Source organism: Lactuca saligna, chromosome 8 (assembly GCF_052625555.1).
Source record: "Lactuca saligna cultivar CGN05327 chromosome 8, ASM5262555v1, whole genome shotgun sequence".
NCBI lineage: Eukaryota > Viridiplantae > Streptophyta > Magnoliopsida > Asterales > Asteraceae > Lactuca > Lactuca saligna.
In genome coordinates, this window is record NC_136424.1 from 174750621 (window position 1) to 174822709 (window position 72089).

Sequence of the window (72089 nt, forward strand, 5' to 3'; positions counted from 1 at the left end):
TAACTCACATTGCAACGTCGACTCATAGAAATATGCTCCAACCCTTGGGTCACTGTCACCAACTCCACAACCTATATTTATCATGAATTGTATATGTAAGTTTCTGATCATTCTAGAACTGTCCTCAAAAGTCAAAGGGTCAACCTGGGTCAATGGTCAAAGTCAACAGTCAAGGTCAACAAACCATGTTGACCTGACTCACCGAGTTTCCTTGGCTTCCGGTGCACTCACCGAGTCATCGAGTGACTCTTCGAGTTTCCGTCGTTTCTCGATTGAATTCTAAAGCCACTCATCGGATTTCCTAAACGAAACTCGACGGGTACACACGTGTACATAACTTTGGGGGAAATTCATCCGACTCGCCGAGTTGTTTATCAACTCGCCGAGTTGTTCATCAACTCGCCGAGTTTCATGACGATCTTCATTGGACTCGCTGAGTTGTTCATCCAACTCGTCGAGTTCACGGCTTTCTTCATCAGACTCGCTGAGTCATCCTTGTGACTCGCCGAGTCCGTCCGGTCCTTTTTCCATACAGACTTATTCTTAGCCATGCAGTGGCTCAAATTCATAGATCTAGGCTTCTATGGCATACTTATCATCTAAATTTACAAACTTTACGTACATGTATTGCTTTTAAGGCTCTAAATTCCAAATCTAAGCTCTTAATGGGGCTTTATGCCTAATAGGGACCTCATACATGATCAATTTTGCGACTTTATGTTGCTAGAGCTTGGAGAGGGTTCAAATCTAAAGTTACAACTTCAGATCCATCTCATTGTTCAACTTATCAACCTTTAAGGTCCATAGAAAAACCTAGAACTTCATAAAAAGAAAAACTCACAGAAGAGATGGTGATTTAAGATACCTCAGGAAGATGACAACTGAGAATAGTGTTGATTTCCCCACCTTACTTGTTCCAACCTCCTCTTCCTTAAAGCCTTCTTCTTCCAAAATCTTCAAGTGAAGCTTCACACACTCACCAAAGAACACACACTCGAATCAGACCTCTCAGGGACTCTTTAAGACTGTAAAGAGGCCCAAGGGAGGCTAAGGCTTCTTTAAATAGGGACACACACTCCTACTCGCCGAGTCCCACTAGTGGACTTGCCGAGTCGCACTAGTGGACTCGCCGACTCAGTCACTTAATTTGCGATCCACGCCCGCTGCTACTCGACGAGTAGGGAAACCAACTCGTCGAGTAGGGCCAAAACCAAGAAACTATAATTGAACATTACCTGAGAATCAGGGCGTTACAATATCGCTTTTATCCACATGGGGTAAAAGGAACGGATAAACTTCGACCCAAATGTTTACTTGTACTTACTCACCAAATTACGTACAACAATGTGTTTTATAGTACCAAGTTACTGGTGTCTTTACGTACGTCAATGTGCAACCGACTCGCAACTACAACTCACATGTCTCCGTTTCAAGAAGATAAGATATTATCATCTCACAATCACTTGTGATAAAATCCATGAAGTGGTTCAGATGAGCATGGGTTGAATCCAGTACTCGAATCTTCTTTCCGAAGCACTCATGAACATTGCAGCTATGTCTAAAACACATAGACAAAGTACGGACCCATTCATGACAGTCTTGCCTCAATACCTACTTCCAAAGTATGATCGACTGTGGATGATTTGAATAACCTAGTTATTTAGGAAGTCAAAACATGCAAAGTGAAACACAAGAATAATACTAATCCTATATGACCCCAAAACTTTTGAGTGCCATATTGATTACTCATTATTCATTGTATAATGTTTCGAATAATCAACTTAATAATTGAATCAAAACAATAGTCATGTCATGCCCCAAGCATGCACACTATGTTTGTCTAAACAATAGATATGGCATTCTCCGAGCATGCACCCTATGTTTGTTTATGGTCCTTACTTTGTGAAATAGATCAATTGACAATATTTCAATGATAGTCATTTCACAATACCAAACCCTTACCGTAAATGTAGGAATATCAAGTTCTTTCCATTTACTGTAATATGTTAGATATTAAACTTATATGCAATGATCCTCTTATAATGACTATGCACAAAAGTCATAGAGACTTTGGCAACAGACATTACAAAGTATTCCAATGGAGAACAATTCCACAAAAAACAAGTCTCAAATTCAAAGTAAATACCTTTGAGTGCATACGTTTGAACATCCTTCTTGCATTAAGTTTTCTAATCTTACACAAATTTAAGGAATAACTTCCTCATTAATAGTTGTTTAATCACTTTAGTCATATTCGGTTCTATTCCTTTTACCCACTTAATGCCCTAGGCATTTGGAAAATTTTAGAACGGATAAATATTATAGCACATGAAATAGATCCTATACACGAAGCATATTGGACACGATTCATAAAGACATGATACCTAACCAGTCTTTTTCTACAATATTTATATTTTCCATGTTCTCATAATTCAAATTATGAAAAGGGATGTTGTAATCATAATTGAATTTTGAGAACGCGATTAACACAATCATGACTAAATTTGATTAAAATCTCACAATCTAAGCTTTTAGATTTGAAATAAAGTATAATTTCCTCTCCCTTAATTATATCAAAACAATTTTTATTGAAACTCTGCAACTTGCGAATTGAAACTTTTGTTTTCTACAATTAATATTGCTAACTTGCAACATTCACCATAATTGATTATGCTCCCACAAGCATAATAATTATTATCTTACTAGCATAGCACTTATGCTCCCACTAGCTTTGACATGTACTCAGAAATCAGATAGACTTCTATAAATCAATACTTCATTGACTGCTTAGACTTCTGATATGAGATGCTTCAATAAGACTTTATCTAAGCTTCTCAAACTTATACACTTTTCCTCAGACAGCTTACATGTGTGTCTAAACAATTTAAAATTTTACAACAATAAGTCTCAAATGTTTAGACCTTTTTTTCCATTTCACACAATTCGAATTATGAAAAGGGATTTCATAATCATAATTGAATTTGAGAATGCAAATATCACAAATTCTATCTTAAAATCTACTTAATGAAAGCGTTTCCTCACAATCATTTTCATGAAGAGGAGAGAAACCTTATGAAACTTAGCTTTTAAGGTGTATGTGTTCCTATCCATGTGAATTTGTCAAACCATAATCAAAAGACAAGGTTAGTGAAAAATCCAAACTCATATGGACTGAACCTATTCAAACTTAATTTCTTGCCACTTGGAAGCACAAGGGCCTATCATGTCTTCCAAGTTGTTAAGCAGTTTAACCTGATTGATCAATGAAACTTTCATTGATCCAGGTGCTTTGCCTTATGCAAACAAATGATAACTCAGAGAACTCACATGCATAGTCAACTTTAACTAGAGTAGGCACAGAAACAAAAATATGTAAACACGATAGGTTACAAACCTTAAGTCGTGTACTAGCGATAAGCAATAGATTTTATCCTTGATTAGTTCTTGAAACTTTCAAGACCTTTAAGACTCCCACTGTCCTCTTGTCATATAAGACTCTCTTGTAAAGAACCATTCCTTGACAAACAAATATTCAAAAGTTAGTGTGGGTTCTTATCAATACAAACACTTCACACAATTGGTCATAGTTGGTCTTTGTCTTATCCAAGACATCACAACTTACCAATTTCAAATGTACAATGGTTAGAAACATTTTACTCTACATTTGAAAGGTGTTATAAACCTTTCTTAAAATGTGTCACTCAAGTCATAATCTTGGAGCATAACTCTAAGATTTGATTTTTGGAACGAAGAATGATTCACCTTAATTGATTTAACCATTTCAACAATTCACGATTCCTCTTCTTCGTCATGCAAATGCACTAAGATGTCCTTAGAGAATCAATATTGATATGGTTTTCATAATAATTAAGATGATCATAAAACACAATACTAAATTACAATCCCATCTTTTCAGATTGGAGAAACTTTTATCCTTCTGTCTAATTTGATTCTACTCATTCGTTCTGCTATACATTGAAACTTTTCTAATGTTTAAGAATTATACATAAACTTGTAAGCATAATCATATTTATTAAACATTAGTACATCATAACAAATAGTTTTTTCATTCTTTATGGTGGACTTGACCAGTGCACAAGAATGTGTACTCGATCCTTTAGTCCTCCACTTGACTCACACATACATGTGATCAAGGAGTTAATCTTAATATGTCAATGATGAAAATTCTCATTCATCATACAACATAACTTGCAAGATTCCAAGTTTCTGTCCAATTGAAACTTGGGTGATGAGAGTCTTTCTTTATTTGGTAAATTTTGACACTACCACAAATGAAAGAATCAAATCCATATTGCTAATATTAGAAACATACAAACACCAATTTACACAAATGCCATTGCAACGAGATATAATAAAATAAAACAAAACAAATTTTTATTTCTTTATAAAACGCGGAAAAACTTTTCCTTACAATGCAACTTCAAATGAAAACTATGCTATTACAAGTTTCTAAGTAATCCTAAGTAGCAGCTCAAAAATCCGATCTTCGAACCATGCGATCGAAATCCATCTTGGTGGTCAGATTCAACATACTCTTTCTTTTAAGCTTCCTTCCCTTTACTTTATCCTACAAAACATCAAAACGCAACCATGTCACATTATGTATTAAGAATCAACAATTAGGAACTTAATAGAGTTAGATAGTAGACTTACCTGGAGCAGAACCATACAATCTATTATACTTCTCAGGTAGTCAGGGCAGCTTCACTTCCAATGTCCCTTTCCTTGGCAGTAGAAACACATAGGCTCACATGGAATAGTATCAGAATTGGCCTTTCCCATATGATCCAAACTTTTGATCATGGCCACTTCCTTTCCTTTAGGTGAAGGAATCCTTTCAGGGATATCCATGTCATTGCCCATGTCAGCTTGAGAGGTTGATTTTCCAGTTAAATTTGCTTGATCATTACGCCAAATCATTGTTGATTCATCGACAATCAACAAATAAGTAAGATCAATAAGGGTCATGTCGTGATCTGTCACATAGTAGTCTTTAACAAACTCACTATATGAACCAAGAAGTTATTGAAGAACCCAGTCAACAGCCAACTTCCTCGAGACAACGACACCCAATACACTTAGTCTATCAATATGTGACTTCATCTCCAAGACGTGAGTACAAATGTGCCTTCCATCTTGATGTTTCATTGCAAGTAGAGCTTGAGTGACCTTGAACCTTTCAAGTCTTCGAGCTTGTAGGTCAGGGAGAATAATTGGATGAGGTGGAGGAAGTGAAGCATGATATTGTGGAACATTATCTTGAAGAGGAGAGCTTGCTCCAAGAGATTTGGGAAGACCATAGTTGTTTGAACTAGACATCTACATGGGAGAAATTCAAGTTAGTTGATTTAAGTCCTTAATATTGTTGGTTTTTAGCCATAAGAACATTCCTATGTGCACATACAAACCCTAATGCTTGGATCTAGGTTTCTCTAATTGAACATGCAATGTATCCAAGACTTTGATTGATAAATCTAGTATAATAACACAAGAAATCATATCTAAAAGAATACCTTGAATTACTTGCTTGAATCTTCTTGTCCTTGGAGCTTAGAGTCACAAATGTCACTCCTCTAATGGCTTACAAACACCAATTAGCAAGAGGCTGATTTGAGAGAGATGGAAGAGGGTGAGAAATCGGCCAGGGCTCCTCCAATACTAAGGGTGTCGATTTCCTCAACCCTATGGGTGTATTTATACTAGTGAGCCTCATAGGGTTTCACCCTTAAAACCCTAATTGGATAACTTAGGCTCTAAGCAATCCAATATCCTTATTGATAAGCCTTTGGACGATTTATAGCCTCATCTATCATACAATTGATAGTTTATACCCCTTTATTCAATTAATCTCTTTAATTCACCAAATTAATTCCTAATTAATTTCTGACTTATATTAATCAAATAACAATATTATTATTCCTTATATTATCCTCATAATATATTAATAATATTTATTCTCTCATTATAAATCATCCTGTCAAGTTTCTATGGTGAAGGCAACCCAAAAGGACCATGCTCAATCGGGTCAAGTACTTACCAAATATAGTTTCAACCTTAGACACTATTCCAATAGTCTCCCACTTGGATAAGTCTAGTAACTATATATACAGATTAGCAATCGTAGCTCTCAAAGACACTGTCAAACTCTGATCTTATCAATTTTGTCCTTTAGATAAGGGATCATACAGTCCTCTGTTTAGATATCATGCTATCAATTCTATGGAACCAATTGTCACAGCATTTGGTTTCTCGGTCTCAGATTTATTCGACATAGAACCTAATCGAACACATCAATTTAGTTCTGACCGGGCCCGACACATAATTCAAATCAAATCATCGAGCGGCCGAGATATCGCTTTCACCCTCTTAGGATAAAAGTAATAGATAAACTTCGACTTTTATGCATTTACTTATTCATTAGTCAATTATACACAACAATGCGTTTTATAACATCAATTTACTAATGCGGTTTCGCATTATCAATGTACAACCAATTAACAAATAACAAACCATATATCTAGGTTTTAAGACCATATGATATTATCGTCTTGCGATCAACCTTTTTCGTCAAATTCCATAAGGTGATTCCAGCAAGCGCGGGCTTGTTCCAATGCTCAAAACTAGTTCATAAGCACTCATGAACGTTGCAGCAAACTTTTGCTATGTCTAATACCATTTAGAAAATCTACACACCAATTCATGACAATCTTCATTGATACCTACTTCCAACATATGAACGATTGTGGATCGTTTGAATAATTCGATTATTCCAAATAAAATCAATTATTCAGGAAGTCAAAACATGCAAAGTGAAACAATAGTTAAACATTTAACATAAGACAATAACTTTACTTATAAATAATACTCATTTATTTATTCATCAAATGGTAAATCACATTTATCTATTATAAGTTTCTAAAACTATCTAATCTAATCTAATATCATCTCTCAGCCCAATACTCCTAGCATGCTGCAAATGCTTAACTACAGTCCCTTCGTAAGCGGATCAGCTGGGTTATCTTCTGATGATATCCTCCTCACCACGAGGTGTCCTTCTTCTACTCGATGTCTAATGAAATGATATTCTCTATCGATATGACGAGATCTACCATGATCCCTAGGTTCCTTGGTCAAGGCAACCGCTCCTTCATTATCACAGAAAATTTCCATAGGATCCTTTATGGTAGACACAACTCCAAGATCACTAATGAAGTTCTTTAACCATATTGCCTCCTTCGACTCTTCGCTCGCTGCAATGTACTCTGATTCGCACGTTGAATCAGATACGGTTTCCTGCTTGGGACTCTTCCAAGTTACTGCTCCTCCATTAAGAGTAAAGACCCAGCCCGACTGCGAACGGTAGTTGTCCCTATCGGTCTGAAAATTGGCATCACAATACCCTTGCACCTTCAATTCATCACTCCCCCCGAGGACTAAAAACCATTCATTGGTCCTCCGAAGGTACTTAAGGATATTCTTGACTGTAATCCAATGTGCTCTGCTAGGGTTCCCTTGATATCTACTAACCATGCTCAAAGAAAAGTCTACATCAGGGCGAGTACAAGTCATAGCATACATGATTGAGCCAACTGCGGAAGCGTATGGTACTCGGCTCATTTCTGCTATCTCGGCTTCGGTACTCGGACTTTGAGTCTTACTCAACTTGGCATTACTTTGTATCGGTAATTCTCCCTTCTTCGAATTTTCCATACTAAAACGTTTTAGTACTTTATCTAAGTAATTGTTCTGACTAAGTCCTATTAGTCTCTTACTTCTTTCTCTCACTATCCTTATTCCCAAAATATAGGAAGCCTCTCCAAGATCCTTCATAGCGAAGCACTTAACCTCCTGTAGAGTCGGGATATCGTTTCCTATGAGCAATATGTCATCGACATACAAAACGAGAAAGCTAACTATGCTCCCACTGGCTTTGACATATACACATGATTCATCTTCGCTTCGTACAAATTCAAACTCTTTGACTTTCTCATCGAAGCAAAGATTCCATCTGCGAGACGCTTGCTTAAGTCCATAAATGGATGTCTCAAGCTTACACACTCTATTTGGATGCTTCGGATCAACAAAACCCTCTGGCTGAGCCATGTAAACATCCTCAGCCAACTTCCCATTAAGGAAAGCGGTCTTGACATCCATTTGCCAAAACTCATAATCACGAAATGCGGCAATAGCTAGCATTACTCTAATAGATTTTATCTTCGCAACTGGTGAGAAGGTTTCATCAAAGTCCACTACGGGAGTTTGAGTAAAGCCCTTCGCAACCAATCGTGCCTTATATGTGTGTACGTTTCCATCCACATCGGTCTTCTTCTTGATGATCCATTTGCACCCAACAGTCTTACGTCCGGGCACATTATCAACCAAATTGCAAACTTGGTTGTCATACATGGATTGGATCTCGCTGTCCATTGCCTCTTTCCATTTTGCAGACTTCGGGCCTGCCATGGCTTCCTTAAAGCTATTAGGTCCATCTAGATTTATTAGTGTACTATCACTAATATACGTGTCCCCTTCGGTAGTAATATGAAAACCATATAACTGGGGTTGAACTCTAACTCTTTCGGAACGTCTAAGAGGTAAGGACTGGTTAATAGGTTCAACCGGAGTTTCCTCCTCGGGTTGATTGCCAGCGGTAGAGGTTCCTTCATCAATCGATTCTTGAATCTCTTCAAGCTCAATTTGCCTCCCACTGTCTCCTTGGCTTATGAGTTCTTGCTCTCAGAAAACCACTATCCTCGCAACGAAGACAACATTGTCACTCGGTCTATAGAAGAGATATCCAAAGGATTTCTGCAGGTAGCCAATGAAAATACATCGCTCACTACGAGGTTCGAGCTTGTCGTGAGTATCTCGTCTTAAGAAAGCCTCGCAACCCCAAACCTTGATATGTGCTAATGAGGGAGCTTTCCCAGTCTACATCTCGTGAGGTGTTTTGGTAACCTTCTTCGTAGGGACTCGGTTAAGGATATGGGTGGCAGTCTCTAAGGCATACCTCCAGAAAGAGATAGATAGTGAAGCACGACTCATCATAGAACGAACAATGTCTAACAAAGTTCGATTACGCCTTTCTGCCACACCATTCAATTGTGGTGTCCTAGGTGGCGTTAATTGCGAAACTCTTCTGCATTCTTTGAGATAGTCATGGAATTCAAGACTTATGTACTCTCCTCCTCGATCGGATCGAAGCATCTTGATTTTCCTGCCCAATAGATTCTCCACTTCATTTTTGAACTCATTAAACTTTTCAAAAGTTTCTGACTTTTGCTTGATTAAGTAAATATACCCATATCTACTATAGTCATCGGTAAAAGTCACATAGAAGTGGTTCCCATCCTTTGTGGTTGATATAAAGGGTCCACACACATCGGTATGTATGAGGTCCAATAAACCCTTACCCCTTTCACATGTGCTAGTGAAGGGTGACTTGGTCATCTTTCTAAGAAAACAAGATTCGCATGTGTCATCTTCCCTAAGGTCGAATGACTCCAACACTCTATCCTTTTGGAGTTGGGCTATGCGCTTCTTGTTGACATGTCCAAGACGATAATGCCACAAGGATGCTCTATCCATACTATTGGAAGAATCCATGCATAAAACATCATTTCCTAGGTTATCTACAATCATAACAGTTTCATAAATTCCATTACATGGAATTGCTTCAAAATATAAGACACCATTTAGATAAGCATAAATAGAACCATTCTCATTATTAAAAGAAAATCTAAATCCTTGTCTAAACAAACCATGAAACGAAATGATGTTTCTTGCCATTTCTGGCGAGTAGAAACAATTATCCAAATCTAAACATAATCCATTACTAAGCACTAAAGAATACACTCCAATCTTGGTCACAGGCGACGATCTTCTATTCCCCATGATTAGATTAATTCTTCCATGCTCCACATCCCTATTTCTTCTTAGTCCCTGCAATTCAGAACAAATGTGATAACCACATCCGGTATCGAGGACCCAAGAAATATCATGAGATGAGTCATTAGATTTAATTGTGTAAATACTTACAAAAGACAGCTTGATCTTTCCTTCCTTGATAGCTTGCAGGTATTCTGGGCAGCTTCTCTTCCAATGCCCTATTTTGTGGTAATGGTGGCACTCTGCCTCCTTTGGGTTAGAGTAGGACTTAGCGGGATCAACTTTGATCCCACTAGAAGAGGAACCATCTCGGGACTTTCCCTTGCGGTGGCTCTTAGACGGAGCCTTCCTCTTCTTACCCCTTCCTTGCCCAATAGCCAAAACAGGAGCAGCGGGTGGATTGGGAGATGGTGCAACAGACTTGTCCTTGAGGTTGCTCTCAGCAACCCTTAGAAGACCTTGGAGTTTACTTAGGTTGACCTCTTACTTGTTCATGTGGTAGGTCATCCTAAATTGGTTGTAATACGGAGGCAAGGAATGAAGTACCATGTCGATAGCCAAATCTTCCCCAAAGTCGACATTCAACTTGCGAAGACGATCGACATACCTTTGCATCTTTTGCAAGTGTACGGTTAGAGATTCTCCATGTCCCATTTTAGCAGAGATCATGTTAGTGAAGATCTCATAACGCTCCTACCTCGCGTTTTGATGATATCTCTCCAATAAGTCTTGATGCATTTTGTACGGATACATGTTCTCGTAGGACTTTTGGAATTCAGAGTTCTTTGTGACTATCATGATGCATTGAACCTTTGTTGCATCACGCTCATGAGTTTCAAAAGCGGTGATTTCAGCCGGAGTAGCGATTTCTGGATTGATCTACTCGAGCTTTTCATCGAGGACATACTCCTTGTCCTCGTAGCGAGCAATCGTGTGAATGTATATTATCCATTCGCTAAAGTTCGTTCCATCGAAAATCACCTTTTGGCAAAGGCTCATCAATGTGAATGAGCTAGCAGTAGCGTTGTTCGCGTTTGACATCTATAAATAGAAAGGACAAAGATTGACTAGAATTTGAATCCCTAATTATCACCCAATAAGAAAAATTAGGGCTAGGATCCAACAACATTATTTACATATTAGAAAAGGGATGTCGTAATCCAACATACAAACAATTTGACGGTAAGTGAATGACGATTCACTAATTCTCCACCATGATTACATTACCTTTAAGTTTTAAATGCATTGAGAATTCCTAGGTTTCGATAAGATTCATTGAACTTTTCAATGGCATGTTTAAATCTCGATATGAACCCTCTCGTTTGTGACTGGGATGTCGAGGATCACAAAGTGGGTGTGAATAATCATGCAAATCTACACGGTGCCTTCATTGTAACAATCACCTATTCGATGTGCCAGTAAACCACATACGCTCCACCGAACTATGATAAACAATGAATCACCCTTTGCCACCTATGCCTTGAACCAATTATTGTGTCAGTAAACCACACACGCTCCACTAACTTCTTAGCAAGGGGGCAAAGTGTAATTTCATGGGATTGCATCAATTCACTTTTCCTAAAGTAACTAGGAATGGGAATTTTTTTTTTTGAAAAACATGTAGTTACTTTGTATTTAATATTATAATTTTAACGAGAAGATGGAGTTTCCCTATCCTACCCGTTCGGCTAACGACCCTCCACCGATCAAGCAAGCGGCGGGTGTGAGTGTACACCCATTAAGCGCCATTTTATAGGCAGCAACCTTATACCTACCTTATAGACCAGCTTCGTGAATGAGGCCTACTAACGGTAAGACTAGCATTTTAATTATACAAATATATATATATATATATATATATATATATATATATATATATATATATATATATATATATATTAAGCTTGTAATCATATAGAGTATACGGTAGAATTTTAAACTTGTAAAATTCTAGGGTTTGAAATTTAAATTGTCCAAATTAAACTTTTAATCACAAAACTAAATTTCAAAACTTAAGGATTAGTTTTAAACTTTTCAAAACACAAGGGATCAAATAACAAATAATTTAAATTAACCATTTAATTTCATGATTATCCATATTTGATATTTCTTGCAAAACAATTTACCAATTTAATTAAAATAATTAATCAATTATCACATAAGGAAATTATTATTCAATTAATTGGTAATTATCTTGAATTAGGTCAAGGATATACTCATATATATGATAAAATCGGATTTATATTAACCCATTAAGATAAAGGTAAGTTTCCTTAAGATAAACAGCAAGAAATCCCGTAATTAGCTCTTCCTGACGCTCGGACTCGTCGAGTACCACAATGGACTCGTCGAGTCGAGGCCTACTCGCCGAGTCCACTATGGGACTCACCGAGTTCATCAGGCAGATTGACAAAATTCGAATTTTGCAAACAACAATCAAGCAACCAATGCATGAATTCAATAGAAACCAACCAGACTTTGATACCACTGTCGGGTTTTAGCCATAAGAACATTCCTATGTGCACATACAAACCCTAATGCTTGGATCTAGGTTTCTCTAATTGAACATGCAATGTATCCAAGACTTTGATTGATAAATGTAGTATAATAACATAAGAAATCAGATCTAAAAGAATACCTTGAATTACTTGCTTGAATCTTCTTGTCCTTGGAGCTTAAAGTCACAAATGTCACTCCTCTAATAGCTTACAAACACCAACTAGCAAGAGGATGATTTGAGGGAGATGGAAGAGGGTGAGAAATCAGCCAGGGCTCCTCCAATACTAAGGGTGCCGATTTCCTCAACCCTATGGGTGTATTTATACTAGTGAGCCTCCAAGGGTTTCACCCTTAAAACCCTAATTGGATAACTTAGGCTCTAAGCAATCCAATATCCTTATTGATAAGCCTTTGGACAATTTCTAGCGTCATCTAGACCCTAAAATCCGTCCACCCCTATCCCTAAGGAATCACTGTTCAAAATACAACTATCATACAATTGACAGTTTATACCCCTTTATTCAATTAATCTTTTTAAGTCACCAAATTAATTCCTAATTAATTTTTGACTTATATTAATCAAATAACAACATCATTATTCCTTATATTATCCTCATAATATATTAATAATATTTATTCTCTCATTATAAATCATCCTGTCAAGTTGCTATGGTGAAGGCAACCCAAAAGGACCATGCTCAATCGGGTCAACTACTTACCAAATATAGTTGCAGCCTTAGACACTATTCCAACAAATATAACACCCAAATGAAATATTAAGGATAGGACCCAACACAATAGTTTACAATTCAGAAGAGAGGTGTCGTTATCCAATTGTAAACTATTTGAAGGTAGGTAAATGATGATTTACCAATTTCTACCACGAAAAACGAAAAAAACTTTGGGTTTTAAGTGAATTGAAATTCCTAGATCTTTTGAGATTCATTGAACTTTTCAATGGCATGTTTAAATCTCAATTGTGCCCTTCAAGTTTGTGACTGGGATGTCGAGGATCACAGACAATGTGTAAATAACCATGCAAATTAGCTTGGTTCAACCAATGTTACAACCACCTAATCAATATGCCGGTTAACCGCACACGGTCAATTGATCTATAATTAACATCAAGCTACCCTTTGCCATGCACTGTCAATCTAGATTAGTGTGTCGGTTAACCACACACGCTCCACTAACGACTTAACAAGGTGTAAAGTGCAGTTTCATGGTTTAGCACCAAATTCATATTTTCCTCTAGTAACTAAGATTGGGAATTTAATGAACTTTTAGTTACTTTATAATTATTATTATACTTAAAATGAAAATTAAAATGTCCTGTCAAACCTACTCGGCTAACGACCTTCCACCAGTCAAGGAAGTGGTGGGTAAGAGTGGAAACCCATTAAACTACCATTTTATAGACAGTAACCTTATACCCCCTTATAGACCGGATTCGTGAATGAAACCTACTAACGATAAGACTGACTTTAACTTATATATATATATATATATATATATATATATATATATATATATATATATATATATATATATATATATATATATATATATATATATGAAATCTATAATATCATAATAGTATAAGGGCTGAATTTTAAACTTTTAAAATTCTAGGGATTGGAACTAAATGTGTCAAAAGAAGACTCTACATTTAATAATTCCAAAACTTGAGGGCAAGTTTTGATCTATCAAAAAACTTTTGGAATCGATAAGATATGAGTTTAATATAGGCTTTAATGAAAAGACTCTTGAAAATCCATAACTTGAGGACAAGTTTTAGAGTTCATAAAAATATTTATGGGAAAAACTCTTCAAGACCATAACCTATGAGTTTAATGAAGTCTTTTAAAAGAAAAACTTTTCATTTTCCATAACATGAGGACAAGTTATGGAGTACATTAAAGGCCATAAAGATCATCAAATAAACTAACAAGCATGTCAAATAATGTCCATGATCTAGATTAAACTCATATAAACAAGATAATTCATATGAAACAAATTTCATGTAATTAGCATAATCATATAAACTAATACAAAACATGAAACATTGACAACTATCTTTTAAATGGGATAAGCATGATCATTACCACATCAAAAACAGGTTTATAAGTGCAAAAATAATTTAGGGTACTGATCCTAGTCCAATTTCAGCCAAAAACCTCAAAAATCAGCATTCTTGAGCACTAACTCGTCGAGTGCATGAACTGACTCGGCGAGTGGGTCAGTTTTATGAGGGGACTCGGCGAATTATCCAGTGGACTCGGCGAGTCCACTGTCCAGAAAGCAGAAAAATTGATTTTTTTAGCATTTGAAAGCAAGTAGCATCAAGTATAATGGAAAACAACCTTAGGCTTTGATACCACTGATGGGTTTTGAGCATTCTAACACTCATAAGGTGTACATGAAACCCTAAATGACTTGGATTTATGTTTTCTCTAATATACATGCAAACTTTCAATATTCCAAAGCATCATCCTAGCTAGCATACAATGGAGTATATATACTACAAAATTCTAGTTAGATGACATACCTTTTGTTATAGTTGAAAGCCTTGAACCTTTAAGAGCTTATCACGAATAGTGTGAATTCCTTAAATGGAATCACAACACACCTAGGACAAAGGATAACTTTTTAGAGAGTATGGTGCACACAAGAAATTGGCTCTATGGCTCTACAAGAACTTCTAGTGTCTCTATCACCAATTTCACCAATCAAGAGGCTTCTTATATAGTGTGGCACAACTAGGATTACACCATGCAAACCCTAATATGCATGGCTTTTCACATTTCTTAGGCTCCATGGAATATCAATGAGTCACCACATGGGTTTAGCCCAACATAAAGAACTATGGATCATAAGCCCACTTTATAAAAATGAATGATTTACCAAATTAATCCCCATTTATTTAATTAGTCTTTTTTTATCACAAAATTAATTCCAAACTAATTCTCGATCAATACCAATTAAATAATATGATTTCATATTAATATATTAGAACTTATAATATATTAACAAATCATAAATAACCTCTTCTCAAAAGTCCATACTATAAATTTGTCCTGATGATACGCAACCCAAATGGACCATGCTGTTGGATAAGGTGTCTAAGTCCATAACTATTTCTGGTATGTACTTGACCCGACCCGACATGGTCCATTTGGGCTGCATGGCACCTTGCAATTGGATAGACTAAATGGGAGAAATAACACTTTCTAATATATTAATAATATTATTTGATTAGTTTGATCAAGAATTAATTTAGAATTAATTAAGTGATCAAAAGATAACTAATTAAATATATGGGTTGATTATGTAAATCATCCATATCTTGTATAGTGGGCTAAGAGGCTCCATGGATTATCAAGTTGGGTTCCACCCATAGGATACTCCATGGATGCTCCATGGGAGTTACAAACCCATGGCTCATGGAAATGACGAGTCATGACACATTAGGGATTACATGGTGTAACCCTAGATGTGTCAACACTATATAAGGATCCCATTCTCCACCAAAATCGGCTACACATATAAACACAAGAGGGCTAGGCCGATTTCAAGAAGTGTGTATTCTCTCAAAAGTCTTTCCAAGAGCATTTGGTGTTGTGTGAAGCATTTAAGACATCACACTTGGGGTGCTAGGCTCACAAGGTTTCAAGGAACATAAGAAACTACAAGGTAAGTTATTCTGTCTATCATTCAAGTTAAAAATTGTTCCCCATGTATGCTAGATAGGAATATAGCCTTGGAATTCAACTTTGCATGATAATTAGAAAAACATAGATCCAAGGTTATTAGGGTTGCATGTACACTTAGGAAGTGTTAGAATGCTCAAAACCCAACAGTGGTATCAAAGCCAGATTTGTTTGTTTGTTATTTATGCTAAAAAGTTGAAAAAAAGTCGAAAACCGTGCTATCTGACTGCTGGACTCGCCGGGTCCATGGGGGGACTCGTCGAGTCCACTTGTATCCTCAACCTACTCGTCGAGTAGGTTAATGCACTCGGAGAGTAGGGTCGATACAGTGCAGATTTTCGACTTTAGTTGCTGGAAATGGATTAGAAACATTACCCTAAACTGTTTTGGTACTTGAAAACTTGTTTTAGATGGTGTAATGTCTTTGCTAATTCATTTACAACAACTAGTTATCAAAATTACAAAGTTTTAAGTGTAATTTTGATTTATGAAAGTGTTCATATTCATGTTCTTGTTCTTATGATGTTTAGATGATCATAGGAATTATTTATAACCTATGTGGTGGATTAAATCTTGATCATAATGTGTTTTAATGGAGTCCATAACTTGTCCTCAAGTTATGGAAAACCAAGAGTCACACTTGAATTAAAAACCATTAAAAGAACATAAGAGTTAGAAAAATGAAGAGTCTTCATTTTTATTACTCTATTAAACTCACTAGTTACAAGAAAATGAAAAGTTTTGAAAGTTTACAAAACTTGCCCTCAAGTTTTGGAACAAGTAAAGTCATGTTAAAACTTTAGTTCCAACCCTTAGAATTTTAAAAGTTAAAATTCAACCCTCATACTTATATTATTATAATTTAATAGTTATATATATATATATATATATATATATATATATATATATATATATATATATATATATAAGAACAAAGTCGTCTTACCACTAGTACGCCTCATTCACGAAGCCGGTCTATAAGGTGGGTATAAGGTTGTTGCCTATAAAATGGCAACTTAATGGGTGTCCACTCTCACCCACCGCTCGCTTGACTGGTGGAGGGTCGTTAGCCGAACGGCTAAGACAAGGACTTATAAATTCTCATTAAAAGTATGATGAATATTATAAAGTAACTAAATGTTTATTAAATTCCCAATCTTATTTACTTTAGGAAAAATGTGAATAAGGTGCTAATCCATGAAATTACACTTTACACTTTGTTTAAGTCGTTGGTGGAGCGTGTGTGGTTAACCGGCACACTAACTTGGACTTAACAAGGTAGGTAAAGGGTGACTTAAGGCTTATTATAGTATCGGTGGAGCGTGTGTGGTTTACCAGCACATCGATTGAGTGATAAACTTTAAGGGTACCAAGTAATTTGCATGGTTACTTCACACCTCGTTTTTTGATCCTCGGTATCCCAGTCACAAAACTTGGAGGGCACACTCGAGATCGAAACATACCTTTGAAAAAGTTCATTAATCTCAAAGAATCTAGGAATTTCTAAGAACCAATAAAAAACATAATATCTAATATTTCGGTTTTCGTGGTGGAAATTGGTGAATCGTCATTCACCTACTTTTCAAATATGTTATAGCTTGGATTACGGCATACCTCTTCTAAGTTATAATATATTGTGATTGGATCCTAGCCTTAATATTACATTTGGGTGTTTTGTTAAGGACTCTAAATATCTAAACTAATCTTGTACTCTTCCGTCAGATGTCTTCAAACAATGTTGCATTTGGCTCTAATCCTAATGGCTCCTTTACCCTTATGAACTTGTGTGGGAAAGTCACTTTTGATGGATCCAACTTCAATGAGTGGATCAGAAACATCAGGATGATTACCCGCTACAAGGACAAAGAATATGTCCTTGACAAGGAGCTTAAGGAGATTGATGAGACCACTGCAACTCCTCAGGAGATCGCTGACTTTCAGGCACATGAAAGGGATGCTACGAAAGTGGCATGCATCATGATGGCCACGATGACAGCGAAACTCCAAAAGTCCTATGAGGATTTCTACCCATATGAAATGCACCAAGATTTGATGGAAAGATACCATCAAAGTGCACGACAAGAGAGGTATGAAATCATCTGCTCCATGATAACAACCATGATGTAGGACGGGTATTCCGTCACGAGCCACATGCAGAAAATGCAAAGGTATGTGGACTGATTGCTGAAGCTTAATGTGAACTTCCCTGAGGAGCTTGCAATAGATATAATTTTGCACTCCTTACCATCGTGCTACGATCAATTACGCATGACATATCACATGAATAAGGAAGAGGTCACACTCAGCAAACTTCAGGGACTTCTCAAGACCGCTGAATCAGGTCTTAAGGGGAAGTTGGTTGTTAACACTCCTACTCCAAACTCCCTCCGGTTTTGGCAATCGGGAAAAGTCGAGGGAAGAAGAGAAAGAGTTCTTCGAAGGGTACCAAGGTTAGGACCCTTGATAGCTCTTCTTCAAGTGGAACCAAGAAAGGTTTCGTCACTCCTTCTTCTGACCCAAAAGAGGCTGAATGCTTCTATTGCCATGAAAAATCACATTGGAAGCAGAACTGCCCAAAATACCAGCAAGATGTGAAGGACGGGAAAGTTAAACCCAACCATGCAGGTATTTACACTATCATTTCTAATAACTCACCCCATTCTAAATCTTGGGTCCTTGATACCGGTTGTGGTATTCACATTTGTTGTGACCTGTAGGGACTAAGAAGAAGTGAGAATGTGGAGCAAGGAAGAATAAACTTAATCATGGGGAATAGGAAAGTTACACCTGTCACCAAGATTGGAGTTCATACTTTATCGCTAAATAGTGGGTTAAATTTAGATTTGAATAAATGTTGTTATTTGCCAGAAATGGCAAGAAATATTATTTCCTTTCATGCACTGTATAAACAAGGTTTCACCTTTTCATTTGATAATGAAGTTGGTTCGATTAATGCTTTCTTTAATAATGTTCTTTATTTTAAAGCATTACCTTGTGATGGTGTGTATGAAGCTGTATCTGTTGTAGATAACTTAGGAAATAATGTTTTGTGTATTGATTCTCCTAATAATAATAACTTGGATAAAGCATCATTATGGCATTGTCGTCTTGGACATATAAGCAAGAAACGCATAGGCCAACTCCAAAAGGATAGAATCTTGGAGTCGTTTGACCTAAAGTCAGATGATAGTTGTGAATCACGCTTACTTGGAAAAATAACAAAGTCACCTATCACAGGTCCGTGTGAGAGTGGTGAAGGTTTGTTGGACCTTGTACACACGAATGTGTGTGGACCATTCAAACATGCCACAAGGGATGCTAATCGTTATTATTTGACTTTTACCGATGATTACAATAGATATGGATATGTCTACTTAATCAAGCATAAGTCAGAGACTTTCGACAGGTTAAAGGAATTTAAACAGGAAGTCGAGAATCAATTGGGCAGGAACATTAAGATGCTTCGATCCGATCGAGGTGGTGAGTATCTTAGTCCAGAGTTCCTCGACTATCTAAGGGAATGTGGGATTGTCTCACAATTGACACCTCCCAGGACACCGCAGTTGAATGGTGTGGCTGAGAGGTGTAATCGAACCTTGTTAGACATGGTTCGTTCCATGATGAGTCGAGCTTCGCTACCAATCTCATTCTGGGGGTATGCCTTAGAGACTGCCGCCCATATCCTTAATCTAGTCCCTACAAAGAAAGTTGCCAAAACTCCTCACGAGATGTGGACTGGTAAAGTACCTAAACTAGACCACATCAAGATTTGGGGTTGCGAGGCTTTCGTGAGACGCGAGACTCATGATAAGCTCGAACCTCGAAGCGAGAGGTGTATTTTCATCGGCTACCCACAGCAATCCTTTGGTTACCTCTTCTACAGACCTAGTGACAATGTGGTCTTTGTAGCAAGAAGATGAGTCTTTCGAGAAAGAGAGTTTATAAGCCAAGGAGACAGTGGGAGGCAAATTGATCTTGAAGAAATTCAAGAATCAAGTGGTGAAGGAACTTCAAACTCTAGCCCTCAACTTGAGGAGGAAACTCCTGTTGAGCCAATTGACGAATCTGTACCTCTGAGGCGTTCCACGAGAGTTAGGAGTGCACCTGAGCATTACTATGGATTCCATATTACTGCAGAAGGTGAGACACTTATTAGTGATGGGACACTAGTAAGTCAAGATGACCCTAACAGCTACAAGGAAGCCATGGCAGGCCCCGAGTCTGCTAAATGGAAAGAGGCTATGGATAGCGAGATACAATCCATGTATGACAATCAAGTTTGGAACTTGGTTGAAAATGTACCAGGTCGTAAGACAGTGGGGTGCAAATGGGTCTTCAAGAAGAAGACCGGCATGGATGGAAAAGTACACACTTATAAGGCTAGACTGGTTGCAAAGGGCTTCTTTCAAATTCCTGGAGTGGATTATGATGAGACCTTTTCTCCGGTAGCCAAGATTAAGTCTATTCGGGTTCTGTTAGCCATAGTTGCATTTCATGACTATGAAATATGGCAGATGGATGTCAAAACCGCTTTCCTTAATGGAAAGTTGGCTGAAGATGTTTACATGAGTCAGCCAGAAGGTTTTGTCAGCAGCAAGTACCCTAATAGAGTGTGTAAGCTTGAGAAATCCATCTATGGATTAAAGCAAGCCCCTCGCATTTGGAATCTTTGCTTTGATGAAAAGGTCAAGGAATTTGGCTTTTCTAGGAGTGAAGATGAATCTTGTGTGTATGTCAAGGCTAGTGGGAGTATAGTTAGCTTTTTGGTATTGTATGTGGATGACATACTACTCATAGGAAACGACATTCCAACCCTGTAGGAAGTAAAGTCTTGGCTTGGGAGGTGTTTCGCTATGAAGGACCTTGGTAAAGCTGCCTATATTTTAGGGATAAAAATCTTGAGAGATCGGAGTAAAAGACTAATTGGACTTAGTCAGAGTACCTACTTGGATTAGGTGCTGAAGAGATTCAGCATGCAGGACTCCAAGAAAGGAGAGCTACCCATCCAACGTAACACCAGATTGAGTAAGACACAAAGCCCTAACACTGAGGCTGAGATAGCATAAATGAGTCGAATACCATATGCTTCGGCTGTAGGATCGATCATGTATGCTATGATGTGTACTCGACCTGATGTAGCCTTTTCCCTGAGCATGGTTAGCAGGTTTCAGGGGAACCCTGGCAAGGCACACTAGATTGTGGTAAAGAATATCCTCAAGTACCTACGAAGGACTAAGGACTGGGTCCTTACCCTTGGTGGGAGAGATGACTTGAGAGTTGTAAGGTATAGTGATGCTAGCTTCCAGACTAATAGGGATAATTTCCGCTCTCAGTCGGGCTGGGTCTTTACCCTAAACGGAGGAGAAATTTCTTGGAAGAGTTCCAAGCAAGAGACAATGGCTGATTCAACTTGCAAATCAGAGTATATTGCAGCGAGCGAGGCGGCAAAGGAGGCTATATGGCTAAAGAACTTCATCGGAGACCTTGGGGTTGTACCAGCTATTAAAGAGCCAATGGAAATTTTCTGTGATAGTGAAAGCGTTGTTGCCTTAGCCAAGGAACCAAGGGATCACGGGAGATCCAGACACATCGACAGAAAATACCATTTTATTAGACATCAAATAGAAGAAGGACTCCTCGTGGCAAAGAGGGTATCATCGGATGAGAACCCAGCAGATCCCCTCACGAAGGGACTGACTCGGGTTAAGCATCTCCAACATGCTCGGAGCATAGGGCTGAAGGATGATATTAGATTTAGTAGTTAGATAACCTTGAAATTTGTAAAGTGTAATTGACATTTGATGATGAATAAAAGGTGTTTTATTTATGAGTAAAGTGTTGTTATCTCTTGTCAATCGTTTACTATATTTCTTTTGCATGTTTTGACTTCCAGAATAATTTTGTTTGGTATAACATATTATTCAAACCTCCACAGTCGGTCATATGTCGGAAGTAGGTATGAATCAAGACTGTCATGATTGGTTGCAGAGGTCTAAGGTGTTGGACAAGGCTACAACAATCATGAGTGCTCATAAGTTCTGAATATTGGACTCAACCCATGCTCACTGGAATCACTTCATGGAATTCTATCTCGAGTGATCGTGAGACGGTAATATCATATAAGTCTTCAAACCTAGATATATGATTTGTTACTTACAAGTTGGTTATGCATTGATTGTACGAAAACGCATTGGTAACTAGATGTTATAAAACGTGCTTTTGTGTATAATTCAATGAGTGGTAGAACAAACATATGAGTTGAAGTTTATCTGTTCCTTCTTGGATTAGAAGCTGATATCTGGGCCCCTCGATGATTTTTTTTTTGACCTATGTACCGGGCCCGGTCAGAACTAAGTTTATGTGTTCAATTAAGTTCTTTGTCAAACAAATCGGAAATCGGGAAACAAATTGTTGCACAATAAGTAAGACATTGTTCCATGTATTTGTCCGGCTGATATCTAGAACAGAGGATTATATGATCACTTATCTTAAATGGCGTACCATCATCTTCTCAGTTCCGAGAAACCTTGAAAAGAGCTACGATTGCCGATCAGTTCCTAAAGCCATACTTGCAGCAATAGTTATTAGACTTATCCAAGTGGGAGACTGTTGGATAAGGTGTCTAAGTCCATAACTATTTTTGGTATGTACTTGACCCGACCCGGCATGGTCCATTTGGGTTACATGGCACCATGCAATTGGATAGACTAAATGGGAGAAATAACACTTGGAGATTATTAATATATTATAAGTTCTAATATATTAATAATATTATTTGATTAGTTTGATCAAGAATTAATTTAGAATTAATTAAGTGATCAAAAGATAACTAATTAAATATATGGGTTGATTATGTAAATCATCCATATCTTGTATAGTGGGCTAGAGGCTCCATGGATTATCAAGTTGGGTTCCACCCATAGGATGCTCCATGGGAGTTACAAACCCATGGGTCATGGAAATGAAGAGTCATGACACATTAGGGATTACACGGTGTAACCCTAGATATGTCAACACTATATAAGGATCCCATTCTCCACCAAAATCGGCTACACATATGAAACAAGAGGGTTAAGCCGATTTCAAGAAGTGTGTATTCTCTCAAAAGTCTTTCCAAGAGCATTTGGTGTTGTGTGAAGCATTTGAGGCATCACACTTGGGGTGCTAGGCTCACAAGGTTTCAAGGAACATAAGCAACTACAAGGTAAGTTATTTTATCAATCATTCAAGTTAAAAATTGTTCCCCATGTATGCTAGATAGGAATATAGCCTTGGAATTCAACTTTGCATGATAATTAGAAAAACATAGATCCAAGGTTATTAGGGTTGCATGTACACTTAGGAAGTGTTAGAATGCTCAAAACCCAACACATGCTACTCTCGGGTCAAGTACATACCAATTATAGTTATGGGCTTATACACCTAATCCAACAGTGGGATTCAATAACTCATTCACTTAGAGGTTTTGTGGAAGGTAAAAGCTTGCACCTTCCTAGATCTCCTGAGTATGGAAGTTAGGGCTTTTGCCACCTTTTTGTTGGGACAATTAGTGGATGGAGTCTATTAGGAGGTCTAGACTTCAGATCTGGACTGTGTGAGGTCCCTTGAGTCAAAAGGTCCCAACTTTATTCAGCCAAAAGAGGCTTTTTGTGCTTAACACCTTGTGAGAGCATGTAGTTGGTAACATAGAGCAAATATGTTGTGCATAAATGTACGATCAAAGCTTTACATGACATTCGAGCCTTAGGAGGTTGGATATAGAGTTTAGGAAGGTTTTCTGCCTTGAAATCGTCTAAATGAGAAATGATTTTGAATGTGTAACGATCCAAAATTAAGACTAAAAATTTCTTTTAATAAAACATTACTTAAAGCAAAATCATCAATCCAAAACACATGATCATTATCAGAGTAAAACATTCCCAAGCTATCTAATCTATGGTGTGTGCCATGCAATCACCCTAAGCTCTTCCCTCCGCTACCGGAAGTACCTGAAACCAAAACTGAAAACCGTAAGCACGAAGCTTAGTGACTTCCCCACCCTACCACATACCATGCATAACCACATACTACACATACTAGGCCACGCTCGCTATTTTGGGCCTCGCCCCCTACCTCGAGCCTCTCCCGCTACAACGGCCCCGCCTGGCTTCGAGCCCCACTCGGATACAGATCTGTTTAAATTAGGCCTCACCTATCACTGGGCCCCGCCCGCTAACATATAATAGCACATAAGCATATAACAACACATAAGTTAACATATACTCACAAATCCTGTCCTGAGGCCTCGCCAATTTTGGGCCTCGCCCTTGTCCTGCTACTGATGAGTCATGGAACCCTGTCCACGCCCTTACTGATATTGAGATACGGGCCCAGCCCACATTCACTCTTTCCCTAACTTGGGCCTCGCCCCTGTTCTGCTGCTAATGAGATGTGGAACACCATCCATACTCTGCTATTGGTGAGATACAGGACCTCGCCCACACTTACCTCCCTAGCAGGCACATACATGTATCACACAGACAACAAGTATAAACTAACATATAAACCATTCCTTAGGCACCCGCCCGCTATCATTGGACCTCGTCCTGAATATCAAACTAGCATATTGTGCCTAAGGCTAACCCCCAGGTCTTCCTACTTGTATCTACATGGGCTGGCATTGTGGCCTTAGACCCATTCAGACAAAGGAAAACTCACCTGCACTTGCTAATAACCCCTCTAGCTGCTGTCCGGCAACTCTTAGAACTCCTGCTCCACTAGCTCCCCTAGCTACCAATATCAATGCAACACTTAGTCTAACTATCCCCTAAAAGTCAACTAAGTCAACTCTAGTCACAGTCAAGTCCTGGTCAAGGTCAACCTTACTCGCCGAGTTTGCCTTCTAACTCATCGAGTTCACCGATTTCCGAGTCCTGACCTGTCCAACTCACTGAGTCCCCACTCAACTCACCGATCCGAGTCTTAACTCGAAAGGGTTTTGGGTTTCGCGACTTGACTCGCCGAGTCTAAGGAAATCTTCAACAGACTCGCCAAGTTGTTCTTCCAACTCGCCGAGTTCCTGCCCAACTTCATGCTACTTGCCGAGTCCACTCAAAGGACTTACCAATTCCATTCAGATCTTCATACATGCAGAGGACTTTTGAGTCATACATGGACTCCAAACTGTAGATCTGCCCTTCCCGAGCCTATTCCTCACGTAAAGTTGCAAACTTTATGTGTAGAGAAGGAGATCTAAGCTAAACACACCATAAACTAGGGTTTAAGGCAAGGAGGCTCTATAATCAACTCAAGGGCAGTTAGTTTATGCTTCACCAGGCCAAAATGAGCATAGATCCGAAGTAGCAACCTCAGATCTGGCTTCTAACTCATATGAATATATAAACATGGCTTAAAAGCCCCAAAACTCATAACTAGAATAGATCTAAATGAAGGAAACGACTTAGTACCTTCAATAACCCTAAAAGGATCCACAAGCTCTGGATCTAAGGCCAATCCTTGAAGCTTCAATGATTTTCCTCTTCCCTCTTCCTTCAAATCACCCAAAAATAGCTTAGAAGCTTGAAAAAGTAACAATGGGGCTTAGGGTTCGGTGTTCTGGGTTAGAGAGGCAGTAAAGGAACCTTAGTGAAGAGAATGAGATGCTTAAATAGGCTCCAAGTCCTGGATTTAGGGTTTTCCTCACTCAGACCAGACTCACCGGGTCCCCTTAGCCGACTCGCCGAGTCGGTCACTAACTCCTGAACCTGGATCCCGCCTGGACTCGTCGAGTTTCGCACTAGACTCGGCAAGTTGACCCCTTTGACTTAGGGTTTTCTTTCCTTCTTGGCCTTCCTGACTTTGGGTGTTACAGAATGGACTCGCCGAGTCGATGAGCCGACTCAAAGAGTCGGTTAGGGTTTGTCCCGATGAGCTTGATCATACGATAACTCAGCGAGTTGGGGGTCAACTCGACGAGCTGAGCTGGACCTTCACGAGACTTCTGAGAAAACGAGTGGACTCGACGAGTTACATGGGTGCACTTGGCGAGTCGGGTCAAACATGGACTGTTGACTCAAGTTTGACTTCTGTTGACTTTAAGCTTTGGTCAAATATGAGTAATGTAGATCATGGAGGCATTAAATGGTCTTTTGCCCATTCCAAGAGTTTAAGAGGGAGAGAGAACAACCTTTGGTATATTTTGAGTATGAATAGAGTGTTAATTAGAGATAATTGCCCTATGTGTTAGGTGGAGGCTAGTTTGAGATTTCCATGTCCAGGATTCTTACTTGCTTGCTTACGAGGTGAGTCTTCTCACTATATATACTTAGATTAGTAATCTGAGTTGTGTGATAGGAGGGTCTTATGTGTTTATATTGAGTATTGTGATATCCTGCATTACGTCTATGTGATTTATGTTGTGTATTATTCAGAGCTTACTGAGTTAGGACCGGAGGGTCCACCCGATTTGTGGGACCAGAGGGTCTCACTAAGACACATTGACCATAGGGTCTTATTGAGTTATAGCCTCGAGTGGCTAATGAGCTGTGTGTGGTATTTTGGGGAACTCACTAAGCTTCGTGCTTACCTCGTTATGTGTTATGTGTTTCAGGTACTTCTCAGGATCGCGGGAAGGCACCAGCTTGATTGTACACACACTCGCGTTGGAGATATGTTTTTGGAGGATCCTGGATTATGATAAATAACTTTTTAAAAAAATGTGTTCATAATTGATACTTGTTATTTTTGAGAAAATGTGACATGTGTTTTATTGTGGTTTAAAATGAAAATTATGGTTTGAAAATTTACGATGTTACATCATATGTTCCCTTCAACCCATCTTCTGCAACAATGGCCATTCGACAACAAAATCGATATCAAGCCACGTTCAACACCATTATCTTCCTCAGCAAACCCTAGCTTTGCCATCTTCTCCAGTGGGGTCAAGTTATAGTAGGTGGTGGTGTTGAAAACCCCTAAATCATGATGGTGAAATGTTGTCGTCACTGTGAAGGGTATCAGAACCACTTGCGTTGATGGTTTGCTAGAAATCGAGGCAGAGAAGGATATTGAATGAGCCGGAGAAAAAGGAGATCGTAGTTTTCGGAGAAGAGCAGTTACTTAGGGTTTCGAGCACCATCCTCATCGTCATTTGGGACTGAGGACAATGACGCTCCTTCCATCTATGGTTCTCCAATCTTACTATAGTAGGAAAGATAGAATTTGACCTGGTGATTGTTGAATGACTTTGGGTGGTCGTATCCTATTTAATTAAGTTTGCATGTTGTATGAGTTTTGAAGAAAATAGAGGATGGAAGCTTAGATTTAAGATTTAGTGGAGAAGATGAAGTTAGTATGAGAGAGAGGGAGAGAGAGAAAGAGAGAGAGAGAGAGAGAGAGAGAGAGATTTCTTTTTTATTTTTCGTTTTATCGAAAAAATTTTAAATAAATAAAAATTTTGAAAAAGGTATTTCTTTGGGCACTACTCAACTGAGTAAAAGACATCTAACGATTAATATGTATCTAGACAATGAGTGGAAGTGTACAATCTCGTGAATTTTTAACACTTTTAAAAAGTTTTATTTCAATAAAAACTATTTTATAAATAAATAGTGGTGTATCAATTATATTAACATAATTTGTTATGTTATGATATTAATAGTAAACTTTTTTAATGATAGTATTGATACTTAATTTTATAAAATTTTATGAATTTACAAACCAAATTTAAATTTTAAAAGTTTGTAATACTATAAAGACAACCTTTTTGTTATTATATTTAATTTTTTATAATTTTATGATATTATTGATATGTAATTTTTTAAAAATTAAATATCATTATTATTGATTAGATTTATCCCTAATAACAAACCAATTAATATATCTGTGATAAATAAAGACAAACTTTGCTTTTGTTCCATATTATATAGCCGTTCGAATTTTATTATGTCGTATAGATTTATAATGTCGTACGAATTTTAAAATTTCATCCGAATTTATAATGTCATCCGATTTATAAAATATAAAAGAAAAAAGAATTAAAATCCGATTTTATATAACCCTTCGAATTTATAATGTCATCCGATTTATAAAATATTGTTCGAAATTTATAATAATATTAATAATAAAATATATAATAAAAAATAATATAAACTAATTTTATAACGTTGTCTGAATTATAAAATTTTGTTAGAAGTAATAATAATAATAATAATAATAATAATAATAATAATAATAATAATAATAACAACAAAAAAAATAGAAAAAAAAAAACAAAAAATCAAATCAATGGAATGAAATTGTAAAAAAGAAGAGATACGTATAGATAGTACCCTATTAACTTTTACAACTTTGATATAAAGACATACAAAGTAGGGCTGGGCAAAAAACCGCACAAATCGCACAAACCGCCCGCGCCGCACCAAACCGCACCGCATAATGTGGTTTAGAATTTCGTGGTGCGGTTTGCGGTTCATCATTTTATCAAACCGCACTATGCGGTGTGGTTTGCGGTTTGTATTTATAAAACTACGGTTCAAACCGCACCGTACCACATGTTATATATATATATATATATATATATATATATATATATATATATATATATATATATATATATATATATATATATATATATACTTTTTTTTCTTTACTTTTTTATAACTTCAAATCACGATTTAGAAATTATGTATATATTTTTCTTACAATAATCAAATATCTATAACATAACATTAAATCACTATTAGATTAAGATCTCATGTTTACAAGAATATAGCAACTATAACGACAATATAAAACAATAACAATGATACTTACAAAACTATAGTAGCATGAGTCACAATTTATTAAAAACGATTTAACTCGAAAATTGTATTTGTTTTTATAAAATGAAAGCAATCAATTTTTTTAACCCGGTCAAGTTTTTGGTTTTTTGATAGATATAATGTTGAACAACTCATCAAACCGCACAAACCGCAACTAAACCGCATAAACCGTCCACATCAAACCGCACCGCATCACGCGGTTTTGAACATCTGTGGTGCAGTTTGCGGTTTCTAAAATATTCAAACCTCATATGCGGTGCGGTTTACGGTTTTGACTCGAAACCGCACCAAACCGCACCGCGTACACCCCTAATACAAAGTACCAAAAATCTAATGACACGTTTATTGATTTTTTTTTCTCTGATGTAAAAGGAAGTCATGTGAGTAATGATGTCTTTTCATTTTTGTTTATAATTTTCGATAAGGACAATTTTAGGAAAGTTTAAAATGTTACAGCCTGGACACTGAAAACGCACATGTTGCCCAGTTGCCGTACTTATTGGTAGGTTTATTAGTGATACGATCATTCACCTATTACTGTCTTCTTCCGTACATATATAATAATATATAATATATAATATGGTCATCAATGTCATATTTAAAAAACAAATTACAATAAGTAATCTATAAGCCCCTTCCTACTTTCCTAATTCTTAGTTACTACATATTATTATTTTTTTATATATTTTTTTTAATTTTTAATTTTTTTATTGTTTTTTTTAGTTTTTTTATTAATATTATTTAATTTATTTGATCAATTATTATTAGTAAAAAATATCATAAATAATAACTACTAAAGAGACTCGTGCGTTATAGGTGTAATATTTTTTTGGTTGATCTTTCACTTTAGCTTTTAACTTACATACTTTTGGGCGGGCTTAAACATTTAGTGTCTTATTAAGGTTAGGAACAAGAGCTTGTGTTTTAGATATTTTTATCTTTCTCTCTTATTGTATCAAAAAAGCAGCTTCAATCAAATGATTAATAAATCAAACTTTTATCCTCCAATAATTGTTTGTGAAAAAACATCATAAATAATCCCTGTGAATTTCCAAAATCTAAAGTATAGTCCCCGTGGTTTAAAAACGTCATAGATGGTTCTTATGCTTTCAAAACTTTTGACGATTGATCCTTATTGTTAACTCCGTTAACTTTTGTCTGTTAACTAAAGGGCATTTTCATCATTTCACTACCATAGGGACCATTTATGATGCTTTTTTATTTAAACAAAATAATTAAATAAAAGGTCTCTCTGTGTGTGTGTGTGTGTGTGTGGAATGCCATTAAGGATTTGAAGAACAAACCCACATTGATTTCTTTAAATCCTTCATTTGTTCTAAAACCTGCAACACAACATTAGCGACATCACCGATTTAACAACCACACCGCCATAGTCTTGATCAGAATCTAGCTCCAGCACAACACCACCATCCAGATTCGAAGCCGAAGGATTTCCACAAGTTGTCGATCTCTATCTGCACCGTCTTCCAAGAGGGTTCCACCGTCTTCCACCTCCATCCCCAAGTTGTTGATCTCCATCTCCAATGTCATCTGAAACGTGTTTTTCCGAAATGGGTCCTCCCCAAGAATTGTTTTTTAAAGATCTGCCAGAGAGATCTTATGGGATTGATCCGGTGGAGGAGTACGGGCTACGATTTGAAGAAGCAAATGAAAATTAATCCCTAGAAAACGAAACTAAAAAATATGAGCTTTGCTAGATACAAATAATGCCATATGAATCTATGATTTCTCTTAATAATTCCATCTTAATCTATGAGCTTTGCAGGAAAACGAAACTAAAAGATCTATGATTTTTCTTAATCCCAAGAAAACCAATTCTAGGTAAAAAAAACATGATCATGGCACAAGGTAGACAAGATCCATACTAGAACACCGGATTTAGCGATAGGACTCTACGATTCAATGAGAGGGATAAAATGATTGGGTTTGGCAGATTTTGTGTTCCTCGATGGTGACCTAACAACGTTGATGTTTCATAAAGGATCCATCGAGAGAGACCCACTAAGAAATGAAGAAGATTGTTATCTAGTATGTGATGCCAGGATTGAGAAGAGTTTTTGATGGTTCTCCAGTAGGATTAAAATCATATTTCCATGGAGGGTTTAAGGATTATCGAAGGAAAAATGGGGGTAAGATTTGGTTAATGGCATATAAGAGAGAGAGAGAGAGAGAGAGAGAGAGAGAGATGGAGAACTTTTATAAATTAAATAATTATATTTAATTTTTTCTTTTTTTTTTTCAAAAAAAATACGAAAAAAATCATAAATGGTCCTTGTGGTAGTGAAATGACGAAAATGCTCTTTAGCTAACAGATAAAATTTAACGGAGTTAGCAATAAGGACCAATCGTCAAAAGTTTTGAAAACATAGGGACCATCTATGACATTTTTAAACCACCATGACTAAACTTCAGATTTTGGGAATCCACAGACACCATTTATGATGTTTTTTCATGGTTTGTTCAATAATAACTGCAATAAATAGAAAATTAATGTATTAACTCTATTAAAAAATATTTATAAGGGGAAATTGCAGAAAAGTACCTTATTTTTTACCCATAAAATATATTTGCATTTGTTTACCCATGAAAGCCACGTGCATACAATTTTTCTTCTATAATAGCAATGCGTAAAATATAAGAATGTTGGCACTATTGGTATACAGTAAAGTATGTTGCTATTATCAAAAAGGTAATGTATGCGCATTGCTATTATAGGTAATAGATAAAGTACATTGTGTATATTGGTAAAAAGAGTAACATATGTTGCTATTTATGCAATTTGCTTTATTTATAAAGTGAATGGTTATATCAACTGTGATTTTATAAGCAGTCAAATATACATGCTACTAGAAGGGAATACACAAGAGGGATCTACAATATTGTATATGGTTGTTGTGCAAAAGTAGGATGTTATTGTTATAACAAATGGAATAATTGAAAGTACACTACTATTTTTCGTGATTAGTTGTATAAGGAAAACACAAAAAATAAAATACAACTTTGGTAATGTAACACCCAGAATTAGGAAGATTAAGAAAAGAAAGGTTAAGCTCTAGGTCAAGAGTCAACACGTCAAGTCTAGAGAGGAACTCGACGAGTCTGAGCGGGATTCGGGTCATTAAGTAAGTGACCGACTCGGCGAGTCAGTGAGTGGACTCAGCGAGTTTGGTCTGGGTGAGAAAAATCCTAATCCCAGAGGTTGTGCCATATATAAAGCACATAATAACCCACCCTCATCCTCTTTACTCCCTTTTTAAGTTCTAGAAACCCTAGAATTGAGTGTGCCTTCATTATTTGAGAGAACAGAACCTTAGAGGTGAGAATATTTGAGAGGGGCTTGAAGATCAAGGGCTTTGCTGTAGAGGAGTGGTGTAGATCCAGGATTATCAGCAAAGTTCAGCTGTACGAGGTGAGTCTCCTCACTGTTTGTATGGGTCTACGGGCACAATGCCGACCCATTTAGTCTATGTATGACAGGAAGACCTAGGGGTTAGCCCTTGGCATTACGCATGCAAGACCAGGAGGCGGCTCCTGGCACACCGTATGTTATTATGTATGATAGGAAGACCCGGGGGTTAGCCCTAGGCAATATGTATGAAAGAACAGGAGGTGGCTCCGGGCGCACTGTATGCTATTGTGTATGAAAGACCAGGAGGTGGCTCTTGGAACACAATATGAAGAGTAGCCTAATAGAGTAGTATGTATAGTTTTCTTTGTGATACTTGCATGAAAGACCAGGGGGTGGCCCTTGGCACTTGTCTGTAAGACCCAGGGAGTGGCCCCAGGTTTGACCAGGAAGACCACGTGCGGCCCGTGGCATAACCACAAGACTATGTTTGGCACATAGCACCTTAGCAAGACTATGTTTGGCACATAGCACCTTACTTGATTATGGATATGTTGGTTATGTATGGCTCTTGGCTATGTATGGCATGTATGGATCAGTTAATTTGTATGGTATGTGGTATCTGGGGAACTTACTAAGCTTCATGCTTACGGTTTTCAGTTTTGGTTTTAGGTGTTTTATTTTCATGGAAAGGAGTTGAATCGATCGCAGTGCATCACACTATGTTTTCCGCACATGAGATCTTTGGGATTACACTCTGATATGGTTTTATGATAATATGTTTTGATTGTTGATACTGGGGTTTGTCATGAGATATTATAATGAATGTTTTTGTACTGATGGTTTTATGTAATATCTTATTTAAAAATGAAATTTCTAGCCTTGAATTTTGGGATGTTACAATTTACCTAGAGTCCTAAAGTATCAAACTTTTCGGAAGAAGTGTATTTCGGTATTTCTACAATGCCAACATCTCTCGCGCTTAATTAAATTTTGCTGAATATTTGGTGGTAATTTGTAAGAAAAATATAAATTACAAAAAGGTGGTGCAATTCTACTTGTAAATATGTAGAACAATGTGTTCAACTGAAGAAATTAATAAAACATTAAACAATTAATAAAAGAATTCAATCTTTTAGCTTCATTTACACACTGTGTGTATATCTTGTCCCTCGTGTCCTTCTACCGTTTTTGAGCTTTTTTAATGATTTTTTCCTCAAAAAGTTGGGGACACCTCTGTGGAGATGATTTTTTCCAATCATATCCATTTTTAAGATATTTCAAGTATGCCCTTATCGTTCATTTTCTAAGTTTTTCTTCTCCTAATCATATAAATTGTCCTTGAATCCACATGGGTTCTTCAATTTGACTATAAACTTTAAGTCCTGAAATGATTTGTTGTACAAATTTGTTTATTATGGTGTTATTTTGCATAATCCAGATAATTAGGGATGATGGACCTTTCTGTTGGAGGGTTTATTCAAAAGTGCAACATTCCTTCCTCATTTTTGCTTTTTACGGTTTTCATATTTACTATAATCAAGGTGTTCGCTAAGAGGTTGTTTTTTTTTTTTTAAAACCTCTTCATACCATTTTTTTGTTGTGTTGCACAGCACATGCGCAACACTTACCCTCTCGCAGCAGTTTGCTTTTTTTGGAAGACTTCAGACTTCAAAACTGTTTTTGGTCAAAATTTGATCAAATCATATTCAACCAAGTTGTATGAGAGGTTGTGGCGTTTGAGATAATTCAAATATCAAATAGTGATCAAAGTGAGACAAGTGAGTTATAAGGAAAGCTATTGATCCTTTATAGGATCACCAACATAAAACCTTAGGAGGTGATAATGATCACCTGCCTTGTTGTTTTTATTGATTTGAATACGAGATTACAAAGATGATGAATATAATACAAGTGTAGTAGTATAGCTAATTGTATGTGTAGTGTGTAATTTATAGTCTAAACTAAATACCAAGAAGTCATATATTTCTGAATCCTCCTTGAACAAGTATTTTCACCTTGGTTGACTCGGTATTCCTAGGTCTTAAGCTTGGTTGAAGTGATTATTCATTGAAAATGAATCTCATATTGACCGTTTCTACAAATGTGAGAAAAACACATAGGAATATGACCGTTAAGAATGTTAGGAAATAATCATAACAATAGTTAGGATCCTAAGAAATATATGGGATCCTGAAAGATCTATTCAAGACCCGAGATCCAAAATAGGGTGAGGATCTTGGCCCTAACAATTTCTCCCAAATTATGCATGTAGGATATTTAGGTTATTTATAAGTAGATAAATATCAAAGGTATAATTTTAAATTAAGTGAATAAAGATAAGGGTTTTGAATTTCAACACTAATGAATAGAATTTATTTGTACCATGAGCATCATTACGAGTCAAATCATATTCTCTCTTTTCTGTCACCGGGATAAATAGGAAAATCGGTTCAAGATTTTATTTACCTTCCTTAGCTTTTACTCTTGATCATCTCTAATTCCAAGGTAGTTTCTTTTTTCCTTTTTCCTTTTCATTTTCCTTCTTTTCTAATCATGGGAAAGAAAATAGCTTGCTCTCGTGCTAGCATACTTCCCCCTTTCGAAGATGATTTCACTGATCAAAATTTGTCGACTCACGATGAGTCATATTCTTCCAATAATGGGGATATTCAGTCCTTGAAGAATAAGTGTGCTTTCCTTATGGTGTTCTCTTACAACCCTTCGATGCCTCGATTCAGTCGTATTTCGTTTCACTAACCTGGGCTTGCTTCCCATAATATCCTTTTTCTCTAATTCTGACTTACCCTTTCTCCAGAATTATCTCTAATTTCTTTTTTGGTTACCCAACACTCCTACGTCTAGGTCTTGCCAACAGTTTTAAGGATCCTTTATTGGATCGATCACCTAAATCAGTTTGAACATTTAGGTATTGGTTTATCCATGTTGGCTTCTATTTATGATCTTTCTACATTTGGCTCTTCTTGATTCTTGTTTAAGGTCAAATTAGACGGACCGGTTCTTGTTCTAAAATCCAAACATAATGATGGCGGTTGGAATGAGGGGTTTTTCTTTATGAGACGGGATTCTGTTCGTCACAACCGTCAAAAATTTCTAGTCAAGTCAAAGTCAACGGGTCAAACTAGTCAACTCAAATAATGCTTATATGTTAGGACTTACTCTATGGTTACTAATGTACAACTCAAAAATCTTAATGCAAAGTATCACTTGGAAGTTTCAAATGTTCAGAAATTCTAAACCCAAATCGGATTGAGGGATGTAATGACTCTATAAAAAAAATATTACGTACCCTTCGGGGTGTATAACACTCAAAATAGGGTGTAACGAAGTCTATGGTCCTTGCGCTATGAAGAAAAACACTAATAAAGGCCCCCAACAAAGTCTCTCTCAATCTCTCCCACTGTATCTCTCTCTCTCTCCCAACTCTCTCCATGTCTCCCAAATCTCTCCATGTATCCTAAATCTCTCCCAAATCTCTCCATGTCTCCCAAATCTCACCATGTATCTGAAATCTCTCCCAAATCTCTCCTCGTATCTTAAATCTCTCCCAAATCTCTCTATGTATATCCCTTAGTAAAAAACAGCTCAAAACCGAAGAAGAAAACCCAAAATGACCATCTTGGTCTGGAACCCTCTTAGTTCGGATTACCTTCTAAGGAATCGGGAAGATTCGCATATCGGAACCCCCCTGCTTGGGACAATCTCGCAACTCCGGAAGGTTTAGCTCCGGAAGATCTCGCCTAGGAAGGAATCGACTTCGGAACATCTCGCCTTGGCCTGCTTCGGAATTTCTAGCCGACTTCACACCCTTGGTCCGGACCTGCTGACTTCGCATCTGACTCCAGAACCTCTTGAATCCACTCCAGAACTTGAGTAGAGCTTCAAAATTTATGGCTTGACTCCGTAACTCACTGTTTGGCTCCGGATGTTTACCCATTTCGGAACTTTTCTTCATTTTAAGGTATTTTGGATGTCGGGAATCCTGCCAAACTCATATTTTTCATAACTTAGACCCCTAAACCTCTATTTTATGCTAAATTTGAGTATTTAAAAACATATTTACATAAAATAATAACTAATATCTATAAAAGTATTATATTAAATCATAGAGTGATAAGGGGTTTGACTCTATGATGGGGTGTAATTCCCATTTCCCATGCAATTCACAGTAACTCATGAATTACCCACCAAATATTGATGCTTTAACCTCCACATTACCAAGCAAGCACCAACTCATTTCACCCATCCATCTTAGACATGTGCACTTTAAAACACCCCACCATCTCTTCATTTTCTACATATAGCTTATCTTTATCTCTAAAAAACTCCCTCTCCCAACTTTTAAAGTAGGCTAAGCCCAACTTCATCTTGAGAAATTTTGGTAAGTATTTTCAAAAGTCCGTAGTAATTACATATGATTATATAATAGCTTCACCATTTTTTTCACACATATCTGTGTGTTAATATTACTAGGTTAATAATCACCCATAAAAGTTCCTCAACTCATCCAAAAGTTTAGACTTTAGATCTTCACTCCATCACTCCACTCATCCCAGAAACCAACCAAGGTGAGCTTCATACCCGTATTTTCGAGTTTTCATTGTTTTTTGGGGAGAGTACAAGTCAAAATCTTATTACAAACTTTGATTTAATTGCTTGTTATGCTTGTATGCTAAGTTACATGTACTAAATTATGAAAAAACCCCCAAGAACTCGAAATCTTGAGCAAGTCTTAAGAGTTTGAATCATATTTCACATAATATGCAAAGAAACAAGAACTAGCATGTTACAAAATACTAGTTACAAATTTTTACAACATAAAATTATAAGTATTTCCGTCAAAATTTATTAAACAAGTATTTTGGAGGAAGTGTATCACTTCCAACAACCCACATAGCTTTGAGCCACCTTTTGACAAGTATGAGTCTTATTTGATAAGTTGAAAAACGAAGGACCATTTTACCATCATCAAGAATGTTGGATCATTTTTTACAAGCCCGATTTTTAAAAAGGAATATTTTCTATAAGCGAAAACGAAATATCTAGTTAACGAGTACACCAATGTTATTTTTGAGATAATGATGGATTAAAAATATTTTTGCACAAACACCTGTAAGTATTCTAGTCAAACAAATCTTCACATTACCTATATATAAATAATAGTGTACGCTTAAAGTCCTGTAAGAGTTATAACCAGAGTCTCCTAGAGGAGGAGTGGGAATTTGTGTATAGATCTATACTGGGGTGGCACCCCGCACCTTCGTTGTTCGCTACAGCTAAACCGGCTAGTCTAGGGTGACAAATGTCTTAAATGAAACCGACGCATGAAGAACAACAAGAAAGGCACTCCATCATATTAGTATGTTTATAACGACTCACTAAGAATATAATAGTTACCATTTAGAACTATACACGAGATACACCTTTCGATTATAAACAACTATTGTTTGGATTCCGTAAACGAAGCTTTTAACACACAGGTCTTAGGGTTTTAAGACTGCTATCTTGCATATTAGAAAATATAGGATTTTCTAGGGAAATGATTTTATACTATTTTGATAAACAATAAACTAAAACACACATGCAACCATACTTGATTTGAAACAAGACTCACAACCATTTAATAAGGAAATATCGGATTTTCTGGTTTTTCCAACTACCACATATTTTTATACAAATGCTTATGAACACACCAACATATTTTATGTTGACACTTTTCAAACAACATGTATTCTCAAGAAATCAATAAGCTGGTTAATGGAATCTGGATTCAAGTTTATTTTGATGTGGATTGGGATTTACTCAACATTGTCTACTTTGTGTATTTCAAGAACATAAACAAGATACAAAACAATGTATGTTTGATGTATTAATGTAAGATGTTTGGATTTGATATGTTTCATTTATATGCAATTGTTATGATACTGCACAATGACGTCACCCGCCTCTGGACGTTTCTACCGTTCTGATCCGGGGGTGTGACTCCATTCCTAATGGAACTTCTTTGCCAAAGAGATGGGTTAAAAATGGTAGGATTTTTTATTATTCTTTAAGGATCGTGGGATTTACATTCTTATTTTATTTGTTGTGATGCATCATTCAAGTTTGAGGATCTTGCTCCTGCTGCTGAAGATACAGAAGATAAAATAACAAACTTTATCGCGTTGTTTGAGAGCGTTAGATCTTTTCGATTCGAACCGCCTAATATTCAAAAAAGTTCTTCTGCTATAGCCCCCATGTCGATAGGTAAGGAACCTTCATTTGTAACAGCCTAAATTTCCAATAAAAATTTTCATTTTTAATTAATCAAATCATTCTCAAAAGACATAATATTTCAACCACATATGTTTTTCAATAATCCATAATATCAAATAAGTTATCCAAAAGCACCAAAGTGTCCCAACAAAATGTCGGAGAGTGGATATCGTGCCATCACGTCGGGCCCTTGCCCTTAGGCTCTGAAGTATCTAAAACAGCCAACAAACTGTAAACCAATGCTTAGTAAGTTCCCCAAAGAATACTCCACACAATCCACATAATCATATAATATGTATTAGCTATATCAAATACATAAACCACAGAAGCCATGCACATAAACATATAAGGATGCCCTGGAAACCCTCTAGGGTCTTACTCCGAGTGCCCTGGAAACCCTCCAGGGTCTTATCCCATTGCCTTGGGAACCCCTCCAATGTCTTAACTAATGATTCCATGGAAACCTTCCAAGGTCTTACACCCCTAGTTCCTCAGGAACCCCCAAGGTCTTTACTTAGGATGCCTTGGAAACCCTCCAAGGTCTCACACTTAAATGCCTTGGGAACCCCTAAGGCCTTTCATGAAAGTACCAAGAATACAGCTAGCACACCACAAAGCAAATAATTAACTAGCCCAACACATAGCAATAATGGGCTGGCCTTGGTGCCTTCGACCCATTGGTATAGTGAAGAGACTCACCTCTCAAGAAGTGTTGGAATAATAAGATCATATCCCAACTCATAGCTCCAACTCAACTTCCTACAACCTCCATGCGACTGGCTTTGTCAAAATCCCAAAATACCAAAAATACCCTTAAAGTCAAACTTGGTCAACCATAGTCAAACTCAAAGTCAACAGTCAAGGTCAACAATCCATGTTGACCCAAATCATCGAGTGTAGTTAGTAACAAGTCGAGTTCCTTCACAACTTAGAAAAACCGTGAAAAACCCTAACTACCTTATTGAGTTATCTCATCAACTCGCCGAGTTTATCCAAGATCCAAAAAGCAGGAAAACCTGACTCGACTCGTCGAGTTAGCTAAGAAACTCGTAGAGTTCCTTCAACATGTTCATATTCAGTACTTTCCAATCGAATCTAAAGCCCAAAACTATAGATGCAGTCCCCTAAGGTTAAGATACCGTGTAAAGTTGCTAACTTTACGTTCATGCATGGCATCCAAGGGGTTAAAACACTCATATGAAGCTTAATAAGGGGTTTAGGGAATGAGGGAGGGCCATAAGTTAATAAAGATGGCAACTTTACGACCAAAGAGGCCATGAGGTGTCCAGATCTGAAGTCATGTCCTCATGACAAGCTTAAACCCGAGAGCGACTCCATTTTGCACTAGAAATGACCATATTCTTGCATAAAGGAAGATCTAAGAAATAGAGATCCAAGGTAAATACTTTTACCTCCAAAGGGTTGCTAATATAGAGTAGATGTCAGTTCCACAGCCTCTCCCTTTGCTCCAACCTCTTCAAGCTGCAAATTCCTTCACAACCACACCAAAATCACTCCCCAAGGCACTCAGACACACTCAAGAAGGTACAAGGCTCGAATTAGGGTTTCTCTGGGTTGTAAAGATGATGAGGAAGGCCACAAATGATCCATAAGTTCTTTATATAGGGTGCAAAACCCGAAAAATTAGGGGTTTCCTTTGTAGTGTCTACTCGTCGATTTGGGGCCTTCCAACTCGTCGAGTAGAACCTTCATCCCATGTTTAAAATGATCCCTAATCGATGAGTTGGAGCTCCCCAAATCATCGAGTACCAGTCCAAAACCCTAAAATGTTAGAGAAGTAATTGATACCTAAAACGAGTATTATGTGATTCATCTTTCTTTTCCAATATGAAGGATCCTGAATTCATAGGACTTTTTGTTTACGATCCAAGGTCACACGCTCTGGTGCCTGCTTTACCCTTGTTAATCTTGACATGGCCATGTCTAGTGGCTTGCTGGTAGCGAAGAAGGATAATACCTCAACTTCTCTCCCTACCAAGAGAGTTTCCATATATTTGACGGCGAAGAATCCGAGATCTCAAAAGAGAAAAACTACTGATGTCATGGATTTGAGCTTGGAGAATCTTAGGGCTGAAGATACGCTCCTGAGGTTGGCTTTTTTTTTTCTCAAGATGTAAGTATCAGTCTAACTTTGATTTTCATATTCTAGCTTTCATCTTTTTTGATGTTACTCGTATTCTAGGTCTCTGATTATGTCTCTGTTGACCTGAAGACCCATGATAAGAAGGATGAAATAGTCTTGAAGGAGCAGGAGAAGATGTGGATGGCAATTAATGAGGATCTCTTGAGGAGGGTAGAGCTGCTAAGCAAGGAGAAAGTTGGGAATGAGGAGGAGCACGAGACCAAGTTGGATGATGTGATTGCTGATGTGAAGGCTAGTGTCGTTGTGGTTGTTTGGGAGGCTAATCTCAAACTGGAAATAGATGTGGAGAGTATAGGATCCTAGAACGTGGTCGGATGGCATAAAGCCTTGTCCAAGTTGACTGGAAACCCTGTTGATGCTGGTCAAGGTCCTACAGAGAAGAAGAAGGTAGAAGAAGGAGAGACAGAGGTGCCCCTATCTAAGGATGATCAAACCAAAGATTAGGTTTGGTGTTTAAGAAAAACTTTTAAATATTTTGGTTTGTAGACAATTTTTCACTTTTTTTGGGTTGGTGGGCAACCCCTTTTTACTTTATGCACTTCTATTGTTGATGTTTATATTTTTTTTGCTTGCATGGTAGAGATGTTTGTACCAGTAGGATTTCTAAGCATCTTCGTATTATTAGGATCCTCAACAACCTGCAATAATTAATTTCCCTACTAAGGATCCTCTACAATCAGGATCCTATTGTTGGGTTATGAGCATATCTACATTCATATGTGATCATGCATCCCTAATTTCTTTGGATCTAAATTTTTCACTAATTGAACATGCAAATAGAACACTAAAGTAATAACCCTAGATCTAACATAAAAATTTAGACATCCACACTAAATTAGGGTTAGAGGATTACATTTACTTGTTATGTAGTAATAACAAGAACAACCTTAAGTATCCTTGACTCTTGAAAGCTTAGTGCCCCAAGTGTTGCACATCCAATGGAGTCACAAACACCTAAAGCAACAAGATGAGAGTGGAGAGACAAGAATTTTGGCTAGGGTTATGTATCATATGCATTGGCCGAAAATTCCATGTGGTGGGGCTCCTTATATAGCTATGGGCTGCTAGGGTTTCTGGAGGAAACACTAATTCCTGCTTAAGGGTTAAGCAACATATGGCCTCTCAATTAGCAAGCCTTGGACGAAATCTATAGGGCCTCCGTATAGGATTTTTTCCACTCCTAATTAAGGAGTCCAGCAGCCCAGTTTAACAACTATCAATGATTTGCAAAACAACCCCTCCATTATTAATCAATTCCTTTAATCCCAAAATTAATGCCAAATTAATTTCTAATTAAATACTAATTAATAATCCGATTTCCACTCCTAATTAAGGAGTCCAGCAGCCCAGTTTCACAACTATCAATGATTTGCAAAACAACCCCTCCATTATTAATCAGTTCCTTTAACCCCAAAATTAATGTCAAATTAATTTCTGATTAAATACTAATTAATAATCTGATTTCCAAATAATATATTAATTAAATCATTTTGAGTACCAATTTATTATTTCAAATAATAAATTCTACTTTCTCTCTCCACTAGCCATCCTATCAAGTTACATGAGTGAAGGCAACCCAAAAGGATAATGCTCCAATCAAATCAAGTACATACTAATTATAGTTATGGGCTTAGACACCTAATCAACCAGTCTCTCACTTGGATAAATCTAATAACCATAATTGCAATTATGACCTCAAAATTTGATCAACAACCGTAGCTTTCAAAAGTCGTTGTTGAACTCTGGTCTAGTCAATGATGTGTCCTTTAGATAAGTGATCAAATATCCCACCGTTCTACAAGATATCATATGGATATGAGACATGATTTGTAATTAATCTCTATACAAAAGTTTTTTCCCGATTTTCGATTCATGACAACTAACTAATTGAACAAATCAAAATCAGTCCAGGCTTGGCCAAGTGCTTAGGGTGCCATCATTAAATCATTGAGGGGCCCACGTATATCACTTTTATCCTATTTAGGGTCAAACGAACAGATAAACTTCAACTCATATGCTTGTACTATTTACTCATCAAATCACACACAATAATATCATCAAGTTACTGATGCGTTTACGTATTATCAATGCACAACCATCTTGTAAACAATAACTCGTATGTCTCCGTTTCAAGAATATAAGATATTATCATCTTAAAATTACTTGTGATAAAATCCATGAAGTAATTCTTGAGTCTGGGTTTATCCAATACTCAAATTCTTATTTCAAGAGTACTCATAAACACTGTAGAAAACATTTGCTATGTCTAAGCACTTAGACAATCTACAGTCGGATTCATGATAGTCTTAATTCACTACTTACTTCCAAAAGTATGATCGACTATGGATGTTTAAATAACCGAGTTATTCGGTAAGTACAACATGCGAACTGAAACACAAGAACAACCTAATCCAATATGGTCTCAAAACTTTTGAATATAAATAAAACACCTTTATTTAATCACCATATTTATTAGACCTTATTCATTGTATAATATTTCGAACAATCAACTTCATGCCATGCAAAAGCATGCATACTATGTTTCTCTATGATCCTTCCTTTATTAACAGATCAATTGAACACATTTCCAATGATGCTTATTTTGCAATTTCAAATCCTTATTACAAGTGTAAGAATACCAAATTCTTGCCACTAAAAGAATGTGTTAGAGTCTAACCTTTCATAAAATGATCCTTTTCTAATGTTAAAGCTCCAAAGTCATAGAGACTTGGCCAATGACATTACAAAAGATTCCATTGGAGATTTGTTACAAAACAATTCCATGGAAATGAAGTCTCATAGTCAAAGTACATTCCTTTGAACATCCTTCTTGAATTAAAGTTTCTAACTATCACATAGATTCTTAATATCCAACTCCCACTGTGGAAAACATTACCATATTTCCATATGACACCCATTGTTAATAGAATAATATCTATTCAGAATTACAGCAATACAGTAATTTTATTACTATACTTCCAACTATTTATAAGCAACCAACCTTTAGCAAACCTTGGATTTTCCTTGACAGTTTTTTATAACTTAAGTCATTTCCAGTTCTATTCCTTTTTCCCTCTTAATGTGCTAGGCAGTTGGAAAAATTAGAACGTGCGAATATTATAGCATATGCAGTCGATCCTATACCTGAAGCATATGGGATACGATTCGTAATGTCTTACATAAAGACATGATACTTGACCAGTCTCCTGCTATAATATTTCCATATATAGAATTTCATATGTTTAATCATTTCAACATGATATTCATATATGTTTATGACTAAGTTCCATTAAAAACTTTAATCTAAACTTTCAGATTTGAAATGAAGTATGAGTATCCTCTCCCTTAAAACCTTTTATAGTGAAACAATTTCAAAATTCTACAACTCTGCAAATTCAGAACTTTGTTTCCCATAAATAACATTGTTAACTTGAACCATTTAAGATAATAATTATGCTCCCATTAGCATAAGAATTATATTCATACTAGCATAACAACTACGCTCCCACTAGCTTTGATATATACGCAGAAATCAGTTGGACTTCTAGAAATCAATTCATATTGACTTTCTTACCACAGTTCAGATATCTGATACATGGTGCTTTGATAAGTCTTTATCTAGACTTCTCAAGCTTATAAACTTTTCATTAGATAACTTATGTGTGTGTCTAGACCCTTTCAGAACTTGTAACAATAAGTCCCAAATGTTCAAACTATTTCTTGCCATTTCTCACAATTCAAACTATGAAAAGGGATGCCATAATCATACTCGAATTTGAGAAGGCAATTATCACAACTGCTAACTCTAATGATATTAATCAATCCTCTAAAATCTACTAGTGAAAGCGTTTCCACACAATCATTTTCATGAAGTAGAGAGAAACCTCTTGTCACATACATTTTATGGTGTATGTGTTCCTATCTATGTGAATTTGTCATTTCCATCCACTATCACAAGACAAGGCTTATGAATGACTCAAAACCATATAGAATGAACTTGCTTAATTTTAATTTCTTGCCATCTGGAAGCACAAGGGCCTACCAGTGCTTCAAGTAATTTAGCAGCTCACCCATACAGATTAATGAATTTTCATACATCAAGGTGCTTTGCCTTATGCAATCAAATAAGAACTCATACGCATAGTCAACTTAACTGGAATGGGCACATAAACAAGAATGTGTCAACACAATAGGTTATCAACCTCAGGTCGTGTGCTAGTGATTACTAAAAGGTTTATTCTCAATTGGCTTCCTAATACTTTTCAAGATCAATAAGACTCCTACTGACTTCTTGACATATAAGATTCTCTATCAAAGAAGATTTCTTGAAAATCAAATGTTCAAGAGTTAGTGTGGGTTCTTATCAAGAAAACACTGCATATAATTGGTTTTAGTTGGTCTTTGTTTTAACCAAAACATCACAACTACAAATTTCAAATGTGCTACAAAAATAAAACATTTCTACTCCATATTTCATGAGGTGCTATAAAACTACATAGAACATGTTACTCAAGGTACAACTTGGAGAACCTAAAATATAATCCTAAAAATCAATTTTAGAATGAAGTATGAGTCATCATCTTTATTTAACCATTTCAATAATGTCGGATACCTCTTTTTAGTCATATAAATGTACTAAGGTGTCCTTAGAGGATCAATTGTGACATGGTTCCATAATCATTAGGATGATCAAAAAACATAATACTAAGTACTCTCCTTTCCTTTTATATTGGAGAAACTTTTATCTTTCTACCCAATGGATTCTTCTTAATCATTCTGTTATACCTTAAACCTTTTCAAGGTATCAGAATTATACTTAATCTTATAAGCATAACCATATTTATTGAACCATTAGTAAATCATGAAGAATAGACTTATTATTCTTTGTGGTGGATCTGACCGGTCCACATAAATGTGTACTAGATCCTTTAGCCTTTCACTTAATTCACATATATATGTGAACAGGGAATTAGTCTTAATTTCCCAAAGATGAAGATTCTGATACATCACACAATTCAAATCGCATGATTCCAAGTTTCTATCTAATAAAAACTTGGGTGATGAGAATCCTTCCTCATTTGGTAAATGATGACACTACTACAAGTGATATAACTAAGAATCAAATCCATTTCCAACACTGCTAATAATATAAACACCAATTTTCACAAATATCATTGTAAGGATACGTAAAATAATATAAAATCAAAAGTTTCTTTTATTGATAAAATGCGAAAAACTTGTCCTTATAATGCAAATACATATGAAAACTATGTTTATAAATATTCCTAAGCAATCTATCAAAACTCCTAAGTAGCAGCTCAAAAATATGATCGTCGAACCATGTGATCGAAATCCATCTCTCCATATCAGAATTAGCCTTTACTTCTTCTTAAGCCTCCTTCTTTCTTTTCGATCCTACAAAACATCAAAATGTTATTATCACATCATGTAATAAGAATCTACAAATAGGAATTTAATAGAGTTAGATAGTGTATGTACTTGAAGTAGAGTCATACAATTTGACTTTACCATCTCTCTGATCTCTCAGGTAGTCTGGGCAGTTTTGCTTCCAATGCCCTTTCAATCGGAAATAGAGATAGGTGGACTCTTCAAGAGTGACACATGAAACTATCTTAGAATTGACCTTTCTCTTACGGTCAAACTTTTCGACCTTGGCCGATCTCCTTCCCTTAGGATTTGAAACCATTTCTAGACCATCATTGTAGCCATCACAAACGTCCATGGAACTTTGGGAGGTAGATCTTCCAAACCAATTTTCTTGACCAGTGCGCCAAAGTATTTCTGCTTCAGCAACAATTAGCAAATATGTAAGATCTATAAGGATCACATCTTGATCTCTCATATAGTAGTCCTTAACAAATTGACTACATGACTCGGGAAGCGATTGAAGAACCAAGTCAACAGCTAGGTCCCTTGGGAAAACAACACCCAACATTCCCAATCTATCAATCTGCAACTTCATTTTGAGGATGTGTGCAACACAGAGTTTCCATCTTTGTGTTTGCATGCCAATAAGGTTTGAGTAACCTCGAACTTTTCAAGTTGACAAAATTGTGGGCCAGGGAGAATAACTGGAGGAGGTGGAGGAAGCAAAGTATGATTTCCAGTTCCACTAATGCTCGAAGAATGGAATGATCTTTCACCTTCATAGACACGTAGAAGATCATCTTCAAAAGGAAAGCCTTTTCCAAAGGATTGAGGAAGACCATAGTTGTTAGAACTAGACATCTACAAGAGGGAGAAAATTCAAGTTAGTTAATTTAAGTCCTTAAGATATAACACCCAGATGTAATATTAAGGCTAGGAACCATCACAATAATTCACAATTCGGAAGAGGGATTCCATAATCTAATTGTAAATTGTTTGAAGGTAGGTAAATGACGATTTACCAATTCCACCACGAAAAATGAAATTTTAAACGAATTAGGTTTTAGAAGAAATTCCTAGATCTTTTGAGATTCATTGAAATTTTCAATGGCATGTTTAATCTCGATTATGCCTTTCAAGTTTGTGACTGGGATACCAAGGATCACAAACAAGGTGTGAATAACCATGAAAATTATCCTGGTACTCTTAATGTCATTTATCACCAAATCAATGTGCTGGTTAGCCACACACGCTCTATTGATCAAAAATAATTTACGAGAAACCCATTGCCAACAATATTAGTCCCATATTAGTGTGTCGATTAACCACACACGCTCCACTAACGACCAATAAGGTGCAATGTGCAATTTCATGGGTTAGCATCAAATTCACATTTTCCTAAAGTAACTATGTAACTTCCCAATTTTCAAGACCAAAAAATTTGTTTTTAATTAGGTTACTTACAAAAACTGTTTACTGAAAAACATCATCGATATCATATTAATACATAATCTCATAAGTCAAATGTCATAAAACATGTCGTGGAATAATAATGACATCAGAGTACAATCCCAAGAGTGTCGTAATGCGGAAATCTTGTGTGTGTGATATGCAGCTACCGTGTCGGCTCCTTCCCGTTCGCTGAAAAGGTACCTGAAACGAAAAAAAAACTGTAAGCATGAAGCTTAGTGAGTTACCCCATCATACCACATACCACATATCATACATACTACTGGGAAACTCTGAGGTGCCCAACCTACCCGGTCTGGCCATTCTGGGTCGCGGACCTATCCTGTCTGGCAATTATAGGATGCCGACCTACCCTGTCTGGCAATTCTGGGGTGCCGACCTGCCCTCCGGTGTATCCCAACCGGCTACAGGGACTATTTAACCCCTACTATTACCACATAATAATATAGCATAAACATACTATCAGACATATCTAGGGTGCCCGACCTACCTTGTGGCCCTTACGACCGTAACTTAGGGACTATTCCCCTACTACCTACTATCACATAACATCGTATCATGCTAGTGCATAATCATAAAAGATATCAACAAACCAAATAATTATCACAAAGACAATTATCTCTACTATAGCTCTTAATAGTTGGCCGACCATGGTGCCTTCAACCCACTTCTACTAGAAGGTAACTCACCTAAAGGTAGTGAAGTGTCTGAACTGTCCTTGCTGTCGGGATCAAATCCTCTCAATTCCTACACATAACAATCTTCCTTCATTACCATTTCTTGGTCAGCTCAGGTCAAAGTCAAATTCAAGGTCCACACCATGGTCAAATTCAACTCTAGGTCAAAGTCAACATCCGGTTGACTCAACTCACCGATTTGACCCCATAACTCGTAGAGTTCCATAATCCTGAGAACGCTAAAACTTCGACTCTACTCGCCGAGTCTTACAAGAGCTCGCCGAGTTCTCCTTTAAACAAGGTCGGGACCTTCTACAGTCGACTCGCTGAGTTCATCTTCATCCATGTTAAAGTGTTTAGTCCTTGACTCGCCGAGTTCTTCTTGAACTCGTTGAGTTTGTCTTCATATGGTTAGGACATTTCGAGTTCTTCAATCTTCAAGCCCTTATTCTCGTCCATGTTCATATAGTTGATTTCACTCAAGCTCAATGCATCCAGAACATAGATCTAACCTCCTAGGGTCCATATTACACATAAAGCTATAAACTTTAAGTCTATGCATGGGTCTTCAAGCTCAAAAGACCCAAAATGAAGTCTACAAAGTGCATGGGGATCCCTTGGCCATAAAGTCAGCACCTTTATGTGATGGGATCCCTCAATGGTTCCAGATCTGAATTCATACCCCCTTAGAACCACAAAATCCCGAAAATGTCTCTACTAAAGCTTAGAAAAGGAAGAAAATTGCCCTAACTAGAGATCTAAGAGATAAATGGTCAAGGTTAAAGCTTTTTACCTTGAATGAACTGGAAATGAAGCAAAACCTTTGGATCTACTTGCTTCTTCAGGAACCCCCAAACTTTTACTTCTTTCTTCAAGCTTCAAACAACCAAAAACACACAAAATGGCTCAAGGACACTCCAAATGCAGTAGGGTTTCGAGTTAGGGATTTTCTGGTCTGTAAGAGATGATGGAGGCTGAAATGGGACAAGTTAAAGGTGTTTAAATAGGGTGAAAACTCTAGATATTAGGGTTTCATTTAGCCAATCCTACCCGTCGAGATGGACTCCTGAATCGTCGAGTAGGTTACTTAAAACTCGCATCCAAAATCCAGTCTACTCGACAAGTTGGGCCATCAACTGGTCGAGTCCCAGTGTAAAACATGGAAATACTTAAATTTAAATACGTACCGGGAACCGAGTGTTACAAACTAAGAATGGGAATTTTATAAAAACGTTTAGTTACTTTATAAATCATTATACTTTTAATGAAAGTTTAATGACCTATCATACCCATTCGGCTAACGACCCTCTACTAGTCAAGAGTGTGGTGGGTAAGAGTGGATACCCAATGGCGGTCATTTTATAGGCTGCTTCCTTAAACACCCCTTATAGATCAGCTTCATGAGTGAGGCCTCCTAACGATAAGATTGGCTTTTCCTATACATATATAATATTAAAATTTTAATTCTATAATAGTATAAGGGTGTATTTTAAACTTTTAAAATACTAAGTGGTTTAATCTTTTAATAGATTAAACATTTAATTTAATTGAATCTAAACCATTTTATGGATTTATTAATTGTCTTTTAACTAATCTTTTAATTAAATTATTAATAAAATCCATAAATATATCTTCTAGGTTTTTCAATTTAAATATCCAAAAATAAACTTCAAATTTAAAATTTAAATTATAAAACCAAAATGGTGTATTTTAAAACTTTACAAAATACTAGGTTAAATTTAAAATCAAAATAATCTTATTATTATCCAAATTTAACCAAATCTTTTAATTTTGATAAGGATATCATGTTATCTTTCAGAAAATTTGATTTTAGGCTTTATAAACGAATTATGGCAATTATTCTAATCAAAACATGATTTGAAAATCGAAAAAATAGGAAACCGACGAGTCAACCCGTCGAGTTGGATACTGAACTCGTCGAGTTTGACATTAAGCTCGTCGAGTCCATCCATTAAACTGCAAAAATCAATTTTCTTTTTCTTTGGACAGTTCACAATTGCAACAATTCAATTGAAAAACATCCTAGGTTCTGATACCACTGTTGGGATATGAGCATATCTACATTCCTATGTGATCATGCAACCCTAAGTGTTTTGTATCTAATTTTTTCACTAATTGAACATGCAAATAGAACACCAAATCAACAACCCTAGATCGAGCATACAATTTTCGAAATACACAAAGAAATTAGGGTTAGGATATTACCTTTACTTGGTATGTAGTAATAACAAGAACAATCTTAAATATCCTTGACTCTTGAAAGCTTAATGCCCCAAGTGTTGCACCTCTAATGAAGTCACAAACACCCGATACAACAAGATAACAGAGGAGAGACAAGAATTTTGGATAGGGTTATGTATCATATGCATTGGCCGAAAGTTCCATGTGGTGGGGCTCCTTATATAGTTGTGGGCTGCTAGGGTTTCTGGAGGAAACCCTAATTCCTGCGTAAGGCTTAAGCAGCCCATAGACTCTCAATTAGCAAGCCTTGGATGAAATATATAGGGCCTCCCCATAGGATTTCATCCACTACTAATTAAGGAGTCGAGCAACCCAATTTTATAACTATCAATGATTTGCAAAATAGTCCCTCCATCATTAATCAGTTCCTTTAATCCTAAAATTAATGCCAAATTAATTTCTGATTAAATACTAATTAATAATATGATTTCCAAATAATATATTAATCTTATAGTATATTAATAAATTCATTTTAAGTACCAATTTACTATTGCAAATAATAAATTCTACTCTCTCTCTCTCTCTCTCTCTAGTAGTCATCCTATCATGTTGCATGTGTGAAGGAAACCCAAAAGGACCATGCTCCAATCAAATCAAGTACATACCAATTATAGTTATGGGCTTAGACACGTAATCCAACACCTATAAAATCCAGACCTTACAAGAACTCGAATAATCTAAAATAATTAGTTATTAATTTAGGATCTCAAAATAGTTAAGATCTTTTAGGAAAATAAACTCTTCATCATTGCGTAGGAAAAATAGCTTTAAGGATAGATAAAACCTATTGATATTTAGGTTTCGTAACCTTTTGATTTAGGAGAAGTCTTAAGTTATGATCCCACCTGTTCATTAGAGTTTACGTAGAGAAGGATCCTTATTAAGAGTCCTTTGAGGATCCTTACTTTGCTTTTCAATCTCCTTAGCAAATAATCTAGGAAGATCCCTTCTAGACAAAACCCATTTTAAACAACAACTGGAGAAAATGCCATTATAACTAGGGAAAATTCCACTTCAGATAATAACTGAGGAAAATCTCATAACAACTGGGGACAATGCCAACTTAGGATAACATGAAAAATGTTATAAACCTTAGAATTTTACTAGGGAAGATCCCGACTTAGGATACATGATAATGTTATAAACCTTAGATTTAAACTTTAGGATCTTAGCATATGAGAAATAAGATGGTTTCCAAGTCACTAAAGCGTGAAATGATCGCCTTATTTACATCACATAGAAAGATTTCGTGTGTCCAAGCGAGGTGTAGAAACCTTAACTCGTATGAAAGAAGTAATTAACTCTTTAAACCTTAGAGGGGGTTAAGTTATGCTTCCTCCCCTTCATCTTAAAGGGCATTAACCCTATGATGATCAGGTTTGGAATATAATTTATATTTATAGAATCTTTGGACCGAGGTGTCGGACTTCCTATTGGGATTATCGTCGAGTTTGGTGGGTTGGTCCTTTTTTGGATTTCCTTGTCTTCTTTGAGCCTTATGTACCTTAGTTCCCTGCTTCTTACTTCATCCATCCTTTTACATGGATTCATCACAAGGTCTTCATAGAAAGGAGATTCCTTTTTAAGTCCATTTTGAAGGCTTCTACAGCAGTTTCCATATCGATGTTGGGGATACTCAGAGCTTCCCTACCAAACATGTTCACAAAGTCCCTAAAGGATTCCTTAGGATCCTGAACTACCAGGTATAGATCACCAGTGATCTTTTTGAATGTTCAGCTACAAGAAAATGGATTGTTAAAAAGATTAACTAAGTGAGCAAACAAAGTAATAAAGTAAGGAGGAAAGTTAAGAATCCATTTTTAAGGCTGATTGTGAGGGTTGAATCGAAACCCTTTCATAGACAAGCTTCTTTCAAATATGTGGGGAAAGGGATGATCTCCATTCTTTCGTTATATTGTGCCACATTTTCTTCAGGGTCCATAGTCCCATCGTAAGGCTTCATGTAGGGAGTTTGGAAGCGCTTTGGGATTTCTTTGTCAGCTATCATGGAAGCAAATGTCGAGATCGTGTGGCTTGTTGGGGAAACTTTCGGTATAGGTTATACTACTCGGGGCACACTTTAGATCATTTGTCTTAACTCCTAAAGTTCATTGGCCATAATCGGGCTCATTCCAATATGAATATCGATAGAGTTAGTAATAAAAGTATTATTATTCATGAAGTTACCAAGGACCTTGTTATTAGGAGTGATGAAGGTTTCGTCGGGATCCTGGATTACATGAGCTCGCTTGTTTGTAGTTGCACCCTAAGTAGGAGTCGGAACCGTCGTTGAGGATCCTATCTCCCGAAGCTTTTCGGAAGATCCTATATTGTCAAAGTTCAGGATCTTAGGCTGCAAGATCGATGGTGCTGCTTCTTGGGCTTTGTGGATTTTATCCTCATTCTCACTATTTTCTTGCGCACTCTCATGTTGTCCTCTTATTGATGAGTAGCCTGGCATTGCAGTCTCTTTATCACAGTGAATAACTCATTGTTGAAAAATCACTATATGAGGATCCTGATATCCTTGGGTAGGGACCAGAGAAGTGTTTTTCTTTGGTGCCTCTGAAATCTTTTTGGGAGCTCCGCTTGGAGGTGCACTACAACAATAATCCTCTATAGAGACGAGGTCTATAGGGACGACATCTGTCGTCTCTATAGATACCCTATAGGGACGACATGTCGTCTCCATATAGTTGACAATTTTTTTTTGTTTTACTTTTGGAGTTACAGCGGTCTCACCGTATTAAAGCGGCAAGGAAACTGGATTAGGCGCGTTTTGGAGAAGGCTATAGGGATGACTTGTCATCCCCATATCTTTCTACGACTTAAATTAGGAGAACAACCTCCTTTGTTTCGATCACGCACACTCACTCATTAGTCTCTATTTGTCTCTCTTACTCTCGATCGGAGATTCTCCCTTCCCTAATTTCAACCATTATCTTCTCCACCGGCGACTTCCTCACCTCCCACTCCCCGTGCATCTTCTTCCTCTCTGCATGGATTCTCATGCTAGTTACCACCATTAGGCTAATCAATGTCGATTAGTTTCAACGCCACCGATTTTGAATATTGGCTTCCTTTTCACATCCAGTTACGATTACTATTGAATACAATCCCTACACCGGCTATCGGGCAGTAATTCTGTGTTCGAACCTATAATTGAGGTATATGTTAGTAATTATGTATTTGAAACTGGAATTGGGATATAAGTTAACGATGATGATGAAGACAAACTCAAATTCGATCGAGATTTGGTTTTTGTGCAATTCCTGTATGCATACTTGTTTATTATGCTTTTGAATTGCACAATTGTGGTGTGTGTAGGATTGGAGATGCAATGGCAAAGGCTATGTGGCTTATGGCAATTTTATTACCAAACTGGAGCATCGAATGAAGTTGCAGCCACCTAACCACCTGAGTAGTCGTGGAACCAGGTGATTGCCATTTTTACTTGATGTTCACTAAATAGTTATTACTTGCTGACTTACCTTTGTTTTCCCAAACATGATCCAGAAAAAGATGGCCGTATCATTATGGGGGGGGGGGGGGGGGGGGGGGGGGGTTAACTGCACTGAAGAAGTTGACCTGTGTAGAAGGTAAGAAACCCTAAACCTTGAGCCCTATTTTTGATGAATACAATGCTTTAAAGATATATCATACAAGGTTATCAGGAACCACATACAAGGTTATCCATCTATTCAAATATTCTGAAAGGGCAGTGATGTTAAGTATGTGTAATTTCTTATATTCTACTCTCTGTTTTGAATCTAAAAAATAAATCACGGATGAAAATGGGCACCATGAGCATGAATCATAAAACATTAAAATTGTATTTTAATGTTTTAAACAAAATTTTTTTCACTACAGTTGAAGCTTCAAGGCGAAAAGACTGGACGCAAGGGTCATTTATCTATTGCAACAGAGGGATACTTTTGTTTTTTATTTTATTTAACTGGAACTTTTTCCTATTTTTTTGGTTATAAAAATAAGGAAGTTATATATGTTAATATAAAAATGATGTATTATAATAATGCTATTTTCATATTTTTGAAGTGGCACCTTCATTGCAAATGGTTGAGGTTCGAAAAGCAGGTGGAGATACATTAGAATTTCACAAGGTATACAAATATAAATGTCATGAATTCTTTGTGTTCATGTTTGATTTTAATTTTATAAATCTTTTTTTAGGATAAAATGTTGTTAATATGTATATATTTGTTTGTGGAGTATGCAGTTTTACAAGAACTTTTGATGCAGACAATGGAAGAATTGGTTGCACCTATTGCAATGGATTCACATTTGGCCTTGGAGGGTAAATCTGGAAAAAACTGAAGAAAATGCAAAAAGGCCTGCACGATCAGAAGCCGGATGTAGAATCGAGTCAAGAATGTAAACCCAATATTAGATTTTGCTATAATGCTACTTGTTTTATTACCAAATATCATAACATAATGATTATTGTTGTTAATTATGATCATGTTGATTTTAGATTTTGACTTCACACTGCATCATCTTTACTGGATAAAACTGTGAGAGTGTCGGATATACCAAAAGGCCTTTGCATTCGAGTAATTTACGGAGTTGCCCCTCAGCTATGTATCCGATTTCATCCAGTAAGTGCACTTACATACTGACATCTATAAGTTTTATTTTGTTTATAATATTTCATATATTATAATATTACATATATTAATAATTTTTCTTCTGTAAATGCTTATATAAATTTGTAACTTTGACTTGTCTTTTTATATAAAACTAATTATCTTTTTTTTTTTTCAATTGCAGGTGAATAATAACTTCCTTTCAGTTGGAAATGCAAACAGAGAAATATTCATAATAAAAACTTCACTTGCTAATGTGACTTTCTAATTTTATTTTTTCTTTGTTATTAATATTTCTAAAAAAATACACAAATAAGCTGAAAGCCTAAGTGAGGGACTATATACAGTTGTTTATGGTTACTGTTGTACATTCTAAAAATCACAAAAATAAAAGTTGTTTCATCATCAATTCTTTTCTTTTTGTCAAATTCTATTTTATTTTGTACATTTTAAAGTTTCATTTTTTTATATAATTATTGTCTAGGTATTTAATTTTAGCACAGGAAGATTAACAGATGAAATAGTTGTGGACAGCAAGGTCAATTTATTTTTTGTATTTGAGAAAACTGGAAAAGTAAACCAAAAATAGAAGTTGAATGGAAATTCTATACAATATCTATAGATACGACATTTCGTTGCTATAGGTCTAGCTATGGGGACGACATGTCGTCTCTATAGGTCCAACAATGGGATGACAACCCCGAACCAACAAAAACGATATGTCGTCTCTAAAAGGTATCTATGGCGACGATATCTATAGCGACAGCCCAAGCTATCTATTGCGACGAGGCTATAGCGACAAAGGCTATAGGGATGACTTGTCGTCACAACCACCTATAGAGACGACTTTCTTTAACCTATAGAGACGACATTTGTCGTCCCTATAGGTCTCGTTTCTTGTAGTGATGGTGGAAGGTTTTTCGAGGAAATGGGAGGAATGGAGGAAGATGATAAGAATGGTTGGGTAGACATGATTCTCGAACGATTGTGAACATCATGTCCCCATGGTGGGCACCAAATTGTTTTTGTCAAAAATTGATCAAGTAATATTCAACCAAGTTGTATGAGAGGTTGTTGTGTTTGAGGTAATGCATATGTCGAATGATGATCAAAGTGAGACAAGTGAGTTACAAGGAAAGCCTTTGATCCTATATAGGATCTTCGACATAAAACCTTGGGAGGTGATAATGATCACCTGCCTTGTTGTTGTTATTGATTTCAATATGAGATTACAAAGACCATGAAGATAATATGAGTACAAGTGTAGTAATAGAGCTACTTGTGTGTGTAGTATGTGAATTACAAGTGTTATTTATAACTAAGCTAAATAAGAAGAAGTCTGATATTTCCGGGATCCACATTGAACAAGTATTTACACGTTGGTTGACTCATTATTGCCAGATTTTAAGCTTAGTTGAAGTGATTCTTCGTTGAGAATAATTCTCATATTGACCGTTTCTACACATGTGAGAAAAACAAATAGGAAGATGACCATTAAGAATGTTAGGAAATAATAATAACAATAATAGTCAGAATCATGAGAAAGGTCCAGGATCCTGAAAGATCTATTCAAGATCCGAGATCCTGAAAAGGGTGAGGATCTTGGCCCTAACAAAAACATCTGCACGTGTTCTGCGCAACACAACATTTGACTTGCCTATTCAAACCTCTTTAACTATCATTTTTTCCATGTGATTTTTTTTAGAAATTTCATATAACTTGATTTATTTTAAACTTTGATTTAAAATAAAAAAAATAATAAAAAAATAAAAAAATAAAAAAATAAAAAAACTCGGATTTACGAATTCGATACAATTTCTTTTTATAGTTTCCATAATTTTTATAACTTGATTTTTTAAAGAAGGTTTGATTTTCTTTTATTTTTTATTGTTTCTTTTAATAATATTTTTATTTTTGGTTGCATTTTGTTAACATGTGTGATTCTTTTACGAATTTTCTAGATATTATTCGCAATATTTTCTTATCTTTTTGTTATAATTTTTTTTTATGTTCTTTAAAATTAGTTTTTTCTAGAAAAAATTGATAGTTTCTTTGACAGTTTTATAACTTTTTAAAGAAATTTTATATTTTTGTTTTTTACATGTTCTTTTTAGTATTCTTTCAATATTTTAAGACTAGGATTATTAAAATTTCGATGTCGAGAACTATTTCCAATTTGTAAAATCAATTTATTTAAATTTCAATTTACTACAACAACCTACAGATGTTAAAAAACAAACAAACTTGTTATTACAAGCTTCAGTCATTTGGTCCACCCTTTTTGCTGCAGAGGGTTTCAGAAGTGATTCACAGACTTCATGAATTTTCGCTTTGAAAAAACAAACAACATCTAAATCACAATTCATCCTGCATAAACATTATAAATATCACAAACAAACGTAGTCCATGATCTTGAGGAGGAGGGCATTTTCATCATTTGTACAAAAAAACATATAAGAATTGCAATTCTTGGGCGGTACAAAGAATTATAGTTTTCGTTTGATAAACATTTAGTCTATTTACGATGACAAGATCGATGCAAATAATGTCTTATGCAAAAAAAATGGAAATTATAACATAATTTTTCTTTGTGAACTTCTCCTTCACATTCTTATGCTCCATTTATTCATGATTTTCTAACAGTAGCTTCCTTTCAATTTTACTTTCCTACAAAACTCTCATTTCCTGTTTCTTTGAAGGCACCACACTCTTCTTTTTAATATCCTTTTCACCATTATCTTTTATTCTTATTGTCAATCGCTTCAACTCATTGCAAAGTTCAGTGACATGATCCAATATTTCTTCCAGCAAATAGATTTCTTACAGACAATGTAAATAATTCCTGATCAAGATGAATTACATTAAACTAAGATTTCGCCTTTAAAAAGAAATAACTTGAGAACTTTTTTTTTTGTACCAAATAAGGGCTTTTAGTTACAGTATTATTTATATGTGTAATTATTCCATTTAATTTTTTTTCCATTACATGGAAATTTTCAATAAGCTTTTTAATTTTTTCGTTAGCCAAATGTGGAAGAAACCAAGTAATTTGAAATTTAGGGAACAGGCTACAAAAATTATGCATATAGGTTGTGATGCACAGTTGAGCATTGCATAACATGGTATGAAAAGTTATACTTTAAAACTGAAAAATTAAAATGGCATATCTTTGTGGGAATAATCACATTAGTTTTCTTTTGTGTTTTTACATTTTCTGTTGTCGACAAATTTTAATTAGGGAAAGAGTAGATTTGTATGAAACTATATCAAATTGGGTTTGGCTGTTGTTCACAATCAAAGATCGAGGGTCGAGAAAGGAGGAATTGGAATAACACGATATAAATTAGGTGAAATTATGAATTACCTTCGATAAAGATGAAATTAGGGTTCATCACTCCGACTCACCCCGCGTAATTCATGAAGTTCACGAGCCTTGGGTTCTTCCAGGATCATCGAATATGCCTTATGGTTTAACGATAGCACGCAAGATGCACCACTAGTAGACAGACGAAGACAAATACTATTTATGAATATGGTTTCCAAATTTGATTAGAACCTGTATTGAATAGTGGAACAAAAGTAACGGATGATTTGTAGAATCGAAGGTGAAGGCCATCTCCCGGTGTCATCAACAATAGCAACAGCTTTTCCCTCATCCATCCTGTCTGTCTAAGAAATCAGAGGGATTAAGAACAGGGGGAGCAGAAAGGGGGTAGAAGATTTAATGGATTTGGGGTCGTTTTTGGGCTTTTTGATTGAAACAGAGAAAGAAAATGGCATTTTCTTTGTTTAAAAACCACAACGAAAGTGGTGAATGTATTTGATAAGAAGCAGTAGGTGGTGGTTTCTGATCAAATGTGAAGCAACGGAGCTAAAGTGAGATTTATAATGAAGAAGCTGGATAAACCGATTGGGTTAAGACGCGGTGAAGGGACTAAAATTGCTAAGAAGTCAAACTTATGTGGCAAAAATCAGAAAGTCTAAATCCCTACTGTTCATAAGGAGAACTTGAAATTAATGATATATATAATAAAACAAAATTTGTTTTTATTAATCACTATATTTACTAATATTTTTAGTATTAAAATAGTGTAGTGCATTATATATATTATGTGGAACATAAACATCCAGTCGATTATTATACGCTGTTTCCTATCCAGCAAAATATTATTATCTATAGGTATGCACTATACAAGGTTTCTCATATATTATACGCTGTTTCCTATCCAGCAAAATATTATTATCTCTAGGTATCCACTATACAAGGTTTCTCATATAATTTTCTCATGTAACTCTTTTTTTTTCTTTATTGAATGATAAATTATTGAATGATTCACATTGCTATTTGGTTATGAAAGTGGTGATACAATTATGAAAAATATATGATACTTATTTATTAACTAATTTTACATGATGGTCCTTGAAATTTAGAATGTCTATCAAATTATTAACTATTTTTCATTATTACTAGAAATAAGAATTAATATTAATAATAATTTTAACATATGTCAATTATTCATATGATTGTTAATTATTCGAACGATCGTTCAATTTGAACGACTGTATAAATCTAACAACTCTTTAAAAACACGAAAAAAAATATTATTGGAAAAAATATTAATATTAATATTAATTAGATAATAATAATAATAATAATAATAATAATGATAATAATAATAATAATGATAATAATCTTCATAAATGGTCCCTGTGGATTCCAAAAAAATCGAGTTCAATCCTTAACCTTTTTTTGTCTTCAAGGAAGATCTATGTGGTTTCAAAACTTTTAATGAATGGTCCTTATGGGTCACTACGTCAAAATGAAGTTGTTAACTCCCCTTATGTGGAGAGCATATGAGGGTACTTTCGCCATTTCATTTAATATTGCAGCTTCAAGCCCACTCCCTCATAAGAAACCCACATCTTCCTTTGTCCTCCCAACTTTTGATTAATATAGAAACTTCAAGCTTCATTTATAATGGTTCCAGGTTGCACAGTGTTAAACATGTATAGTTATCCATATTAAGGCCTTAATCGATTAAGCTCATTAAGTCATAAATAAATTACTCCTAAGCAGAGTAACCTTATAACAGGCATCATAACATCTCACATGTGTTTAAGATTTTAACAACTAAAATGTAACAAGCTGATAGATATGTTTAAAACCATGGCTATATATGGTTCCTCCAATATATGGTCTTGTTAAGATCCAATCACAAATGCCATTATGAATGAGTGTTTCTTGAGGCATCAACCACCTGGTCTATTAACCTTATGACTGAGTTGTTGGGTTTTGAGCACTATAACACTCATATGGTGCACATGCAACCCTAGATGCTTTGGATCTATGTTTTCTCTAATTATACATGCATTTTCAATTTTCCAAAGCATTCTCCCTAACTAGCATATAATTGAACAATTGAACAATACAACTAGTTAGATAAATTACCTTTTAGTAGGACTTAGAGTTCTTGGCGTTCAAAAGCTTGAGCACCTTAATTGTGATGCCTCTAATAGTTCACAAACACCAAATGCAAGAGGAGGCTTGAGAGAATAAGTTACTTAGCACAAAATCAACTTCACTCTCTTAGAGTGAATGGGGTAGCCGATTTTAGGACTAGGGGTATGCTTTTATAGTGTTCCAAATGTTATGTCACAACTAGCATTTTTGCTAGGAAATTCTACTCTCATGTAATCATTCACCTAGTGTAATTGTACTCTAAGCGAATATCATACTCTATGTTCATTTAAATACATCTCATAAGTTCAACTAAGTGTTGGAAACCCTAGAAATCCTGATTCAAGTTCACTATGGACTAGGATCCTCTTATTGGGCCTTTTGGGCCAATAAACTTTCAAGATGTCCATATTGGGTTTAGGAACCCTAATTTGGGATCTAATTGGACCAAATTCATGAAACTATAACATTTTGGGCCATTTGGGCCTAGAATGATTCATTCTACCTTGAATGGGCCATAAATGATTTAATTAGCCCTAATGGGCCATAAACCCATTCCTTTCAGCATATTGGGTCGTGAACCCTCATAATGGCCCAATGTGCCGAAACTATGTTATTGAGATCCATAAATTCAAACAAGCCAAGAATAGGCCCATAACCATTTCATCTCCATCCTTTTAAGCCCATTCTCGGTCTATTTATTAAAAAAAGAGAGAAAGCAAAAGATAATGTGGATTAAGGTTTTGAAATCTCATCTTTACATTGAGGTAATCTAGGTTTAATGCACATCATATAACAAAACCTAGAATATTAAACTTCATGTAATACCCTTGAATCCTTCTCTCTCTTCCCTCTCTAAATCTCGGCCGAAGCCACCACTCACCACTTCTCTTCACTCAAAATTCATCAAACACTCTCCATGTAACATGAATTTTCAAAACAATTTATCATTTTTCAAATAAGATAAAACTCATTCAATATTCTCAAATCTCATGTTTAACAAATGTCTTCATGATAAAAAAAAAAACATATCCCAAGATCATAAAATAAATCTCCTGCCAGTGTGTACGGATCATGTCGGCGCCTTCCCGCGATCATCGCTAGTACCTGAAACACATAGCACATAATATTGTAAGCATAAATGCTTAGTGAGTTCCCTAAAATACCACATACAACACATACGCCACTCAAGGCCATAACTATATGGGACCTTCCGGTCGATGTGTCTCAGGGGACTTCCGTCCCAACCCTGGTAGACCTGTCGGCCCTACCCTATGACCTTCCCGTCCTCATCATCTTGACCTTCCAGTCCATACACTATTGACCTTCCGGTCCATATCATGGTACTTATAACATAGCATAACACATACATATCACATAGCAACATATATCACATACTCCGCATAACATATAAGACCTTCCGGTCACACATAGTTACCACTCTAGGTAAAGTATAGTGAGAAGACTCACCTCATATACTGTCTAGTAACTCACATGTGACATCCCCATTTTCACGGCCACAAAAGACCAATTTTGTTTATGCTTTATAAAAATCAGAGTTCTATTTTTAATAAAAATGTTGCGGAATTCGTTCCCAGAAAAACACGATAAATACGTTATTAAAACATTTTCGTAGAAACGTATTTTATTCATTTTAAAACGTTTGGGATGTCATCGTCAATATAGGAACATAAGCATAAACAGAACTTATATTTATTTACACTAGTGAACTACATCTCTTTTATCTCTCAGTGTAATGTGACTTCATATCAACACCTGTGATATAAATAAACTGAGTGGGTCAGGTTGGGAAACCTGGTGAGTACATAGGGTTTTCAACCCACAATAATATAATTATTATGTTTAAATAATCAAACAATCAACCCAATTACCCATCCCCATTATCTTCTTTATTCTTAAGGGTCTACCCTAAGAATTAGCTATTTCTCATTCATTCATTCCTAAGGATCATCCTAAGGAAACAACATGAAGTCCATTGTTGCTAATGAAACATTGGTCAAGCGCAGCTGCTAATCTTGTCACTTAGGTGCAACTGCCAGAATTGGGACATTTTCTATGAGGCGCTTCTGCCGGTATTGACCTTTAAACGCTACTGTCATGGTCATAAGGCTCCCTATTAGGCGCATCTGCCTATACTGTCCTTAGAGCATAGCTGCTAGGACGTTTACCGTAGATCTAAAACATCTACGGGTTGTGGCGCAGCTGCCAGTGCTCATCTATAGGGTACTAGGTCCACTGCTGCCAATGTATACCTATAGGGCACTAGGTCCATGCTACTAATGTTCCTCTATTTCAGCTTTTATCCCTCATCATTCATCTACCCATGTTTTACCCAACATATTTTGTAGATATAAAATACTTTATACATTTTACATCATTTAAAACATGTATAAAAATCTTTCACCAGCATAGACAGCAAGTATTCAGACAATATGCGCACGTAGCACGTAGTTTATGATAAAAGACTTCATATCTATGTGTAAGATGAAAGGGACCATGCACTCACCTGAAAGGTGGTGACTCAACACTCGGACAGCGCTTCGATACTCTCAAAACAACTTTCCTTCGATAAAACCTATTATCAACACCACTAGGGTTTAGTCTACCGATATCCGCGACGAATTAATAGTCTGACTATTATTATTATTATATAAGCGTTAAATAAAACTCAATATAACTCATAATAATAGCCCAAATAATTATTTTAAGGTCCTAATAATGTTACTATAATTAATTAGAAGCTATATTAAAACTAGCGTAGGCGTAGCTCACTTACAACGGGTTTTTCGCAAAACCGGGCTTCGCTGGAGCAGTGTTTCCCGAGCCGAAAGGCTCCTTTCTCGGAGCCGTCGGGCGCTCCGGAGCTTCCGCCTCGTGCTTGGGAGTTACCCTAGGCTTTAGGGGGTTAGGAGGCTTAGAGAGAGAGTTTAGAGAGAGAAAGAAGGTTTGGGAGGTGTAAAGAAGAGGCTAGACCCGACACCTCTATTTATAGTGCAAAAACCTGATGGACTCGCCGAGTAGGGGGGACCTACTCGCCGAGTTGGTCCATGTGGTGGCCTTCTGGTGGTGCCACGTGTCCAATTATGGTGGTGCCACGTCACCCCTTATCGCGTATCAGCCTTCAAACTTAGAAAAATCATAACTTTCGCATACGAGCTCCGTCTTCGACGTTCTTTATATCCACGCGTAGGTAAAATCAAGATCTACAACTTTCATTTAGACTCCATTGGCTAATTATCGACCGATCTGAAATTTAACAGTAGGAGGCGTTGAGACTGTTAAATGACCGCGAAGAATTCATAACTCCTTCATACGGACTCCGTTTTCGTCTGTCTTTTTACCGTTGAGTTCCTATTAATGAGATCTTCAACTCTCATTTAGGTCACGTAAGCCAAAAACCGCTCAAACTAAAATTCGAGTTTTGGGCTGTACACTACTAAGCCGAATCTTAGAAAAATCATAACTTCTTTATACGAAGTCAGATTTGGGCGTTCTTTTTATGGATTTTCTCGGTTTAACATATTCTAAGACTTTCGTTTAGACCACTAAGGCTAAAAAGTCCTCCATCGTAAATTCACTATTTACGCTTCCCGGTGCCGTGCCGGTTCCGTCGCGAAACTTTGACGAGCCATAACTTCTTCGTTATAACTCGGATTTCGGTGTTCTTTATATGTACGGAAACCTTGTGACATATTATACAACTTGGTTAAGATTATTTATTCTAAATAATCTTTTGTCTAAAAGTCATTTTCGACCCCTATTGCCTCTAATTTGACTAGCCCGGATCTACGGGCGTTACATCACATGCTCGGTATCCCTGATCCTCGTAACAATGACCTAGCCCCGCCTAAACACATAACCAATCATATCAAAGCAATAACGGCTCTCTAGGATAGACTAATCCGTTCCAATGTTCTCTCAGAAGGCTAAAAGACTATTTTACCCTTCTAATGGTCCAAAAGTCCAAGTGTTGACCCAACCCTAAAAGTCAACGAAAGTTAACTATAGTCAACGGTCAAACTTTGACCAGACTCGGCGAGTGCACATAGGTGACTCGGTGAGTCCAAGTGTGTCCTATGGATCTTTCTAAACCTCACTCGACTCATCTAGTGAACCTTCCACTCGACGAGTTACCTACGGTCATGAATCGTGGGGCAACCCGACTCGACTCGTCGAGTCCCCTTATGGACACGGCGAGTTCCTTCCATGGCAACAATCAAACGACCTTCTGAGGTCAGATCTGCTTCTCTAACTAATATATCTAACCTTCTAGCACTCAAAAGTCACGTAAAGGTTCAAATTTTACGTTCATGCAACACACACAAAGCCATAAATGGAGAAATAACCTTCAAAATGGTAACCTACTCTCAAAACTCTCATGAAAAAGCATAAAGCTGGAAGGTTGGGACTTTTTGGACCTCTCATGGTCCAGATCTAACATCTACACCACCTTCGAACATCACATGCTTCATAATCCAACTCAAAATGATGCAAAGAAACCCTAGATTCAAGCAATCTATCAAATACATGAAATGGGAAAGGATTTGTACCTCCAGAAGCGAATCTCAATATGAATAACATAGATCCAAGCTCCACAATCGATCTAGCTTGAACTTTCCCACTCCTTCTTGCAAGAACACACCAAAAAGGATGATGAATTCGCCCTTCTCTTGCTCTCTATGCTCTCTTCGTTCTCTAGGGTTTCTCAGGGGTGTAAGTGGCCGCAAATGAAGGCCATAAAGACTTTTAAATAGGTCCTAAACCTGAGAAATTAGGTTTTTCCTCATCAGCACCGACGCGTCGAGTCAGATACCCAACTCGTCGAGTCCAGTCGCTAAAACACGTCAAAATTCACGACCCTACTCGACGAGTTGAGGTACCAACTCGTCGAGTCCCTCCATTAACTCCAAAAAAATGATTAAATAATTAAAATAAGATACCCGCAATTCCGGATGTTACAATTCTCCCCCACTAGAATCAGACTTCGCCCTCGAAGTCTCATTCTACAAACAATTTTGGGTGCTGCTTCCGCATCTCCGCCCTCGGCTCCCAATTCAACTCGGACCCTCACTGATGTTGCCACCGGACCTGAACCAGGGGCACTTCCTTGTTTCTCAGAACCTTGATCTTCCGATCCAGGATTTGGATTGGCCTCTCGACATAATTCAGGCTCGCGTCCACCTGAATATCCTCTAATGGTACTACCACTGACTCGTTAGCTATACACTTCCTCAACTGAGACATGTGGAATGTATCATGTATCCGACTCAACTCTGCAGGTAGCTCTAAATGATACACTACCCTACCCACCCTCGCGGTCACCCTGAAAGGACCAATGTAACGGGGCCCCAACTTGCCACTCTTCCTGAATCGGATCACTCCTTTCCAAGGAGATACCTTCAGGAGTAAAAGTCTCCATCCTGAAACTCAAGCTCGGATCATCGCCTATCCGCATAGCACTTCTGGTAACTCTGGGTCGCCAGCAATCTCTGCATGACCAGTTGTATCTACTCAGTCGTCTGAAGCATTATCTCAGTGCTACCCATCACTCACTGCCCTACTTCTCCCCAACAGATGAGAGTCCGACACTTCCTCCCATACAACAACTCGAAGGGAGGCATACCAATACTCGAATGGTGGCTATTGTTATAGGAAAACTCAGCCAATGGTAATTACGTGTCCCAACTTCCTCCGAAGTCCAACACACATGCTTGAAGCATGTCCTAAAGTGTCTGAATCGTCCGCTCACTCTGTCCGTCCATCTGTGGGTGATATGCGGTGCTGAAATGCAATCTCGTACCCAACTCCTCATGGATTTTCTTCCAGAATCTGGAATTGAAGCGTACATCTCGATCTAAGACAATCAAGATCGGAACTCCATGCCGCGATACCACCTCCCTCACATAAATCTCCGCTAGCCTATTTGCAGAATAGCTCTCGCTGTCAACAAGGAAATGAGCGCTCTTCGTCATCCGATCAACGATCACCCAAATTGCATCAACACCCCTCGCGGTCCTCGGTAATTTGGTGATGAAATCCATAGAAATGTGTTCCCACTTCCACTGGGGAACCTCAAGTGGCTGCAATTGATGGGTTTTGAGCATTCTAACACTTCCTAAGTGTACATGCAACCCTAATAACCTTGGATCTATGTTTGTCTAATTATCATGCAAAGTTGAATTCCAAGGTTATATTCCTATCTAGCATACATGGGGGAACAATTTTTAACTTGAATGGAAGATATAATAACTAACCTTGTTGTTGCTAGTGATCCTTGAAACCTTGTGAGCCTAGCACCCCAAGTGTGATGCCTCAAATGCTTCACACAATACCAAATGCAAAGGAGTAAACTTTGAAAGAATCTTACACTTAAAAATCGGCTTAGTCCTCACTTGTTCATGTGTGTAGCCGATTTTGGTGGAGAATATGATCCTTATATAGTGTTGACACATCTAGGGTTACACCATGTAAACCCTAATGTGTCATGGCTTTCCATTTACATGACCCATGGGTTTGTAACTCCCATGGAGTATCCATGGAGCATCCTGCGGGTGGAACCCAACTTGATAATCCATGGAGCCTCTTAGCCCACTATACAAGTTATGGATGATTTACATAATCAACCATATATTTAATTAGTTATCTTTTGATCACTTAATTAATTCTAAATTGATTCTTGATCAAACTAATTAAATAATACTATTAATATATTAGAACTTATAATATATTAATAAACCACAAGTGTTATTTCTCTCATTTAGTCTATCCAATTGCATGGTGCCATGCAACCCAAATGGACCATGTCGGGTCGGGTCAAGTACATATCAGAAATAGTTATGGACTTAGACACCTTATCCAAGCCATGCGGATGTTGGTGCTCGACGTTAACCCTACGACATGTCAAGCAGCTCTCTACAAACCATGAAACATCCCTCTTCATACATGGCCACCAATAGTCTCTTTTTAGGTCCAAATACATCTTAGTGGCCCCGTGATGGATCGAGAACCTCGATCTATGCGCCTCCTCCATCAGGATGGTACGTTCCCTGCCCGTAAACAGCACCCAAATCTGACCCTGAAAAGATATGACCCTCGGCTATCGGTAACAAACTCCGATACCTGCCAAATCACTTGCTCTCTCTTGCGGTTCTCCGGTCTCACAGCCTCTGCCTGGGCCTCTCGAATGGTATCCAACACCAGAGTCATCACCGTCATCCTCATACAAATATCTCGTATCGGGGTACTCTCCGCCCTATGACTCAGAGCATCGGCTACAACGTTAGCCTTGCCCGGGTGGTACAGAATCTCGCAATCATAATCCTTTACCACATCCAACCATCTTCTCTGGCGCATATTCAGGTTGGGCTGATCCATCAAGTACTTCAAACTCTTGTGGTTCGTGTATATGATGTTGGATAAGGTGTCTAAGTCCATAACTTATTTGGTATATACTTGACCCGACCCGGCATGGTCCATTTGGGTTGCGCTTCACCCGAACAATTTATATGGATAATCTTATGAGAATAGTATGTTTATGATTTATTAATATATTATAAGTTATAATATATTAATATGAAGTCATGTTATTTAATTAGTTTTAGTCTTCAATTAATTATGAATTAATTTAGTGATTAAAAGGAAGACTAATTAAACATGGGCTATTGCATTTTATATAATTTGGGCTTAAACTCATTATGAATGGGCTAAACATGCTTGGGGGTCCATGGATGATCCATGGAGATTTTAAACCATGGATCCTTGGAAAGGAAAAGACATGGATTATTAGGGTTTACCCTAATCCTCCACACTATATAAAGATGCACATATTGCAAGAAATGGCAACTAGTTGTGTGAGACTTTGTGGTGGCCGATTTCTAAATAGCATATTATTCTCTCAAGGTTTTTCCAAGTTTGTGGTGATTTTTGATTCCACTTGAGGCATTCAAATTATTGGTGCTAGGCTCTCAAACTCCAAGTGATCAATCACTATCAAAAGGTATGTCATTCTTCTAGTATTTTACGATTCTAGTTCTTCATGCTATGCTAGTTAGGATGTAAACCCTGGAAATTATTATTTGCATGTATTTTAGAGAAAACATAGATCCAAGGTTATTAGGATTGCATGCACACCTTTGGAGTGTTAGAATGCTCAAAACCCAACAGTGGTATCAGAGCCTGGGCTTGTTTTCTTAAATACTTGATGCAAATTGCTGAAAAATGTCAGAAATCTGCATTCTGCACAGCTGACTCGCTGAGTCCATGCATATATTCAACTAACTCGCCGAGTCAATTCATGCACTTGACGGGTTGGCAGGCCTGAGTGCAGATTTTTTGAGTTTTGGTGATGGAATTAGTCTAAAATCATTACCTTAAATTGTTTTGAACTTATAAAACATGTTTTGATGTGGTAATGATGATGGTGGACCAATTTCAAAGTTATAATCGAAGTTTCAAGTTTATATATGCTTATATGATTCTTGAAAGTTGTTGATTATGAATGTTCATGAACTTATAAGTTTTGATAGATCATAGGAATTGTTTGCAAATTGTTTGATAGAAGTCATAAGTTACACTTTTGAAGAGTTTTTCCTAATAAATGTTTTTATGAACTCCATAACTTGTCCTCAAGTTATGGATTTCCAAGAGACACTTCATTAAAAGTTTTAAACACTTAATTAAAACTCATAAGTTATGAATATCCAAAAGTTTTTGAATTGTTCAAAACTTGCCCTCAAGTTTTGGAATTTCTAAAGTCTCACACAAACGTTAATTCCATACCCTAGAAGTTTTAAAAGTTAAAATTCAACCCTTATACTATTATAAGATTAATGGTTAATACTTATATATATGTATAAGATTAATTCGTTTTACCGTTAGTAGGCCTCATTCACAAAGCCGGTCTATAAGGGGGGTATAAGGTTGTTGCCTATAAAATGGAAGCTTAATGGGTGTCCACTCTCACCCACCGCTTCCTTGATCGGTGGAGGGTCGTTAGCCGAACGGGTAGGACAATGACTTTAAATTCTCATTAAAAATATAATGATTATTATAAAGTAACTAAATATTTTAATTCCCAATCTTACTTACTTTAGTAAAAATGTGAACATGGTGCTAGCCCATGGAATTCACACTTTGTACCTTACCAGGTCGTTGGTGGAGCGTGTGTGGTTAACCGGCACACCAACTTGGACTAGTAAGGATCACGAAGGGTGACTTAATGTTTGTCATAGATCAATGGAGTGTGTGTGGTTAACCGGCACATTGATTAGGTGATAATATTAAGGGTACCAAGTGAATTAGTATTTGTATTCACACCTTGTTTTGTGATCCTCGACATCCCAGTCACAAAACTTGAAGGGCACACTCGAGATTGAAACATGCCATTGAAAAGTTCAATGAATCTCAAAAGATTTCGGAATTTCAAACCCAGAAAAAAACCTAATAAAATTATTTCGTTTTCGTTGTGGAAATTGGTGAATCGTCATTCGCCTACCTTCAAATATCTTATAGCTTGGATTACGACATCCCTCTTCCAAGTTATAAAATATGGTGTTGGGTCCTAGACTTAATATTTCATATTGGGTGTTATATTAAGGATTTTGAATCAACTAACTTGATTATCTCCCATTATAGATGTTTGGTTCAGACAACTATGATCTTCCCAAATCTCTTGGAACAAGCTTTCCTCTTAAAGATGATGTCCCCCAAACATCATGCTTCTCTTCCTCCACCTCCTCTATTTATTCTCCATAACCCAGAAGTTTAAGGTCACTCAAGCCCTATTGGTAAGCATAGTCTATGTGTGCTCACATCTTGGAGATAAAGTCACATATTGACAAGCCGGGAGAGTTGGGTGTCAAAGTCTTGTGAAAGTTGGATGTTCCATCACTTTCTTGGTAAGATCGTTAGTCCCTTTGGGACTACTATGAGACAGACTATTACATGACCCTTAGTGATCTTATCTATTTGCTTGGTGCTACGGAATCAGCAATGATTTGGAACACTAGTAAAGCAAATTTTGTTAGAAGATCAACATCCCAAACCTTAAATGGATATTGACAATGGTAGCATTGGATATCTAGAAAAATGATTTATCTTCCCAATGGAAAGGGATCGGCCATAGTCAACTCGGTTGACCAAATGGTAAAGAGAAAGGCTAAGTCTGAGATAGTCTCATGTTCCATTGCCAAAGGGTCAATATGTTTTATTGCCAAAGGGAAGGACACTGATTGTGAAGCTGCCTTATTTACCTGAAAGATCATAAGGTTGATCAAGTTAAGAAGTTTGACTCTACTTCAATTAAAGTCCACTGTCTAACTCTATTAAGTTCCTATTTAGAGATTCTTATTACATAATATGAATGGGTCACATGTTGATGTTTTTAAGAATCAAAGAAAAGATAGGAAGCTTAAAGGAAGTATATGCTGATTCTGATTGCGAAGATGTATTTCGATCACATGGTTCAGTGATCATAATTTTGAGCTGTTGCTTGAGAGTTATGATATATTACTTAGGAATATTAACAACAAGGTTTTCATATGGATTGTAAGGATATGTTTTTCCGCAAAGTTTTTTTAAAATAAAAAAAACAATGGGGTTTAAATTTTATTTATTTTAAAAATAACCTTACAATGGCATTTGTGAAGAATTGTTGCTTATATGTTTCCAGTAATAGCAATATTGGAAAGTGGATTTGATTCTTTCATTTGTGGTAATGTCAGAATTTACCAAATGAATAAAGGTTATCATCACCCAAGTTTCAATTGGACTTAAACTTGGAATCATAGAAGCTGTATTGTATGATGAATGAGAATTTTCATCTTTGTAAAATTGAGATTAATTCATTGATCACATGCATATGTGAGTCATTTAAAGAACTAAGGGATCGGGTACACTAGGTGTGTGCTGGTCAAGGTCCACCACAAAGATCGATTCGTCATGATTTATTAAAGTTTAGTAAGTATGGTTATACTTGCAAGTTTAAGTATAACTCTGTAGTATTGAAAAGGTTTTAATGAATGGCAGAACGGACGAGAAGAATCAAATTTGGAAGAGAGATAAAAGTTTATCAAATCTGAAAAGATTGAGAGTACTTTGATATCGTGTTTTATGATCATCTTAATGATTAAGATACCATATCACAAATTCATACTCTAAGGACATCTTAGTGCATTGTTATGACTAAGAAGAGGGGTCATGAATTATTGGGCTCACCAATGCACCATCTGCGTTCATGGATCTCATGAACAGGGTGTGCAGACCGATGTTCGATCGATCGGTGATTGTTTTCATCGATGATATATTGGTATATTCGAAATCCAGAGAGCAGAATGAGGAGCATTTGAAGGAAATCCTCGAAGTTCTGAGATTGGAGAGGCTTTACGCCAAATTCTCCAAGTGTGATTTTTGGTTACGGGAGGTCCAGTTCCTAGGACATCTCGTTAACCAGCAGGGGATATTGGTCGATTCGACCAAGATTGAGGT